This window comes from Chelonoidis abingdonii, chromosome 4 (genome assembly GCF_003597395.2).
Source record: "Chelonoidis abingdonii isolate Lonesome George chromosome 4, CheloAbing_2.0, whole genome shotgun sequence".
Taxonomy (NCBI): domain Eukaryota; kingdom Metazoa; phylum Chordata; order Testudines; family Testudinidae; genus Chelonoidis; species Chelonoidis abingdonii.
This window is the reverse complement of record NC_133772.1, coordinates 89,618,045-89,690,133: the sequence shown is the minus strand read 5'-3', so window position 1 is coordinate 89,690,133 and position 72,089 is coordinate 89,618,045. Positions and strand designations below refer to the sequence as shown.

The window sequence follows — 72,089 nt, the reverse complement described above, 5'->3', positions numbered from 1 at the left end:
ACCCACCAAAGCTTATGTTCCAATACATCTGTTAGTCTATAAGAAGCCACAGGACTCTTTGTTGCTTAGTAAAGTTTCTGTGAGAGATTTGGGTGTGTTTCTCCCCTGTAACAGACTATATTTCGAACTAGATGGCTGCTTTATCTGCAGTCATGCAGAGCTCTCGGAAACTTCTGAAAGGGGTTGCAGTTTCGAGCTCCACACATTCCCAGAAGAAAGCATTCTGAGGTAATTATGAGGGAGTGAAAATACAGGTTTGGAATAGACTCAGTGTTGTTGATCTCTTTACTTGTGCCCTGCCCTGCCCTGTGCCTGTCTTGGTAGTAAGGAAGAAGGATATCATAATTGGATTAGCCATATCATTATAATTATCCTAATTATACTGCCTACGCACTGATGTTTTAACAATGAACAGGAAAGTCAGAAACCTGCTGAGCTAACCAGACATGAATTAAGACATGAATTGTGCCCCTCCCATGGAATACCCATGGAAGAATGGCAACTGACCCAGGAAACTCTGTGAGGTTCACCTTCTGCTATTTCCTCCAACTATTGACTCAGGGAGGAAGGGCTTGGGAGCATATGGGAGAGGCAGGGGCTGTTTCCTCCTAACCTCATGGCTCCTAGGATCCACCGGGAACTGAAGCCTGGGCCTACTCAGTAGGACCCTGCACGTGTCCTCTGTAGTACAGCACCTGAGAAGTTTTGCTGTCACTGGCCAGACACTTCATGCAAACCCCATATTTGGGTGAAGTGTGGGGAAATACATGTATGAAGCCTAAGTTTATGATGCTTCTAGCAGACTTACTTTAATTTTAGATACTCCTTGTGGCAACAGATGCAGCAAAGCTCTTCATCTGAAGCCCTTCCCTCCCATATAGCTCATGGAGACCCTTCACTGCCCACTACCATTGGAACCAATCTCTGAACTGTTAATACAGGCAGGGTGAGTGGGTGGGTGAGTTGGGGGCTGGGAAGAAGAGGAGATTGATTGATAAATTTTTAAGGTCAGAAGGACCTACTATGATCATCTAGTCTGACATGTTGTATAACTCAGGCCATAAAATTTCAGCCCATGATTCCTGTCTGATGCCCATGTTGTTGGGTTGAGCTGGAGCATGTCTTTAAGGGAAAACATCTAGTCTTGATTTCATTGTAGATGTCTAGTGAGAGGGAAGTATGGGGAGGAGGCTGATGAAAAGGTCAAGGTCACAATGTGAAAGGAAGGGATGGAAGGGAGAGAATACATAAAGGTCATCCTGGAGAACAAATAGACTCAATTTTCAATGACTAAAAATAAAAACGATTATTGGTTTTACCCCAACAGCTAGAAACCTCAGCTGGGATCAGGGCCCCATTTTGGTAGTTGCTACACAAACACATAGTGAGGGACAGTCCCTGCCTGGAAGAAACTGTGTCTAAATAAATAAAATAAAAATCAGCCCCAAGCAGATCAGTAAATAGGGGTGAATGGATAAAAGTTAAACAAAAATAACGAAAGCTAAGCAGTGTTGTTTGAAGGAAAAAGTCATGGCAGGGGGACAGTAGGGGGAGAATTGAGTTGATATCTCTTGTCAGTCTGTCTGTTAGTGGCCTGGTCCTGCAAACACTTATGCATGTGAGTGATTTTACTCATGTTAATTGTGCGATTGAGTTGAATTAGACTAGTCATCTGAGGAAAGCTATTATGTCTGTAAATATCTGAAAGATTGAGGCTTTAGACTGTAAGTTCCTTGAACCTATAAAATGGCGGTAAAGTGTCTAGTACAATTTTGGGTGCTCTCTAACTAGGATTAATAATAAGCCATCAATTACTACAGGAGAGGAGGCTGTGTCAGATCTGTTCCTCACCGCTTGCCCCCAGCACTACACCCCCAAACCACACACAGCTTCATCCTCATGTATTGTTACTATGGCAGACTCAAAGGCAGGGAGAGAATGATGTGATGGCAGTACATATAGTTAGAAAAGCTTGTATTTTCATTACATTTGTCCTGGAAACAATAGAGACACCCATTTATATCCACACTGCACTGATCCAGGAGCAAAGAAACCCAATTTGTTTCTACAATTGTTAACCTCCTGCAATGGATACAATATTGTATTCTTACATTGGAGCAATTGTCTCATAGAGAACACTGCAGCATTCATGGTAGATATTAGAGCAATTGTCTCATAGAGAAAATTTTCTGAAGGAAAATGCTGATTTGATAAAATCAAAATGTTTTGTAGGAACATTTTTTGAATTTTCAACAAAATTGATATCAAAATGTGTTGTTTCAGCAACCAAACGCTTTGACATTTTTTACTATTGTTTTGATTTATTATATAATTAATTATATGGTAAAATAATAAGTGTTTCAACCTTAGAGAGAGAAAATCTTTAGATGAGGTTGTTCTGATATTTCCAACCAAAATTTTTCTGAAAGTTTATTCTGTGGGAGATTTCAACTTTTCATTATGGTTCTGGATGAGAAGTTGAAATCTCCCACAGAATAAGGTTTTTATTTTGGTTCAGGTTGAAAGGAAACTTTCAAATGATGAAATTTCCAAGTTTCAACCATCTCTCTGATAGGAGGTAGCATTCCATGCTATAACTAATAGGGACACGTCTAATATGCTCTGCTTCACCCAGTGTAGCAATGGGGATGCAGATATTCTGTCCAGCAATAGGTTTTATGTGGAATAGTATATTGACAAAGGCAGGGCACATAATGTGGCTAATGTGAGACAGGAGGGAGGTTATTACTGATGGTTATGTTGGGAGGAAGGCAGTGCGGTGTAGGGGTTAGGGAACAGGGCTGGAAGCCAGTATTTAAGTGTTTTTTTCCTAGTTCTCTTGCTTGAAATAAGGAGGCATAGATACCCATGCTTCTTACCAACTGCTGGTTAAATGTGTGATCTTAAGCAAATCGCTTTTACATTGGTTTCACCATCATAGACTAAAGCGGGGCTAATAATTCATATTTCATAGGTGTGTTGAGAGTCTTTGACTATCTCAGATGAAAGCCATGACAGAAATCCAAAAAATGATTTAGCTCCGTTCTGTTGTGCAGTCACATAAGCATTCCTGCACGCAGTCATAATTGGAGCTCATCACTTACATGATACATTTTGCTTTACAAACACACATGTTACATTTTTATTGTGTAGCTCATCTTTCAAGCATGTTTGTGGGGGGTTACTCTGTCAGACTTGGCAGGTTTGCCAGTAAATATATGGCACAATAGGGAGTAGCAACCTATCCAGAGACAGTAGTGTGGGTCAGACTGCCCCATCCACTGAGATCCATGTGTACATACATGAGGATGCTTATGTTCTGAATCCAGTGATGCCATGCTGCCCATCTGAATGCTGCTCTATACATAGGAGACTCTTGCACTTCTGAAAGAAGTTCAAAAGATGGGTGTAGTATGTTGCTATAGCAAATGACTTGCTAAAACCTGCTCACCTTTCTCATGCAAAAATTCCCATTTGAAGTTGGTGGCTAATACCCCAAGAATCAGAAGGTGAATTAGAAAATTAGTATCTGCTTTAGTGAGAAGCTTAATTCAAATATTTGTCAGGGCATCTGGAGTTTGTGTCTGAGATCCACAGATCAGGTTAGGCCAATTTTCATACTAACCATACAAACACTTGAAAAGCTATAAAGTTACATGTATTATACCACCAGAACATTCCCATTGGCTGAATATACCTGGAGGTCAGGGATTGTTACCAAGCAATTTGAGAGCTGTTGAACCTTTTTGTGGCTGTTGCATAGTTGTAAGTATATTTGTCCAATAACTGCTGCTTTTATTTCTACATTTTTTTGGAATTATTAATGTTTCATTGTTGCACAACTTGTTGCATGCTCGGAAAACCAAGACACATCAGTCAGCTGTTTGCTTACAGTATTGAAGGAAGAGGAGGAGGAGAAGGAAATATTTCTGCTACAGAAGCCTACTACTTCCCAGTTGCACAGTTTCAACATATGGAAGAAGTTGGACTCTGATTCCAAGGAAGTGATGGCTGATGAGTAGAACTAGTCAATAATGTTATGATGGAATAGTTTTTCCATCAGAAAATGTTGATTCAGTTGAAACTAGGTAGGAACATGCCCTGCTCCCTGGGTCCCCAGGCTGCCTACCTCCCTGAGATGCCAGGCTACTGATTTCTTGGCTCCCTGGGTTCCACAGCGCCCCAGCCAGCCATCAACCCAGACTTGCCCAACTGGTGGGTGGGCAGGCAGGCTTGCCAGCTAGCTGGGCTATCTAACTCGCTGGCTGGCTGCCTCTTCATGTTGCCTGCTGCGTGGGTGGGCCGGAGGCAAGTTGGGTGGGGAGCCAGAGAGCCAGCCCCAACTCTTTTGGAAAATTCTGTTTTGGTTCTTCTGAAATGGAATTTTTCAAAGATGTCTGTTCCTCCAGAAATCTTTTTATTTCTGACTTTTTGTTCCTATTCAGAGTGAAACATTGTTTGGAAATGTACATTTTCTGTGCAATGGAAATTCCAGTTTCTGCACAGCTCTACCGATGAGTCATGTGAAGTTGTAGTGAATTAACAGCTTGCATAACAGCACCTAGCTGACAACTACTTGCATTCACACATATGCTACAATAGCCTGTAGATATCCTCTTGAATCCCGCATCACAATATGTGAGTGTGTGAGCTATTTGTACATATATGAAGTTTTGCATGATCTCTATTACAGAGTGAGAGACTGTAGAGTACCAATGTGCATACACTGTGTAGAAAACCCTATAGTTAATTTGCACACTCCTCTTCTACCCTAGGAGAGGCAGCTGTGCTGGAGGTGATCATGGGGGATGGCACCTCTGAAATCTAGAGTTGCATAGGAGTGCCACTGACAGAGGCTATTTGCAAGAGCCACCAAATCAGTACATCTCTTCGCCAGTCTGGCCTCATCCCACCTGGCCGGCACACCCAGTTTTAGGTTTCTAGGCCTGTAGATAGTTTGTACTACTGTGCTTCAGTTCCAAGCAGACTTATTGTATCTCCAGGCATTGGCCACCTTACACCACACTGCTGAGTTAAGCTGTAGAACCCTGGACTTAAAATCCTTTGCCAAGGAGATACTGGATACTAAGGGTTCCCATTTCCTTCAATAGCCATTTAAGAGTATATGGAATTCCTGGATTTTAAGACATAACATACAGAAAGGGTGGCAGTTCTAGATGCCTCAAACATTGTGTGAATCAAGGAGTTTGAGGAGATCTTGAATTCCTGGAACTGCAAACAAAAGAAATTATGGGCACTCTACCACAATGTGAGTTCTTTCCATGGACTATCTGAAACTAGATTGAATGAAATACTACAGAATGGAGTGTAGAGACCAGTCCTCTCTGAGCTGAGCTAACATGTCTTTTCCATCTTTAACTGTCATGGATCTGAGTCTGAAGTCTTTGGGCAGATCTGTAGAGGCTGTACTGAATGCCTCTGATTCAACCTATCCTGCCTGACTCAGACACATTTCAGTCCAAGTGTCTTCAGATATCTCCCTAGGATCTTATTTTAATTCCTGCCACTTATACATGCTTTGTGTGTCCACTTTCATGGTCCTGTTGTATTCAGTATGTGAGCTGGACCTGGAAACAGACTGCTGTTGCAATGAATTTAACAGTGCTTCCATCCTGTTTCTCCTTGTCATGGCCTTGATGTTCCTATAGGCATAGCCTTTCTCACCTCATGCTTCAATGCAGTCCTCCAAGTCTGCTGAGACAAGAATAGTCCACTGGTACTTATTTGCTCTGCACAAGCAAAGGCGTGCCCAGGGGTCCTGGTATTGGTCTTCACCAGCCCACACTGTATTTTTGTCCACAGCTTTTTTCAAAGGAAGTAAATTTTCAGACTCTGTGGAAATTTGGTGGTGTTTGTTTACTGGCTTGATGCACAGGCAGTATCTGGCCCTTTGATTATGATCCACAGCTTATTACTGTTGGTTAGATCTCTTTACATAAAGCTATTAACTACACTGACATTACAATTAGGGCTAGATTCTGTCATTCTTACAAAGATATCCCTGGACTACATGTGGAGTAGGTTACTCCCTAGTGTTAGAATTGGACCCTTAATGCAAGAACAATTTGTTTCAAAAAATTGTTTAAAAATTGTAGGAAAGTTTCATTTCAGAATTCAAATAATTTTATTTTCCTTTTAATATTTTTATTATGTTTACATCAGTAGTAGTAATGCAGCATGTGCACTCCTACTACTTCTGCTGACGTCATAGTATGACATAATAGAATAGCTGAAATACTCTATATTTATTTATATTTAAAATTAAGGGCTGCTGCTACTTCGCTTGAAATATCTTGTCTAGATCAAAGTGTCTCCTGTTTGTGTTGTAAAGGGGAAACAGGCTGATACTCTGTCAGATCACTACTTCTGGGTGCAGGGAGGCCTTCAACATTAATTCTTACAGTTCCTTGCAGCACAATTCCCAGACTTATTTTTATTGGAGCTCCCTTTAGATGGGTTGATGCCTCTCCCCATCTTCACCCTGACCCCTTCATACCATTCCTCAGCATGTTTGCTGCACTATCTTTTTTTTTCTCTCTCCAGTTTTCCTCTCTCCTCTCCTTTTTTTTAATTCTACTTTTCCCCTTCTCATCTTGTTTCTTACCAGTGTATTTTCCCCTCCCAGCATCCTCCTTTTAACTGTTTTTGATGCCCTTTTTCAGGTAGCTCCCTCTCCCCATCCTCCTACTTACTGTAAGGGTGCATGCTACTTGTAGTGGATGTCCATTAGTGGGTCTGGGCCATTTCCGCTCTCATGGCTGAGCTTAATGCTGCACAGTTAAGAATAGTTTGACTGGTGGGCAGCTGCATGGGCCTGTGGTATTGCACACATGAGCTGCTACAATAGCTGCTTTACAGGCTACCCTGGGAGCAGGGAGAGAAGGTAGGTGCTTTCAAGGAATCACCCAGTGTTCTACCCACAAGCAGCTGCTTTCCCTGCCTTCAACCTCCCCTTCTATAGAGCCCATTCGCCAGGTTAGGAAATCCTGTTACACTGGTAAACAGAAAGATTCAAAACTCTACATTTAAAAAAAAAATCCCAGTACAGAATGGGCTCAGCTAAGAATCTGGAATGAGACATTTCTCCATAGACATCTGTGGCTGAGATTCAGGGATTTCTTCCCATCCTCATTTTTTATGGAAGTATTGTGCTTTTTGGAAGTGTTGGATAAAAACCATTATAGGTAGGCATGATTTGGTAGAGATGTTAGGGATAACCCCTGTTAACATGGTAATATGCACTTACTGGCCACCAGGCATATAAAGTGTTATGGTAGCTGCATCTTTCTCCTCACCCCAAGTACTGGGGCACACGTCAGCAGACTGTTTTCTCTGCATATAGAAGTCCGGGGGTGGATCTTAGAGTCTCTATAAATTACACCTGCCCTGCTGGGTGTATCAGTGTAAAAGCAACATCAAGCTGTGTATGTGCCAGGCGGCCAACAGCCCTGTTGCTCAAAAGTCAGTTGGGATTTTGCCATCATCACCACGGCCTAACTTGCAATTAATGGAGAACTCTACGGGTAAGGTAAGAAAATACCCAGTTTCCTTAGCGACTGTTAGAAACCCTGCTGCTGTGGAGCATCTGTGCCACTTCTCATCAAGTAACTTCCTACCCCGGTGCAGACTGAGGCAGGATCCTTTAAGACGCCGATGTGACTGCCTGTGGTAGAATGCAGCATATTTTAGTCCTGCTTTAGCTGCAGGGAAAGTTCTGATGCGGCATTTGGGAGTTTTTCTGTACCTCCACTATCCTAGTGGAAGTTCTTCATGTCTGGGCTTGTGCTCTCCACTAATGCATATTGCTGGGAGGTGAAGGGATAATTCCTACTTTTTACTAAAGGTAAACAGAATTGTTAACAGTCTGAGTTATTTTCTCACAGGCGTATTTAAGAGAGGGCGACAGATAGAAAAGAAAAGGGACTACAGCATAGTGGAGGCAGTACAGACTGAGTTATTTCAAAACCAATATCCCAGCTCTTATACCTCATTCGGAAAAAAGTAAGGGGAAAAAAGGGCATTCTGAGGTTTTAAACAAAGTAAGAGGGACAGTGTTGTATGCTGCAACTTGAGGAGAATCACTGATGATCATGTGCTGTTTATAGCATTTTCGCACACAAAACCCTTTAAGGTGAAGTTAAGGTTGCAGTACATATCAATGGTTTGAAAGCATAACTTTAAGAATAATAGGTTAAAAACAATTCAAACATTATGAATCCCTTTTGCCACCCAGAAGGGGTGTGGACCTGTTCATTCAGGATAGCTATAATTAAGTTTGAATCTTTTATACTGACAAAAGGCTTCATGTACATTCTGAAGGCATTAGCTTCCTATTATACCAGCTAATGCTTTTTATAAAGAGCATTTGAAGGGACATTTTCATTTTTCAGCATCTTGACAGGACAAATATGGTTAGAAACCAGGGACTAGTGGTTTTATTTTTAAAGATAGAGTTCTGAAGAAAGCGTAAATACATCATAACATCTAGAAAATTCTATTTACTATTCTTATAGTCTCAATGCATCGCCATGGTTTCTACAGAAGTTTTCGTCATGGTTACTGTCCAAAGTAATGATATAATTTTGATTTGATATTCCCATCAGGGCCTTTTCTTCTGGTATTGGCTGTAGTCATCACTAGAACTGGTCCAACATTTTCTGAAGGAACATTTTTCAGTCAGAAAATGCTGTTTTGTTAAGGCTGAAACTTTCCATGCACGTGTTGATTCTGATGAAATTTCATTTAGAAAAAATGTAAAACACGGTGATTTGTTCTAATTCAGCATGAAAATTTTTTTTGAAATCAGGGAATTTCCTGTGACAAGGAAATTCCTCTTCCTGCATAGCTGTAGCAATTCCTCCTTAATAGTTTTTATTTCTGAGGATATTATGTCTCATTCTGAATTTGGGAAACAGCCTCACTTTATAATTAGCTGAACCTAAATCTCAGTATCCAAAAATAATAATGAATATGTTGAGTGAGGCCATATGGTGTAAGATGTATTACTTACATTCCTTTCCTCTATACAGTAGTGGAGAAAAATTGTATCACACTGAAGGAATCAGTTGCACCAAGCTAGAAGTCACTGAGTAGACATATCCGCGGCTTGATATAGACCTATAGAGCTAACTACAGGTTGCTGCAAGGGCAAGAGAAAAATCTTCATCAAAGGGGCAATGAAGTTACACGGCCGGGATGGCTTTGGCCCAAAGAGTTACTTAACTTTGAGGAGATGAAGGTGAAATATGGCCAACGCTCCCAACTTGGGATCCAGCATGTACACTCCAAGGACTTTATTTCTAGGTTTGATCTTAGAAGTTGCGCTCCCAGCTGGACTTTGCATGCTGTGAAGCTGACTCTCATAGAAGAAACAGCTAATAGTAGAGACAATAGTGGGACTGGTTTGAGACTATGGCTGAGAAAGCCATTTAGATCTGGAATCTAGAGTTTGGTGTATAAATTCTAGATTCTATTTCTAAATGGCTTTTCCTTGTCCTATATCCAAACAAGGTCTCAGTAAACTCTTTATTGTTAATTGATCAAGCAAGCAAATCAATAGTTCCCTATGGACAGAGAAGCAGTGGGAGAGTGGATAGCCATCTAAATTGCTGGTGGAACTGACATTTGATACAAAATTTCTGGAACCAAGTTTTTATTATTTTATTATTACAAATGTCCTGATTTCCTTTGTTAAAAGTCTAAGGTTTTGGTTTTGGACTGGTATCCCAGACAAACTGCCTATAAGCAGAAGAGATGATTGATTACCATCTCTTTGGTGCTAGTAGGCATATGAATTATGTTTTAGAAGCTGGGGAGCAGATCCAGGAAATGATTAGCACTGTAACCTTCCAGAAACTGGGTTTCAGCTTCCAGGCTCAACAGGATGAGTAACGTACACAGCATACAGAGATCTGGGGGCCCAAACTTTAGGAACATGTCTACCTTATGATGTAATTTCATTGCCTCTTTGTCTTAAAATATTGAAAAAACAACAACAAACTTTCTGTCTCATATTTTTGTCCAACAAAGGTAGGGTACATCAGGAGTTGCTATACTGCAAGATGGGAAGAGAAATCTCCTGTGTATTTATAGCATAATATTTTACAAACTCCATTCCAAATGTTTAGAGTCCAAATGTTAAGAGTGTGTTCTAGAAGAGTGTATGCTGCCAGGTGATTTCTAATGGCAAGAGATAAGGACCGATGAGAACATGATCAAGGGACTTCAGGGCAAACATGTTCTTCCTCTTATCTAGTCAAAGCTACCTCGTGCTCCTAACCAGCCAGAGAGCTACAGCTCAAGGCACAGAAACAGACTGGGAAGGGTGAGGACCCCGCACCTTTTGTTCATCAAAGATTTTTTTTCTTCTACAACAGTTCTGTAATGCTGTGAATTATTGCTTTCTAAATGTCAATAACGTACGTTACTTGCATTGAGGAGCTGACAGCCTAAATAATAGAGCAGCAGCACAGGAAAGGGAGGATGTGAAGGATTATTGATTAAGAAGAAAGGAGCAAGGATTGCTTGGGGAGACAGGTTTTAAAGAGGGGTTTGTGGAAGGACGGGATATTTGGCTGATGGGGACAGGGCCAGCTTTCCAGATGTAGGGGCAGCATGATGAAAGGCATGAAGCTAAGAATAGGAAAAGGAAACAGCCTGTACGTTCCCTAGCAGCACACTGGGGAGCTTGGGAATGGTACAATTTAACACAAAGGGAGCAGTTAGGCCTGGGGACTGAAGGGAGAGAAGGGAGTGAGAAGAGAATTTGGAGTAAATTCTTATTCTATTCTGCATAGGTTCTTGCTCTACATTTATCACTATAGCATGTAAGCACCTTCCAGCATTAAGCAATATGACTAACATCTGTCACATGTTGTTTGTTCTCTCATCCTCCTCCCAGAGGGAGAAGCACATGCAATGCAGCGACTTGTTTTGGCAGAGGATTTTTTAAATGTACTAATTGCTCTGTTCGTATGCTAGAAAAGACAAAGTCAAAGAAATGTGCCTTGCTCATAGAGGTTTGTGATGGTCCTTAGTCCATGGGGGAGTTCATTCCACAGCTTGGATTGGTCCCTGAGAAAACTCTGTCTTCTGCACAGATAAGCTTTGCTCTTATTGTTGAGAGTTCCATTGTGCCTAGGACTTTAGGATGATCTTTGAAGATAAGGGCTGATATCTTGAACCTGATTCAGTATTCTGTGGGAAGCCAGTGTAGAGAGCAGAGAATAGGGGTGATGTGCTTGTTGTAGCCTGTATTGTTGTGGTGATGTGCTGCAGCATTGTGTACTAGTTTGAGTTTCCTAAGCAGTGAAGGCTTCATGCCTAGGTATTTTGCATTGCTGTAGTCTAGAGGAAAGGTGATGAAGGTCATCATCCTCAAGGATGGGACGGGGTCTCCAAGGCAACCAGATATGGTAGATAGCATTACTCATAGACGCTGCTATGTGAGAATGCAAAAGTGATCTTAGACTACAAATTGAACTGACCTATGGTGAGTGTGAAACTATCACCAAAGGAGACTTCACTATGACTACAAACTCTTCAAAGAACTTTCCTCTTCCCATCTGCCTCATTCCTGTCTTGTTGAAGTTCAGCTTCAGCTAGATGTTCTTCATCCATGCGCTGATCTTGTCCAAGCCCTGGGCCACCTTTGCAGTAGCAGTGTGGTCATATGTGGTGAAGGATAGGTAGAGCTGTTTGTCATCTGCATATTGCTGGCACTTGAGTCCATGTCATCTGACCAATTCACCTAATGGCTGCATGTAGATGTTGAAAAGGACCAGAGAGAGACTTAATTTTTGTGGGACTCCACAAGTCAGGGTCTAGTAGTGGAGGTGCAGTTTTCCATCACTACTTATTGAGCATTTCCTTCCAGGAAGGCTACTAACCATTTCAGCCATTACCCTAGATCTGTCACCTCTCTCAGATGAGACAGCAGAAGCTCATGGTCAACAGTGTCAAATGCTGCGGAGATGTCCAGGAGGATGAGAATTGGACATTAGGAAAAACTTCCTAACTGTGAGGGTAGTTAAGCACTGGAATGAGTTGCCTAGGGAGGTTGTGGAATTTCTATCATTGAAGGTTTTTAAGAACAGGTTGGACAAACACCTATCAGGGCTAGTTATTACATATTCCTGCCTTGAGTGCAGGGGACTGGACTAGATGCCCTATTGAGGACCCTTCCAGTCCTACACTTCTATGATTTTTCTATCTATTTATAGGAGAAGACCACACATCAGTGCCACTAAAGCAGTTTCAGTTCCATGTCCTGACCTGAATCCAGATTGTGCTGGGTTTATGATGTTGGCTTTAGCCAAAGCTGACTACAAGCTCATCTAACTAGTTTCCCTATGAGCTTGCTCAGGAATGGGAGGTTCGACACTGAGCAGTAATTATCTAGAACCAGTGTATCCAGGGAGGGTTTCTCCAGTGTTGGTCGGACTACTGCATGTTTGAAAGAGGAAGAGAAGCTTCCTTGTCTGAATGAGGTGTTGGCTATTTTGGTCAGGAGTGGCACTAGTTGGTCATGACTCTTTCACAAGTCCAGAAAGGGTATTTGTCAGATTCACAAGTCTTGGGATAGGATGCCCATAGGGTGTCCAGAACTTCTTGATGATTGAATGTATTGAACTCCGGGAATGCAGGGGGGCTGTTGGTTGGCAGCTGCAAGTGAAGCAGATCTGTGTCATTTGATGAGGCTTCCAGAATGTGTGATTGTTTCAGCCAAATATGTGTTACTTCTTCACAGTGCTTGGTGCTCAGTTCTGATGCAGGTTGTAAGCATTCAGAATTGATGAAGTGGTCTCCCTCTCTGGATAGCTCCTTGGGGGTGGAATTTGGCAGCTTTAATGGGAGCTATGGATAAAAAGGATTTCCTGGCCGTAATTCAGCCTCACAAAGGCTATGAAGACTTTGTTATGTTTGATCCTGCCTGTATCAGCCTGTTTTTCACCCTTGAGCACTCATCTTTCTAACCCCTCTCTCTTCAATCAGTGCAGGGTGTCATAAAATCCAGAAAATCTGTATGTATGATGGGAAGGAAGGAGACATCTGGGGGACACTGTGTCAATGGTTGAGGCCAAGATAGAATGATAATTATTCACCAGATCCCCACCTGATTCTTCATGCTATGGGTGGAGACTGGTTCTGCAACACTTTTTATAGTGGGAGTGCTGAAAGCCATTGAACAAAACCATAAATTTGGTGTGTGATGGAAGCTGTGCATTTGGTTGCTATTATTAGTTCAAGCTGCTGCTGTATCCCCATCAGCCCCTGGTGGACTGCTGCTGTATTTTAGCGGGCTTTGGAATTTGTTGGAGTCCATCAGTCTTTGTGATCAGATAACAATCATTGGTCTTTCTTGTTACCTGGGACTTGGAAGGTCTCTGACCACTGCCTAAATGAAATGATGGTCTATCCAAGACAGTGGCTGGGTTTTGATGTCCTCAGTTTTGATATCTAGGCTGAAGATCAGGCCCAGGATGTGCCTGGCTGTGTGGAATGGATGTGTGATGACCTGTCAAAGTTCTTGAGAGGCAAGTGAGACAATGAGTTTTTGGGAGTTTGGGAGCAAAATTATAGGGATTTAGCAGATTCTATTCTGTGCAGGTTCTTATATTGCCCTCATCATAGTAGTATCAGAGTGCCTTCCAGTGCTACATTAAGTGGTTTGACTACCTTCTACCATATGTGGCTTGTTTTCTCTCACATATTTTCTCCATCAAGTGAACTGTGTGTACTCTGTAGTGTGTTGTTTAGGTAGGATTTGGGGGTTGGTTTTTTCAAGTGTACTTGGTGTTCTCTTTATGTGAGAGAAGACGGGTTGAAGAAACGTGCTTTGTATTTGGAACAGAAGGAGGTGAGGTTTATGATGGTTCTTGGCTCCTGTGGGAGTTCGTTCCACAGTCTTGGAACAATCCTCAAGAAAATCCTGTCTCCTGCACAGATGAGCTTTCTCCTTATTGTAAAGAGTTCCTGTGGGCCAGAGGAGTGGAGTTGTCAACTCTGGTCGTCATCCCTGAGCAGGAAGTGATCTTTCAGATACACTGGACCCAAGCCAATGAGCTCCTTGAAGAAAATGACTGAGACTTTGAACTTGACTTGATACTGACACAAGCAGATGATAAATCGTCCCTGCTAGCTCCTTGCTCAGTCACTGTGGACATCATTACAGTTCTCTCTGTCACTCAGGACCCTAACCTGTGCATCATTTTTTACTCGGACCTCTCTGTAGCTCCTCAAATCCAGGCTATGTCTAAGTCTTATAGATTCTTGCTGCATACTGTCCATAAGACACTGCTTTTCCTATCCATCCACACAGCTGAAACTTTTGCCCAGGTTCTCGTTGCCTCACATCTTGGTTACTGCATCATCCTTCTGTCTATCCTTGACAAATGTTCTTTTGCCCCACTCATATCTATTCAGAATACTGCTCAAAGATCACTTTGCTAGCCCATCGCTTTGACCATGTCACCTTCTCTTTGTGTCTTTCTACTGACTCCCTCTTCTCCATCATACCAAGCACTTGTTTTCACTTTCAAGGCCCTTCATGTCCTCTCCCCACCCTACCTATTGTCTCCCATGTGGTACTGAAAAGTCATCTCATGCCTCTGATCAGCCCTGATGTCAGCCTCCATCACCCATATGTTAAATTTTCAAACAAGCTGTCCTGTGCTTTCTTTCATGCTGCCCCTCATTTCTGGGAGGTGTTCCCTGGAACTACCCACAAAGTGAACTTATTAGCCTCCTTCAAAACCCTCAGTAACATTTTCCTTTGCTGTGAGATCTATAAAAACCTGAGTCCTGATGAGGCCAAGGTTTGTGAACTGCACACAAGGTCTGTGAATTTACACCCAGAGCTGAATCCACCACTCACTGAAGTCAATATTCATTTTCATGCAAAAATAAAGGGTTGTTTTCTTTGTTTTTGTTTTGGCCAGCTCAGCAGTTGTGCTGAAATGTATACATTTGACTCTGCATACGTACGCGTGAGTGCTAGCCACTGGTATGTGCCTAGTTTGAGAGGAAAAAATGGGAAAATACAGTGCACATGGAAAAGGGAAGGGTGCTCCAGAGCAGCAGGAAAGGTATAGGTACGTGAATATTGTGACAATCATTCGGTGCTTATGAGTTTGAATTAAATGTAATGTCCTATATAATTTTCTGTTTGTGAAGACAGCAAACCTAGCCTTTAGCTCATGCTAAAGTGGTTGGGCCAAATTTTTATCTCAGTTACACTGGAGTGAACCTATAACTGAGGCCTTGGTTCCATTGTGAATTTGGATCATGTATTTTTCACTTGAGTGTTTTGCACTGACTCCAGCACAAATGATTCAGGGAGTCCCACCAGCCCCTTCAATTTGTTCGGCCCTGGATCCACACCGCAGCTGCCCTAAGCCAATTCAGGTGTAGCAAGTTGTCCTCTTTGATGACCTCTCTCAAGCTAAAGGGGAACACTCCAACCTTTTAAAGGGGAGACTGCTGCTCTGGTAGACTTGTGCACTCTAATGCCACAGAACCCCAAGAGGTGGGAGGGAAAGTGGGCAAGGTGACAGTTGTTGCAACTGACAACTCATCATTGGTGAAACAAAGATTCATCCGTTCTACCACTCAATTGATTCAGCCTGCAGCAACTGGGACTCTGTTGTTGTTTACCCTATGCAGTCCCAGGGCACTTGCTGTGTTTATTTGGCTTCCCAACAATTGATTGTAGCACTTTTTGTATCTGAACACAAGACCATTTGTACTGATTGAAGGGGACAATTTATTGTTTGAATTTCTCTAGTGTGGACAAGTTCTGATAGTAGACTATGACCCATATTGTGCTGGAGGTGTCATTAGTTTTAAAACCTCGTATTAGGATGTTAATGAAATCCTGCTAGAAATACTGATGGTACAATCCAGCATTCAGATGTTAATAAGTCTTTGCATGTGAAGATGTATAAGTCAAACTCTTGTGATTGGCTCAGAGGAACAGTTGGGAAGCCAATTTTCTTGTTCGTTAGGCCTTGCCCACATGGGGAAATTGACTGGCATAGCTATTGTTGAGTGAATTATTCCCAAAGTAGAACGATGATTACTCTGGAATAAAAATACTTTTATTTGGGAATAGAGGGTCCACACAGGAGAGTTAGTTATTCTTTTATAGCTGTATTATTTCATAATAGCTATGTTGGTCAATTTCCCCTTTGTAGGTTAGGCCTTTGAAAGCAAGTTCTTTATGAATAAACACTATAGTAACGACACCCTAGATTAAGGATTAAACACCCTATCTGGAAGGGAAAAAGTTTAGCTACTAATGTGTCCAAGGGCCCAGCTATTTTGTTAGTGTGTGCAAATGTAATTTTTCATAGCGCAGTCAGTTGTGGGCACAACGAATTGAGGCCATCCTGAGATTTGGTGAAAAATGGGTCCTAATGCCTAGATCTCTGGATAGTGCTCTGATATCACAGGGTGATGCAGTGCTAGAAACCTATAAGGTGCCCAGATGTCATGGTGGGGTACAGTATAAGTATCTAGGTAGAGCTCATTCAAGCAACTACATGCTGCCAGGGTTGGTGTTATGTAAGGCTCAGTTTTGGCTCAACATGGGTCAGTGGTGCACTGCTGCCGGCAGATCTGCAGCGTAACCATGCTCGACAGCCATCAGTGCATTCAGGAAGTCTGAAGATGAGGCAGCATTGACTTGACTGTAAATGTTGCGCCTGGCTGTAAATGTTGTCAGAGGCTGAGACTATGGATCCTCCCAGCTCATACCTTCATCCATCCAAGAAGTACCCAATAGCCTGTAATACATGCCCTGGCATAACTTGTTGCTATTAAATTAGACCAAGGATTCTTCATTCTAAATTTACCTGGAGGCGGAGAGGAAAACCATTTTAAAGACCAGTTTTCAGGGGATAACGGTGATGGTGGTAGTCATGCAATGTATCCTTCCACTATGAACAATAGTTGCTAATAGAAGAATCAGAGCAAACCAAAAATAGAAAGGCCCTTTTCTGTCCTATTTTGAATATATTTAATGTAGTGTTATTTTATGCTGATGAATCTTGTGTTTGGTTTTTCTGCAGATCAAAACCTCTCCCAACTGCCTGTTCTCTGTGAGAGTCATACGAGCCAGGAACATCGCCTCAAAAGACCTCTGTGAGTTGTGTTTTTCTGTCAGTACTCCCCAGGGTTCACTGACTGTCAGCAATATATTTGAGAAGCAAATGCAGTATAATTTAAAAGGTTGCATCTGGATTACTATTGGGGAGGCATCAAATGTCTGAAGTACCTGCAGATGTGAGGACATAGTCTTTCAGGGAGTTAGTGGAACAGAAGACTCCCAACTGTGTGTCCTTTTGATTGTCCTTGCAGTCAGTCCTTGCAGTCTGTTAATCTGCTTGGGATAGTTTGTTTATGGTTTTCACATGTGGATAAATCAACTCATAGACTGGAGTTTCACCAGCCAGTCTGTATGAAATGCGAATGTTCCACATGCTTTAAAAAGATGATATAAGGTACCACAGACACTCAGAATCTCTAGAGTGTCTCAGGGCAAGATAGAGAATTCTGGGCAGCCTAAACCCCTCTGTGTTCTGGGGTCTCTGCAGTCTCCAGATTCTCAGCCACACAAAATTATATTGATTCTCCCTTGATAAGAAAAGCAATCTGCTGGGCCAGTCCTAAATATGTGCTGAGTATGCAGCCAAAATGGGTCTCTTTTGTGAATACTCCTCTTAATTAGCATTCCCTCCCTACATATTCCCCCTCTCAATAGCCTACTAGGGCACCCTTCGAAAGATGTTTTGACATTATGCCCCATATTCTTTATAGAAATATTATTATGATATGAACATGGCATTCCCTAAGATATGTTTTATGCAAGGTGGGTTATGTGAGATATCATTGGAAAGGTTATGATTTCCTGAATGTGATTATCCAATTTGTATGCATGTATACGTTCTGTATCTGAAGTTAGAAATATTGACTATGTAATAGTTACAACTGTGTTTTCACTTGGGAAACACCCACCAGACAGTATGCAAACAGTCTGGATGGGCCTTTTGGAAGGAAACTAGGACTTTAGATATTAATCTTCCTCCTTCCTGAGAAGTTACCTGGGATGCTGCTTTGACACTGTAGGGTCATGTGATCATGTCACCTTGTACAGGATTCCATCCTGAAATGCTGCTACTTTTCCATGGGAAGGGGGTGGGGATCAAACTAGGAAACAAAGGATTCCCGCCGTATGCAAATCCTATTTAAGGCTGGGGAGTGAGTTAATCAGGGCTCTTCTCCACTGTCTCCCTGCCCAAGAAGGAAGACTACTGAAAACACCTGAAGTAACAAAGGAACTTAAGTGGTGGGAAGGTCAGGAGCTGAGCCCAGGTGAGAGAGGTCAGCCTGCAAAAGAAATCTCTACAGATTTATGCTGCAAACAGTGCAGTTTACCTTCAAGAAACTCTGAAACCTTCTTGAAACAATATTTAGGGTGACAAATTATGATTTGTAGCCAGTATTTCTTACTGCAGTGGTCTCCAACCTTTTTACGTCCAAGATCACTCTTTGAATCTAAGGGCAACCCGGGATCTACCCTGCCCTTTCCAGGGGCCCCACTCCTTCCCTAAATCCCCTTCCCCCTCACTCCATCCCCCGCTCTCTCGCTCGCTCTCCCCCACCCTCATTCGCTTTCACCTGGCTGTGATAGGGAGCTGGAGTTTGAAAGGGGGTGTGGGCTCTAGGCTGGAGCCCAGGGGTTTGCAGTGTGGGAGGAGGCTCTGGGCTGAGCCTAGGGCAAGGGATTGGGGTGAAGGAGGGGCTGAAGGGTACAAGCTCTAGGAGGCAGTTTGGGTGCAGGAGGGGCTCCGGGCTGGGGCAGAGTGTTGGGTTGCAAGAGGAAGTACAGGGTGCTGGCTCTGAGAGGGGGGTCAGGGCTGAGGCTTGAGGCGCTGGAGGGGGTTTTGGGTGCAGAATGGGGGCTTGGGGTGCCGGCTCCAGGAGGGGGCTCAGGGATGAGGGTTAAGGCACAAGATGTACTCTGGGACCCTCTCACCTCCCATTTGCAGAGCTCCTCCATAGTTGATGAGAAATCCTTTTGAATATCCCCAGTAAAGACAGGCACTCTGATCCCCCTTCTCCAGTTGCTTAACTGTCCTCTCCTGCACTTTCCTGTAAGCTAAAGCATCCTTGATCTGTCCAGTTGAACCATCCCACTCCAAGATGTGTTATGTGAGTTATGAAAATATGTCTGAGACCCCACACATCTCACTTCAGAAAGCCATGCAGAATATTCGCCAGTCCTGGCTTCAAGACATACCTGTGACAGTCAGCAGCGACTCCCTAACAGCTGGTAGCTTTATAATAGCTGGCAACCATTAGGGAAAATTGGACACTTCACGGGCACAGTAGCCTGAACTGTTGAACTGTCTTCCCTTATCAGTCTTGAGGCAGTTGAAGCTGGTCCTAAGCCGGTTTTTGCTGAGCAAATTGCAGAAGTGCAGGGTTTACTAACCACCAATCAAATGCTAACAAGACCAAAGCCTGTGTGTGAGTGTGTATAAAAGATTCTTGGTTTTTGTATGGAGTTAGAGTTTTTTTGTACCAAGGTACAGAACTCTCCTTTCTTCTGCAGAATAAAGCAACCTTTCCTTATCCCTGTCTGGCTGTCATTGGCTCTCAGCTAGGCGGACCCGACATTTCGGTAACATACCTGACACTATGTATCTTTGAGTGGCCTTTTGTGTCTTGGAGTTTTTCAGATAGAATGTTACAACCAAGCCCCTGAGCAAAAAGGCAGTTGAGTGAGCTTCCACAATGATTCAAATAAGTGTGTGTGGTTAATAAGAATATCTGGATGCATAATAATAATAAAGATTAAAAAATAGACTAGAGCTTCTGAAGGGAAATAAGTGGCCCTTGTGCTCCAGGACATAAGATGGGGCTAGAAAGATACCTTCTGTGTGGGCAGTTTATTTAGTAACTGTGCACTGTAGGGTTTTTTGTACCTTCCTCTGAAGCACCAGGTACTAGCCAGTGTCAGAGACAGATATTGGATGGAGCACAACTCCGTGGTATCATCCATCCATCTCTCTCTCTCCCTTTCTCTAGAATAGACAATTTCTCTTTTCTCCCCAAAGCCTGCTAGGTAATGTCATTCATGTCTGCTTCTAAGACTGAAACAAGTTTTAAGTATTTGATATAAAATACTGGCATGTCATTTCTTTTCCTTTTGCAGTCACTGCATCTGATTGCTACGTGAGCTTGTGGCTGCCAACAGCTTCAGATAAAAAGGTCAAGACCAAAACCATCAAGAAAACTGATGACCCTGTCTGGAATGAGACCTTTTACTTCAGGATCCAGAATGAGGTCAAGGTAGTTAAGACAATGAGAATTCATCCTTATGAAGAGTCCAGAGGCTTCACTTTAAATCCTACTGATCAAACATACTAGATAAATTAGGGAAATGCTCTTGAGGCTGAATTCCAAAGAGCTGATTGTGCAGAGTAAAACAGAGATTAGGTGATTTATTTGAGACAGTCTTGGTTACTGAGAAGCTGAAGTCATTGGTCTTTGAATTGGGTAACAGCAAGGGCTGTCCAGAGAGGTACTGTTTTTCCCATCACAGGGTACAATAGATGATTGAAAAGATACTGACTGAATCATTATGCACCAGTTTCTTGGAATTTAGTTAATGACTTGAGTTCCACATTGCTAGGCTCATGAAGGAATGCACTGCCTCCTTTGTTCTTCTCTTCTCTCATCTGAAAGATAACGTAGCAAAGAGTACCTAATTTTTTGTCCCTTTTAGCTAGGGTATAGAATTCTTACACATCTTCCCTTCTGCTTCCAGAATATCCTAGAATTGACAGTCTATGATGATAACTCACTCACCAAAGATGACCCACAATTCACTGTTATGTTTGATGTTGCTCAAGTCAGACCTGGAGAGGTAGCCTATGAGATATTCTCTTCGAAATCAGAGGTAAGAAATGAAATTTTAGGAGAGCTGAGCAGGATGTTGCTGTCTCATCTGCTTCTCATACTGACCTGGCTTTGGCTTTACATGAGCTGATACCCCTGTCCTGTTTCATTGAATGTTTGTTAGCAGTGGCAGCAAAAATCTCTTTTCATAGACTCAGAAAAAAAATGTATTCTCTGTTATGCCACCATCTTTGTGAGAAACTAAAAAATGTTGACAACTTGTTATCATTTAGGACTGTCCAAAGTGCTAGTTATCTTATCTCGTCCAAATCAATAGCTTTCTATCCTTTGACTTAATTTTACTTTCCCCATGCTCAGATGCTTCCCTAAAAATGTGAAAAATTGGTGAAAAAAACCTGAGGAAAACTCATACATTTCCTAAATGACACAATTATTTCGGGGGGGGGGGGGGATTCATTTTGTCAGGTTCTGTGGGTTTCCTTTCATTTGATTCTCATTTTCATTGGCCAGCAGTAAAGGGAAGCATAATTTGATAATATCCCTGATAGTCCATCAAGGGTCTGGTTGAAGAGATTTGTCCAGAAAGTAAAGCTAGGATAGTTCTGGTCTGAATGGGTTGATATACAGATGCTTATTGTTCCTTTTTCTTTTCAGAAACAGGAGTCTCTGGAAGTGGAATTCAAGATGGAGAAAATGTGAGTAAAAAGGTCCAAAGTTGTAGGCCCTTGAGTGGTATGTGTAGACTGGTAAGGTGCTAATAATAAATTCACAACAAGGATCAACATGAATGTAATACTGGAAATGTATCTTCTTCCTCCTCCATTTAAAAAAAAAAAAGAGGAGAGTTGAGATTACAGTTTTACTGCTTAACTTTGTTTTATTTTTACCTCATCACAACACACATTGACTCAATTTATCTGTTTTGTACACCTATTGCAGGTATTTCTAGTGGGCAGGGGTCTGTTCTCAGTCCAGTGCTATTCAGTATTTTTACCAATGATCTAGGTGAAAACATAAAATTATTGCTGATAAGATTCGCAGAGGACACAAAAATAGGTTGAATGGTAAATAACATCGGGATACATCAGTTTACAGAAACCAATTTGCATTGCATGGTAAGGTGGACTCTTTTGAACAAGATGTATTTTAATACAGCCAGATGCAAGGTCTGGAGAACAGACTATGGGTCACACTTACAAGATGAGAGAGGGTATCCTGGATTGCAGTGACCCTGAAAAAGATTTAGGAGTAATGGTAGATAACTACCATGAGCTCCCAGTGTGATGTTGTAGCTAAGAGGGCATATGAGGCATTTGAATGTATAAAATAAGGAGAATATTAAGTAGGGAGGTGGTGGTATGCATTAGTGAGACCATTGGTGGAATAATGCATCCAGTTCTGGTGACCACATTGCAAAGAGAATGTTGAAAAATTGGAAATGATTTAGAAAACAGCTACAAGAATGATTAGAAAAGAATGGAATGAAAAAGAATGGAAAACATGCCTTATGATAAGAGACTTTAAGAACTATTTAGCTTTATCTATGAGAAGGTTAAGAGGTGACATAAGTCTCTTCTGCAAGTACCTACATAGGGAAGAGATCTCTGATAATATATGGCTCTATAATCTAGCAGAAAAAATCATAACGAGAAAGCTGAAGCTAGACAAATTCAGACTAGAAATAAGACACATTTTTTTGACAATGAGAGTAACTGATCATTGGAACAATTTCTCCATCATGCAGCCTTTAAATTCAGATTGTATATTTCCCCCAAACATATGCTATAACTCAAACAGAAGTTATAGGCTTGCTGCAGGAATCGTTAGGTGAAATTCTATGACCTTTGTTGTATCGGAGGTCAGACTAGATCATTATAATAATCCCTTCTGACCTAAAAATCTATGTATCTGTGAAAACACTTATGCCTGTGCTTACTTTACTGTGAAATCAGAGTGTCTGAGATTTCCATCCCCAGACATAAAGAAGAACTCTGTGTAGCTCAAAAGCTTGTGTGTGTCACCCACAGAAGTTAGTCCAATAAAAGATATTACCTCAACCACCTTGTCTCTCTCAAATCCTGTAACCAACACAGCAAACTTACTTTATTATAACTGCCATGAGTAGTCCCATTGATTTCAGTGGTCTCACTGACTTTACTACTGAGTGTAGGCTCATAGATTTACTCACAGTAATAAACACATGTGTAAGTGTTCACAGGATTGAGGCCTTAGCCTGTAAGCTCTCTGGGGCGAAGATTGTCTTTTTTATTATTGTTTGTCTGTATAGTGCCTAGCGCAATGGGATCCTGATCCTCGTTCAGGATTCCTAGATGATTATGATGTAAATAATCTGGAGGAGTCAGACAGGATAGTTCCTCCCACTTTAAAGCATTGCAAAATTTGTATTTATGGTGGTTTTTGCTTTCCTCTTATGGATCACGTACTGGCTTCCACTACAGTTAATCACAAATCAGATTCATCCGAGGCAAAGACATTTGTGGCTTCCATAGCACTTGGTTTCAAGTGGGGACGGTTCACTATAGCCCATCTGACCCTAGGCCTGAGTGCCACAGGAGAACACGAAAACCCTGGGGTGGGCTCCACCTGCTTCCATGAGGTTGGAGTGAACCTGTGTGGTGCACTGAGCATAGGTCGTTAGGCTGCCAACTGGTGAGATATGGCAGAACGGTTGAGGCAACCAGTCCATGCCAAAGCTGCTCAGATGAATGCCTTTCCCACCATATCATGCTACAGGCAGGATATGACTCTAGATGGACCAGGACCAATGTTCCCTGTAAGCTGCACACATGCAGCCGTGTGGTAATCTTGTATATGTCGCACAGGTCAGAAACCATGCAACTCATGTCTCCTCTGTGTGGCCCCAGCAGGATGTGGTATGGCCCCCTAAGAACCTGCTCCACTCACCCCCAGGACAGGGTGTGTGCAGTCCCACCTCCTCACTGCAGAGTGGTGGAAGTGATCCTGGTCTCCATGCTCCCCTGGCCAGGAGGTGGTGGTGCTGGGATGCCCCTTGTGCAGGAGCTCAGTGAGGAACCTGAGTGGGCTCTGTGGTGCCAGCTCAGGGCAGTGGCAGCTCCGGAGGTGTGGCCTGATGCAGCCAAGGCATTGTCCCCGGTTCTCCTTGCCTGGCTGTTGGTTTCCAGTGCTGCAGTGGTTGCTGCTGTTGAGAGACAACAGGGGAGGGAGTTGTGGCCAGGCCCCTACATGGGATAGCCCAGCTGGGAGGTCTCAAAACCTCGGCCTGGGGCAGGTGCAGTCTGACACATCCCATATCCTGCACAGGCCCCTGGCTGGGCTACTGCTGCTGCAGAGTGGATGGCTGCAGGGACTAGTTTGTGATACTGGGGAGTAGCCACCCTGGGGCAATGTCCCCTGCACAGCCCCCTCCCCCACCACATATATGCACACAGACCTCCACATCCCCCTACTGCATGCACACACAATCACCTTACACATCCCTACACCCCCGGTGCACACACAATGACCTCATCTGTCTTTCTGTCTCTCACACACTCACACATATCCCTTGCACGCTCCTCCTCACACCCTGCACACAATCCTCACTTCAATAAAAATGTAAGCTTGCCCAAGGACAAAAATGTGCTCAGTGTAGTCTGTAGCCCCTGTACTATACATGCACTAAATAAATAAAAAAAGTAGAGGGAACATTGACCAGGGCACCAGTCTAGGTTGTCTGCTCTGTTATGGACTGTCTTCATCCCAAGAGGAAGTTTTAACCTTCAGTTGTTAGTTTTTGTGTTAGGTTTTTGTGTTTTTTTGGTTTCTCAATGTGACAGCAGTTGTGTATCTCTATTGTCTAACTTTGTAAAGTTTTGCTTAATCTGCTTAGTGAGTGCCCATATTTCTGTTCCATATGTTAGGGCTGTCAGAATACATTAGTGTTTTGCATTAATTTTTAAGCGGGGAAGCCATTTGTTCTTAACTATACACTGACAGGTGCTCATTTAAAAAAATTCCTTTAACTCAATAAAACTGTTTTGATTTTTTGGTTCTGTTTTTTCAGTCCTGGTCCTCCTGAGAAGCTCATTACAAACGGTGTCCTAGTAGTAAGTTTAAATTTGACTTTTCCTTTGTTCCTTCCCTATGTGTTTTCCCTTCATTTGTTTTTTTTCCCTGTGCCAGAAAATCCTTTTTTGTACTTTATACTGAGGAAATAAGTCAAAATGATAGTTAGTAGCATGGGTTTAAAAGAAAGAAAGAAATGAAGTAGAGATTCCCATCTGGTGTGTTTTCAGCATTGCATTCTCCATGCACAAATAAATATTCCAAAACATGTATGAAATCCTGGCAAGTTGATGGGAAAACTATCATTGACTTAAATGAGTTTAGGATTTTGTTCCATATGTGGTTTGTAAAGGCAGCAGTGACCCAGATCAGCAGGGTTTCCTAGACAATGTTTCTTTCTAGATCTGCTAGAAAGTATTCACCATGAGAGTGTTTATTCTGTTTACTTTGGGTCATGTGTAGCATCACAAAGGTAGGGAGGGTGCAAATATTTTTTCTTGCCCTAGGTCTACCTCTTCAAAGGCCAGCCACAATGTGGCTGAGGCATGTAGGTACTGTGCGTTGGCATTAGCCTTAAGTGGGGTGGAGTGAAGGCAAGGCTGTTTCTTGTAGCAACCTGCATGTAACTTGGAGGGAGCAGCATGGGTTGCAGAAGGGAAGAGTTTGGAGGAGGCACGTGGAAGTCTCTCTGCATGCACATGGTTGGAATGCTAGCCGCAGTTGCAGCCTCTCTTAATAAATGGCCAATTTAGTTTTACAACCTTGGAGTCTTTCATGTTATTACCCAGAGGGTGTTATATAAAACATGCCAATCCTCCTGGGCCATGCCTCCCAATAGTCTTGGATTTCACAGGTATCTCATTTTGACCTTAAAGCCCCTCTTGCTTGTAGGCCACTTTGCCCCAGGGTTGGCCCATTTGCCTCTCTGTGTCCCTCTACGAGAGATGGATGGGCCAAACCTGAGTGGCACTGCGTCCCACTTTCGCTACTTTGAACTGCTGAGAGGTGTGCCCTTGGCTGGCCCAGTGCCTAGGGAGCACAAAAGACACCCTACCAAGCAGTGGAAGAGCTGCTGGCAGCGTACACTCCCAGGAACCTCTCCTTATAACTGCCAATCCTGGGTTGTCTTTTGAAGTCATGTTTTATCCCTTTCCCCTTCATTTCCTGAATAAGGAGTGAGACTATAATCTTCTAGCCATAAATTTTCCAGCCATGCTGTCTGAATGTGCTTTTGTAAATGATTTAGTATAAGTTGTCCCTGAAATGTCCCAAGGAGCTACTGTAGCATTAACAATGCATTAGAGATCAATTTGAATAAATTATAGGGAAGATAATTGAAGTAACCTCAATCAGGAACAGTGGGAAGCTGACATACATGCTCTGATTATGATACAAACTGCACAAGAACCCATCAGCTGTCCATGTCTCCAATCTCCACCCCCATTTGTAAATTTCTTTATCATCCATTTTTCACTGATTGTCACTCACAGTCGCGTGAAGTTTGCTGCTTAGAAGTTCAGGTGGACAAGGAGGAGAATAAAAAGTATTTGAAAGGTGAGTCCATTTCCTGGCTAGGGTAGCAGGCAACAAAATCTACCCTTTTAGTAACCTGTTATTTCCAGCTGCAGACACCATTAAGTCGCAGTGAGGACTGTTTCTAAATAGCCCTTTGAACGACAATAAAATATGGTGCAATGAAAGTCTCTGAGTTGTCTTTCTCAGCCTCGATCCTCTTTCAATTTTAACTGTTAACTTTAAGGAAAAGGGATAGAGTTACCAAAGTGCCACATGCTTTCATGGGTGGGAAAAAGTGGGAGGGGATCCCCCCAAGTCAACAGTGGGAAGGCCAATATGTCTCAAATTTCCTTTTGTTGAATGAGAATACGAGCTACTGGCCATTTTTGGTTGGCTGCTGAAGGGTTGTGTGAAAGATGTAAACTGCACAGACGGAAGTGTGCCACCTTTGTCGCTTGTTGTACTCCAGAGTCAGTCGTGTTACCTGTATAAAACTCTTTTCTCTAGAGAATAAAAACATTGTGCTTATGGTGGATGCATCATACGAAGGAACACAGAAAACCACTGCGGACTTGGATACTTTCTGCTTTCACTGCATAAAGAGTTGGGAGCCAATACTAAAAGCCAGGCTGCAGGTAATATCCTCTGTTTGTTATCATTTGTTACAACTCTCCCACTCATATACAGTGGATCAGAGCTGCTCATCTGTTCAACAGGTTTGAAATGTTTCCTGCTTCCAGATAAAACAGTTAAGTTCCCCCTCCCACAGTGTGTTTCAGATACACAAGAGAATAAAGACAATTCAGATGACACCTTAACAATACCCTTGACCTTACTTGCTGTGGGACAAAAAGTGAAAGTAGGCCTTCCTGTAGAAAAGGTGAGTGCTTCATTATTTACATTGACTTTTGCTGAAGGGAGCAAAGATATAGGTCAGTTGAATGAATAAAGGAAAATAACTGTTAAGCATTATAGCAATAGGTAATCTGTTTAATTTATCAATAAACTAGTGGGGTGGACAGGAAGCTGTTATTGAGGCTTTGTAGATGCAATGCTGTCTCAGAGAGTTCACTGTCTTTAGAGTAGTGATGTTTTATTGATCTGATCACTGTTGGGACATCCCTTTATGAAGATGATGAATAGGGGTGGGTGTGCCCAAAACTAAGTTTTCTGAACAACAGGAGTAGCAGTGCTCTCTGGCCAGGTAGATATTTTTAATCTTAATCTAAAAATGTTTGGCTAATTGACATTTGTGTCACTCATCATCCCTGGAGCTGGCTAGCTGACTACTCCTCCAGTTCTAATAGACCAGGCAGAGTTACAGGAGCGCCAATCCAACAATCTCCTCAAACTCTGCCAGCGGGAACCATGCTTCCTCTTCCAAATCCCATGGCAGGCTTGGAGTGAGGCTAAAGAGTGAAGAAATTAATCCTTCAGGAGCCTTTCTCCCAGGGAGAAGGGAGAATGAAAATCTTTCTGACTCCCTCTGGATCCCCCCCATCCCTAGAAGGCCTCATCTACACTACACGTTTAAACCAATTTTAGCACCGTTAAACCGATTTAACGCTGTACCCGTCCACACAATGAGGCCCTTTATATTGATATAAAGGGCTCTTAAAATCGGTTTCTGTACTCCTCCCCAACGAGAGGAGTAGCGCTAAAATCGGTATTACCATATTGGATTCGGATTAGGGTTAGCGTGGCCGCAAATCAACAGTATTGGCCTCCGGGGGGTATCCCACAGTGCACCACTGTGACCGCTCTGGACAGCAATCTGAACTCGGATGCAGTGGCCAGATAGACAGGAAAAGCCCTGCGAGCTTTTGAATTTCATTTCCTGTTTGGCCAGCGTGGAGCTCTGATCAGCGCAGGTGACCATGCAGAGCTCATCAGCACAGGTAACAATGCAGTCTCCTGAGAATCGAAAAAGAGCTCGCATGGACCACATAGGAGGTACTGGATTGATGCTATATGGGAGAGGATTCGTTTGCTAACAGAACTCCGTTCCAAAAGATGAAATGAAAAAATATTTGAAAAATTCCAAGTTATGTGGAGAAAGGCCCACCAGGGGACTCAGTGAAGTGCAGAGTGGAAAGTTAAGGAGCTAAGACAAGCCTACCAGAACCAAAGAAGCAAACGGAAGGTCCAGAGCAGGGCCGAAACATGCCGCTTCTACGCTGAGCAGCATGCAATTCTAGGGGGTCCGCCACCCCTATCCCTGGATTCCGAGGTGGGGTTGGTAATCTCAGCCATGGCTGAGGATTCTGTGGACAGGGAAGATGACGAGGACGAAGAGGGGGACGAGCTTGCAGGGAGCACACAGCACTCCATTAGCCCCAACAGCCAGGAGCTTTTTCTCACCCAGACAGAATTCCCTCCAGCCCCCCAAGCCACTAGCCCAGACAGTGAAGCCATGGAAGCGACCTCTGGTGAGTGTACCTTTGTAAATATTAAAACATGTTTAAAAACAAGCGTTTTTAATGATTGATTTGCCTGAGGACATTGAGATTGCATTTCGTGGCCGCCGTACGTTATTGAAGTTTGTTAACATGTCTGGGGATGGAGCGGAAATCCTCCGGGGACATCTCCATGAAGCTCCTCCTGGAGGTACTCACAAAAGCCTTTGCAGAAGGTTTTGGGCAAGGCAGCCTTATTCTGTCCACCATGGTAGGACACTTTACTGCGCCATGCCATGTAGCAAGTAATTGGGTATCATTGCATGACAAAGCATAGCGGCGTATGGTCCCGTGATTGCTGCATTCAAGAAACATCCATTCTTTATCTCGCTGTGTTATCCTCAGGAAGTGATATCATTCATGGTAACCTGGTTGAAATTCAGGATTTAAGTAAGGGGACAGAAATGGCCATTTCTACTGGGTGTTTGTCTGTTGCTTAAAAGAAATCCTTCCTTGCACGTAGCCAAGCAGGGGGAGGGAGGAGGGGAATAGCGCTGAGTTTTTTTGCATTTGGCTATCAGGGATCTCCTGCTACCAGCCACCGGGGGGCGGGGGGGAAGGGGAGTGATTAGCAGTGATCTTCCATGTACCAGCCATGCGGTGGGGAGAAGGGTAAAGCGATCATCCCACAGAATTGGATGGGGGGTGGCTTCTGCTGCTGCATGTTAGCAGGAAAGAAGCATCACTGAACAGGATTTGCTTGGTATTTGGGAAAGGAGGGCATTGTGTATATGAGGCTGCAGAAGCCGAAAGGCAATGGCTACCATGGCCGCATGCAAGCTGAATTTGATGCCCGGGCCTGCGTCTGTGAGATCTGTAACACCAGGCACTCAATATTAAGATACAAAAGTGACCTTGTAGTGAATATCACATGTGCTATGCTAAGGTGAATAGTGTTGTTCACTGTGACAGAGTATAACCATTGTTCTGTAAAATGTATCTTTTAAAATACTTCTCTTCCTTTTTTACCTCCCTCGTGCAGCTGCATATTTTTCAAGCCTCCCTACTCCATCCCGAAGGCTATCTCAGATTAGGCGGAGAAAAAGAAGACGCGAGACGAAATGTTCTCGGGAAATCATGGAAGTGACCCGCAATGAAAGAGCTCATCTGAATGAGTGGAAGGACGTGGTATCAAATTACAGGAAAGATGCCAATGAATGTGAGGATAAGAGGGACCAACGTGAGGATAGGAGGAACGAACGTGAGGATAGGAGAGACGCTCGAGATGAGAGTGGCGGCAGGAAGATCAGCGTGTGGATGCAATGCTGGGGCTGCTGCATCATCAAATGTTATCCTCCGACGTCTGGTGGAGCTTCAGGAAGAGCAGCGGGCTCACAGAGTGCCGCTTCAGCCCTGCTGTAACACCTCTCACCACTCATCATGTTCCATGTCTTCCTCACCCGAGACGTGTAAGAACGTGTGGGGGAAGGCTTCGTACACCCGCCCACTCCACCCCTGTGGCTAGCCCAACCAAAAGGCTGTCCATTACATTGAAATGTTTTTAGTGTCTTTTCCTTCCCTCCTATCCTCCTCCCAACCACACCTGGGATACCTTGTCAGTTGTCTCCCTCTTTTAATGACTTTTTAATAAAGTATACATGATTTTAAATGATAGTGACTTTATTCCTTAAGCAAGCTGTAACGAAGGGGGAGGGTGGGTTGCTTACAGGGAATGAGTCAATCAGAGGGGGGGAGTTCACCAAGGGGAAACAAACACAAACAGTTACACCGTACCCTGGCCTGTGATGAAACTCATTTTCAAAGCTTCTCTGATGTGCACCACTTCCAGGTGTGTCTTCTAATCGCCCTGGTGTCTGGCTGCGCATAATCAGCGGCCAGGTGATTTGCCTCAGCCTCCCACCCCTCCATAAAAGTCTCCCCCTTACTCTCACAGAGATGGTGGAGCACACCAAGCAGAATAAACATAAGTGGGACAACTCTGTGTCTTTGGGCTCGCATGTATTGAGCGTACTCGTCATAATTGGCGCGCGCTGCCTTATCACGACAAATACTTCTCCACCTCATCACTTGGTCAAGCCGAGTGACATGCCTGACTACTGTCCAGGCTGCCTGTGTGCAAGTTGTGCTCAGCGTTCAAGATAGTGGACCGCTTGCATAACATACATTGCAAGCGATCCCCAAACTGGTCTACTTTCTGGTTGGAAGTGAAACTTTAAGCGTTAACGCCGACGTCGTCGTCTTCGTGAGCTGAGGTAGTCCAGGGTCCCGCTTAGCATGCTGCCGCATTTTCCTGACTCGGACACTTTCTCGTACGTCAGCCGAGCCGATCGACATGCTTGATGCGCAGGTGTGTTTGCGTCATGAAATCGTCGCTTGCGATCACTTATCTTGCTCGGTGCAGACCATGCAATACCGCCCTTGGTGACATATTTAGTTCGTGGATGACGTCATAGGCGTTAGAAGCGCGTCTGAAAGGAACCTTCCTGGCGCATCCCATGTGGTGTTGGTGATGCCGTTGTGATCCCCGGGGCAGCACCTGAAAAGTTCCTTGTGGTTTACGTACTGGGCCCTGGGCTCTCGGTGCCAAGATAGGGTATGGGTTCCATCTTTCCCCCCACAGTTAGGAACATTGCAGCAAGCCATCCACTTATGACCTGCATGTTTCCCAGTCACAACCTTTTGTAGAGCAGCTTAATGATGCTTTGGCTACTTGCTCACAGCGGCCCCCACAGTAGATTTCCCACTCCAATTGATTCCCGACTGACCGGTAGCTGTCTGGCATTGCAAGCTTCCAGAGGGCTATGCGCACTCGCTTCTCCACTGTGAGGGCGCTCTCATCTTGGTATTCTGGCGTTTCAGGGCAGGGAAGCAAGTCACAAAGTTCCAGAGAGTGCCCTTATGCATGCGAAAGTTTCGCAGCCACTGGGAATCGTCCCACACCTGCAAAACTATGCGGTCCCACCAGTCTGTGCTTGTTTTCCGGCCCAAAATGGGCGTTCATGGCTAGAACCTGCCCATTACCAGCAGATCTCCAAAGCGCAGGGCCGAGGTTTGAGAGAATTCTGTTGTCCATGTCCTCCATCACTCTCGTCGCGCGCTGCTAGCTGCCGCCTCCTCCTCGCCTAGCTTTGCAGGTCCTGGTTCTCAGCATAGCGGCACGAGAATGCACGAGTGTTTACACGTCCACTGATTGCAGTATTGGTCTGGCAGGGTCCCATGTTGCCGTGCCTATGGCGTTGCACAGGTCACCAGGAAAAGGCGCGAAACGGTTGTCTGCGCTTTCCACGGGGGAGGGTGATCGGCTGTACCGAATCACCCCGACATGACCAGATTTGCCCATCAGGCACTGGGGATGTCAATCCAAGAATTCAAGGGCGAGAGAGACTGCGGGACTATGGGATAGACGTACGAGATAGCTACCGCACAGGCAACGCCCAGAAGTCGCGGCTAGCTCGGACCTGGACCGCACACCACCGAATTAATGTTGCTAGTGTGCCGCAGTGCAAATCAACTTTATACAATCTGTTTTACAAAACCAATTTATGTAAAATCGGAATAATCCCGTAGTGTAGACGTACCCGAAGTCTCAGTGTTCCCCTCTTCAGCAGGCCTTGACTTCTTTCTTACCTTTAGCAGCTTTTTGGTGGGACCTAGTGATTTATATCCCTTCTCCCTCTGCCTGGTCTTCAGTGGACTGGCTGGCCCCCTTCCTCCAACATTTGTTGTGGTGTGAGGGGAAGCCTGGTACTGCTGCTCAGGCTGGCATGCTGCTCCACCACTCCATTTGGGCATCCACAGGGAGGCGGGTGGCCTATCCCACTCATTTGGCAGTGGAACCAGAAACAATGCTGTCAGTTCCACTGCTGCTGAAACTTCAGGCTGCCTAGAATATCTGTTGGGGGCAGTAGGCTTATTTACTCCCCTTCTTCTCCTTCTTCCCAAGGATAACAGAGGAGGAGGGTGGGAAGCCATTCATCTCCGAAGACACAGAGATTGGAGAGTGAAAAACCATCTTTCTCACTAAATCACCATTGTTCATTTATTGAAATCTTACCTGTCTTTTTAATATTGTAATTCTTTGCTTTTAGGGTACAAAGTTGGAGCTGCAGGTCCAAGTAAATGATTGGTAAGCAATCCTCTTTCTCCATAAAGTTCTTATTGCTTCTTGGGGCAGCTAATTCTAAAGCACTTGAGAGGAGAGGCAATTCTTGACTTAATCCTAAATAACACACACAAGTCAGTTCAATAAATCACTATAGTAGAGCCACTGGAGGAGGGACCACAATAGAGTAGACCTCCCTGGGGAAAATCATAACATAAATGAACACCATGACATTAAGTGAAAAAGGAGAATTTGAAAACTATGAGGAACCTAGTTGCAAAGGCCCTAAAGTGAAGGAGAAAATTAAAATCCTTCATCTCAGCATGAGCCTTCTTAAACATACCAGAGCAGAGTCAGAGAAGCAGGAAAGCAATAGAAAAAATGGATAGGATTTAAAAAGCAAGGTTCAAGAGGTTCTTCAAGGCAAATAGCTATCTTCCAAAACAAGAAATCCGGCCCAAGTGAAGCTAATAGAAAGGAGCACTAACTAGGGAAAGTAAAACGTTAGGATGCATGAAGAACAGAAAATACAGAACATAGTATATTACAATAACATCAGTCAATCATGCAGCCTCGCATAGAATCCTGTGTTTGGTTCTGGTCACCATATCTCAGACAAGATGCATAGCAGATATAGCAGGGGTGCTGGTGTCAAAGCTAATTAGAGGCATGCAGAGATTTCTCTCCAGCTTAGCTATCTTTCAATGACTGAAATACCAGATATGCTTGGAGAATAAGGTTGTTGTCAGGCTGGTCCTGCCAGATATGTGCTGAAATTCCATTCATCTCACTGGACTTTCTAGTGAAAAACAGAGAGGTTTCCAAGACAATGCAAAAGCATGAAGAGTCTAATGTCAGTTGTTTACTCTGAGGCTGCGGGACTGATTTGTGTGTCTGTAAATCTGAATGGTGAATCATGATTCTTAGTTGCAGAAAATGTATGTTGCAATTTTAATAAGATAATCTGGGCCTGTGTGATTACATATCATTATATATGTTCCAGCTCAGAAAGTCTAGATGTGCGTTTAGGGTACAATCTGTGTGAAGAGGAGCAAGATTTCTTGCAGAAAAGGAAGAAGGTGGTTGCTAGTGCCTTGAAAAATGTTCTTCAGCTGAGAAGAGATCTGCATGAGCCTGAGGTTTGTGAGTCAGTCAGTCCTGTGACTCGGGTGAGGTTATGGGAGAGGAAAATATATTTCAGATATGGTGAGTCTGAATCTGTGCAGTTTCCAGTGAATTTCATCTTCAGCCCTTCTAGGTTGCAGGCAAATCCATCTATTTTAATGGACCTGGAACAGAACCCCAAAGTGCTGTATTTAAAAATGATTAAGGATCTTGGAATTATGCACACTGCGTAGTGTTTAAAAATGCTGCCTTGTATGTCATGCTTTAACATTAGGGCTGGCCGAAAATGGGAAGCGCAGTACAGCCAGGGACCCTGGTCCATAGAGGAGAATGGGGGCATGCGGCCCCAGCAGCTCCCATAAGACATCCTGCCTGCACGTCTGAATTGAAATTTTTCTGGTTTTAATTTTTCACAAAAAGTTCTTGTTATTCCATAGTTTCTGGATGAATTGTGAATTTAACACTTCCCTTTCTAGATGTGTTTTTGTAATAATAAGTAAATAATTAACAAAGAATAATTTCATTGATGAATGTACTGTTTCCCTTGCTCTTAGCTCACTAAGCAGACCATGACTTCCTTGAATTCTTTCATTATTAGATCTTTTAAAAATTTTCTCGATGCCAAGGGACAAATACTTATCTGGTATAAATCATCACAATGCCACTGATAATGGGTGAAGAGAAGAAGGAGACTTTGCATGTTTATTCAAAATTGTAAACTCTTTTAGGGTTCAGTTGAGACTAATGGAACCCCAACATACCTTTTGAGGTTCACTCCTCGCTAACGTCAATGAATAAGATGACTCTCCTGAGGACTGACTAAACATTGGCTCTATTTAAGCATTCTCCAAGAATATCCGCTGACTCCAATCCCAGATCTTCAGTTGTCTTTTCTGGGTGGGCAGGTAGCTAAATGTTAAGGTTAATATTTGTTTTCAACAGATCCCAGTGATAGCTGTCATGGCAACAGGCGGAAGTGTCAGGGCAATGTCAGCAATGTATGGCCACCTCTTAGGTCTCCAGAAGCTGAATCTCTTGGACTGTGCTACATATCTCACTGGTACTTCTGGCTCAACATGGTGAGGACAAGAGGGGGGCTTTATTTATTTATTTTTAATTACAGCTCCAGAATGGCTGTGACTTTGACATTTCAGTGCAGTGACAAATGCTTGTAACTTGTTTAGATCCTTGAATGCTTCTAGTCCATTGCTAAAACTTGGAGCTGGCTTTTAAAACAATTTCAATTTAGGACTGCTAAATCTCTCCAAGTTTTGTCTCTTTTTCAACCCCTCTCTTCTAAAAGAACACAAATCATTGTAGAAAGCCTTGGAACCTATAAAAACAGAAGTTCTACTTGCCCTCACACAGAGATACTCTCTGCTCTTCTCCATCACTTTTGTATTTTCTCAGCCTCACGCTATGTTTACACTACTGCCAGATTGATGCACTGGGGGTCAATTTAGTGGTTCTAGTGAAGACCTGCTAAACTGACTGCAGATCACTCTCTGGTCGACCCTGTACTCCACCTGGAACAAGAAGAGTAAGGTAAGTCGATGGAAGAGTGTCTCCCATTGACTCAGTGTGATGTAGACACTGCAGTAAATCAACCTAAACTAAATTGACTCCAGCTATGTTATTCACGTATTTGGAGTTGCGTAACTGAGGTCAACTTACCACGGTAATGTAGACATAGCCTAAGTCATGTATATAAACAGAGGCTTCCAATCCTGGCTCTGCCACTGACTCTTTGGTAAATTTGGGGAAATCATTTAGGATTAGAACTGACCACAGAATGACAGTTCTTCACAGCAACTTTTGAGGTTTTGAAATTTGGTGTCATTCTGCACTGGAACAAAAGCAAAACCTTTTGACGATTTTTGTGAAAATGGAATTATATTGAAATATTTGTTTTTGGATTGAAACCTGATTATTTTTTTTAGGTGGTGGAGTGTTTAGGTCACTGGCTTGGGAGACCCAGGTTCAAGTCCCAATTCTGTCTAAGTTAGAACAGTTTTTCATCCCAGATCACACTGAATCAGGCAGGGACTTTGAACCAAGGTCTCCCACAGTGCAGGCCAGTGCCTAACCAGGCTATAGACTATAAGAAAGCACTCTCTCTGTCTCACTTTCTTCCTTCTCCTTCCTGATGAAAACCAGCAAAACTGATATGGCTTCATGAAACGTTTTGGCTTTGCTGAAACAGCATATTGCAGTGAAAATTTCATTTTTGTCATAAATGTTCCAACCAGATGTATTTAGGACAGGAACCCTGCTCCCGGGTGTAGTCAGCATAAACCCTGCACTGAGTCCAAGGAGTTAGGAGCAAATGCTTAACCACTCTCTGGGTTTCTCCATCGGCAAAATAGGAATAGCAATTCTGGACAAGGGGCCCAATCCAAGCCCTCAGATCCAAACACTCCCAAGCTCTTCGAGGAACTCTGGATCTGGATCTGAATACTGTAAACCAAGAACATCCATAAATAATTCTCACCTGCTTCATAGGAGTGTTGTGAGGTTTAATTCATCAAAGTTTGTAAAGTGCCTTGATGTCCTTAAGTGGAAGACGACACTAGGTAAATGTAGTGTGTTTTTATTATTAAACCGATTCTTGTTTTGTTAACATCACCTCTTTGCTTCAGGACCATGACCAACCTGTACAAAAATACTGACTGGTCACAGAAAACTCTGGAAGGGCCAATCAATCTAGCAAAGAAACAGGTGATGAAGAGCAAGATGAATGTTATTTCCATGGAGCATCTGAAGTATTATCATGAAGAGATGATTAAGAGGGCAAAAGAAGGACACATCTCATCTTTTACAGAGCTGTGGTCACTTGTTCAGGAAGCGTTTTTACATGATGAGGTATGTACAGTGCTTCCTGGAGCATGTACCTGCTATGCCATAGCTAAGGAAAATGATTTCTCTATTTCTTTGAGACTTTAATGACAATATGGGTGCGTGCAAACATATAGTCTCCTAAAATATAACTGTTCAAAAATAGAGATGGATAAAGTTCACCAAAGTGCCTAAGTCCTATGTTCAAAGGTGATTTAAGATTTTCCAAAGCCTCTAGTGATTTTGAGTGCCTCAGTTTTTGAGTGCCCAAATGATTTTCAAAAGGTGCTGAGCAACCATCCTCTGAAAATCAGGCGCCTTTAAAGGTGTCTGCAGTTGAGCACTCAAAAGCTGAGTCACCAAAATCACTAATAACGTCTGGCAAATTTGTCTCTGCCTCATTAAAGGGCAATAGGCGTTAAGTGCCTAAATCACTGAGATGCTTTTGAAAATGTTACCTGATGTCAAAAAAAATCCATGCAGAAATCCAGGCAGAGATTTGGAGGCCACTTCTGAAAATGTGTCCAATAGCTTCATGCATTTGGTATTAACACATCTATTTATGCTGTCCAGGTAGAATCTGTTGGCAGTTTCTTCTTACAGCATTTCAGTTTGTTTCAATTTTCCTTATGCTCTTTGTGATATTTTGTGTCTCCCTCATTAGCCAGAGGAGAGTAAACTCTCAGACCAGCGCAAGGCTGTGGATCAGGGTCAGAATCCCTTGCCTCTCTATGCAATCCTCAACGTCAAAGCGGAACAAATCAGCACTTTTAAATTTAGAGGTAAGTGTTCCAAGTTTTACCCTTGTTTCCGAATTCAGTTCCTTATGGGTCAGAGAAGCTGAAGAGATTTTGAGAAGGGAAAAAATCCCCTCCTGCTCAGCACCAATTCTGGAAGGTTCACCTTTTACTGGAGTGAGAAAGGAATTTGTCCTTACCTGGAGCTGCTGGGTGCTCATTACTTCTGAAAATGAGAGGAGATGATTTAGTGGATAAGGCACTTGGACGCGGACAGGGAACTTGGATGTAAACTCAGGAGACTGGTGTGTAGTTTCCAGCTGGGCCACAGACTTTTTGTGTAACCTTGGGCAAACCACTTAATGTACCTTGTGTCTTAGTTCCCCATCTGTAAACTCGGAAGAGTACTTCTTTACTGCCCTTGCATACTACAGTGAGGAGGGCCATATAAATATCTAAACAGGCAACGATCTGATCTTATTTAGAAGCTGAATCTGGGCTTTGAAGTCCAAGAGTGTAATAAGAAAAACCAAAGAGGAGTTTGAAGAACAGCTAGCCAAAAACTCCAAAGGTAATAACAAAATGTTTTTTAAGTACATCAGAAGCAGGAAGCCTGCTAAACATAATGAGAACAAAAATTTTTTAAGTATCCAATCAGGGAAGCAGGAAGCCGCTACAGCCAGTGGGCCCCTTGATGATGCAATATACAAAAGAGCGCTTGAAAGATGATAAAGTCATTGCGAGAAGAAACTAAATGAATGTCTGTTGGCTTCAGGGCCAGCGCGTGGGATGTTAGGGGAGATTCCCCGAAAGCCTGAGCGGCTTTTGTGAGGTGAAAAGTCTGAGACGTCGAACACGAATTGAATGTCACAGGAGGGAGTTTTGGGAAATTAATATGATAACTCAGACAGTATAATGCAGGCACGGGGGACCCGCAGATGGCATTCACCCGAAGAGTTTCTGAAAGAATCAAGTGAAGTTGAGGAATCTGATTAACTAAGGCTTTGTAAACCTGCCTTATAAATCTGGGCTTCAGTACCCATATGACTGCCGAGAGTTAGCTAACTTAATCCAATATTTAAAAGGGCTCGTTAGAGGTGATCCTGGCAATTAGCCAGACGTAAGTCTACCACGTCTAGTACTCCTGTGGTCTAGGGCAATTAGTCGAAACAAGAGAGAGTTAAAAAAGTCGAGGCGCGCAATAACCATTTAGGACTAGCCACAATTATTATCCAATTTCCCTTTTAAACATTGTTTATCCCCCTTCACAACCTCTCAGTAAGGAATCCACAAGTTGACTGTTGCTGTGTGAAGAAGAACTTCTTTTATTTGTTTTAAACCTGCTACTCTATTAATTCCATTGGTGACCCCTAGTCTTGTATTATGGGAAGTAAATAACTTTTCCTTACCCACTTTCTCCACGACCAACTCATATTTTATATCCTCTATCATATCCCCTTATCTCCTCTTTCCAGCTGAGAGACCTAGCCTCTTAAATCTTCCTCATATGGGACCCTTCCAAACCCCTAATCATTCAGTTGCCCTTTCCTGAAGCTTTTCTAGTGCTAGAATATCTTTTTGAGGTGAGGAGACCACATCTGTACACAGTATTCGAGATGTGGGCGTACCATGGATTTATATAAGGGCAATAATAGATTCTCAGTCTTATTCTCATCCCCTTTTAACGATTCCTAACATCCTGTTTGCTTTTGACTCCCTCTGCGCACTGCGTGGACATCTTCAGAGAACTATCCACGATGACACAAGATCTTTTCCTGACTTGTTGTAGCTAAATTAGCCCCCACATACTGTATGTATAGTTGGGGTTATTTTTTCCAATGTGGCATTACTTTACATTTTCCACATTAAATTTCTTGCCATTTGTTTGTGCCCAATCACGTTAGTTTTGGAGATCTTTTTGAAGTTTTCCACAATCTGCTTTGGGTCTTACACTTATCTTGGTAGTTAGTATCATCTGCAATCTTGCCACATCACTGTTTACCTTTCTCAGAATCATTTATTGAATAATTGAATAGGACTGTCCGACTGACTCTTGCTTGGGAACACCACTAGTTTACCTCCTTCATTTGAGAACTGTTACCATAATTCCTTACCCTTTGTTCTGTCTTTTAACCAGTTCTCATCCATGAAAGGACCTTCCCTTTTTATCCATGAACAACTCTCATTATTACTAAGAGCCTTTGGTTGAGGACTTTGTCCAAAGGCTTTCTGGAAATCTAATAACACTATGTCCACTGATCCCCTCGCACATGTTTGTTACTTATAAAACTCTATAGATTAGTAAACACGGATTTGCCTTTACGAAACCAGTGACTATTGGTCTAACAGTTTCATGTTTCTACGCGTCTGACAATTTATTCTTACTATTGTTCGACTAATTTGCCCGGTACTGATATTAGCCAGGAAGGGTATAGAATGGTGTCCCTAGCCTCTGTTCATCAGAGGATGGAGATGGATGGCAGGAGAGAGATCACTTGATCTTTGCCTGTTAGCTTCACTCCCTCTGGGGCACCTGGCATTGGCCACTGTCGGTAGACAGATACTGGGCTAGATGGACCTTTGGTTTGACCCAGTACTGCCGTTCTTATGTTCTTGTGTTCTTAATGTTAGGCACACATCTTTTGAAAATCTGGGTCTTAGCATCTGTGATGGTTCTCAGCATGCTCAGGAATGTGAGTCACCTTGCTAAGCTTGATAAGCGCCAAAACAGTCTCCCGTGGGCTATGCCAGCACTTATTTTGCCTTGCAGCTTAACATTAGGTTCACCCCAGTCCCTGACCCCCCATTTGAATCATTTCATTGCAGAGTCCAGCCCTTATCCACTGAACACTCACAGAAATACTAGGTATTCTGTCCGCAAGGGAACTGTGTGCACAGCAACTTTGTCTGATTTAAGTCAGGACCAGTTCTTGTATTACATCACAGCACTGAGATTTATAGACAAAACAATCCATTTTAAGATTATTATCAAAGGTTAAGATTTAAGAGATAGTGAGTAAAGATAATGGAAACAGAAAGGTTATATATAAAACAAAATCAATACCTGCTTTTTAGAGACTAAACTTAACTTTAACAGCGTAACCATCAGTCTAAAAGCAGTCTTATGTCACCTAAATGTTCTTTACCATTTTTCCAACCAGGGCAGGTTGGGATCCCATTTTCACAAATGTAATTGCATTGCCTTCCGCAAGTGCAGGATCAAGGGGTGTCCTTTTGCCTTCTCCTTATATCTCCAAAGTTCATAGTTTGTCCCCAGAGTCAGGACAACTCCCTGTGGTTCAGTCTCTAATGTCTTGCCTCCCTGTTGACTTTCTTTGGAAATAGGGCTTCAGTTGTGTTGACTTACAATGCTTAGTTTACACATGAACCAAGATAGATAAGTGGATATATACCCTTTGTCTGGAAAAAAACCCATTTGTCAACCATATTTTGATTCAGACTTTAGGAGCATGTTTTCATTATGGGGACATAACTTTTTACATAATAGCCATACAGACATTTCACAATGATATTAATGATCGGCATGATCCTGGCTTTCATGTAAGATCTTACATGACATGGTTTATGGATAAATACCATGAAAACGGTGTGTTGGGGTAGTGGGTTTGTCAGGCCTGTTAGGAGTTGCTGTTATACAACAGTGAACCCATTGCCAGTTGCCACCAATTGGCCTCTATGTTAGAGTATCCAGATTCATTCAACCCTAGGTTTCCAGCCAGGGCTTCACCAATGGCTCTCTCAACTCTTATCTGGAGAGACAATATTCTCCTGAGATGAGAAAACAATTTAGTCTCCATATACATCAGCTCCAAATGTTAATAAAGAGGGTAGTAGGGCTTATCATATACAAGCGACTGTCAACACAGAGGAGCTGGGAGGAGCAAAATTGTTTGATTTATGAATTGCTTTATCCATCTGTGTAACTCTCATTTTCTTTTCCTACTCTCTTAGCATTATAATTAAAACCTTGTGTTTCAATCTTTTCGTAGAATGGGTGGAGTTCTCGCCTTATGAGGTGGGATTCCAGAAATACGGAGCCTTCATTCGATCAGAAAATTTTGACAGTGAGTTCTTCATGGGAAGGTTGGTGAAGAAGCTCCCAGAGTCTCGGATCTGCTTTCTGGAAGGTGACCTATTATTCATGGAATATAGCCTAATAAAAACACCATGGAGAATGTAAATATGGCACTGGCTAGCCATTGGCCTATATATTGCAGTCCTAAACAGCCAGACTCCTCGGGTCAAATTTACCCAGATCCAGTGGAGTCGAGTACTGCCAACCTCGAGAGTTCAAAAATCATGATTCAGTTTCCCTAAAATAATGAGAGTTTTTAAAAAAAATTATATTGTGTTTTTGATCTATCTTTTGATTTTTGAACTCCCTTTGCCCCCTCCTCCACTGACACAATCAGAGTTGCCAACTTTTCCAAATACAGAGTTGGCTGGTTTTGGCTCTTGCAGAGATTCCATCTTTTCCTCAAACTCCCAATTTCTAAATTATTAATTCTGCACCCTGCAGCCCACATCTACCCACCCCCCAGCCCAGAAATAATTATGTACTTACCAGCTCCCACATTTATTTGACCCCACCAGCCCCCACGCCTGCCCATCCTGTAGACCACCAAGTAGTGATGCATGCCCATTCCCTCATCACTTCTGACCCACCATTCCCACATCTGCCCTTTGCCAATCTGTCTACCTCTGGTCCTCCTGCAGCTCCAGGGATTCTTCACCCCCTTCCCAGACTTGGTGGGACAGGGATGGAGGGGGAGAAGCAGCCAACAGAGCCAATCCATTTTTCACGGGAGGGGGAAGGGAGAAGGAAGCAGAATCACCCTGAGCTGCTGGGGTCTTTCTGCTCCCTCCTCTCCTATGACAATGGTGTCAACTTTCCTCTGCCCTACCCCCAAACTCCTCTTGACTCTTAAGGGAAGAGGGCCATCATTGGTTGCTCTTCTCCAGGAGGCAGGCATGTGGTGAAGGCAGCCAATCAAAATAAGTTCCTCCCTTTAAGCAGGGCTGAAATCCATGCAAGGGCAGGAGCTTCTGGCATCACTAGCTGGCTCCACTAGGGGCTAAAACGGTCTTAATCTCGTTGCAAGAGATGGCAACACTGGCAGTCACACCATGATTGAGTCTGGCCTCTTATGTGTGTGCATGGAGGGAACACACCCTGCATGGAGGGCACAAGAAGTGGGAGCTCCTTGCACCCCAATACACCTACACAAGTCCCCTCACAATCTGATCCTGCACCTGTCAAATTCCCATCGAACACATAAATGCCTTCATTTATAAATAGAAGTAATAACACTTGATTAGATAATCCCCTCTTGGGTGCTGGTGATTTCATGCAAGAGAAAAGCGTGCTGTTGGGGAGCAGCAGATGTCTCTGGGTCTCATTTACACAGTAAATGCTGCCCCTGTGAAGTCTCTGCAGTGCTGTGGTAGCCATCTCTCTTGAAACAGCACCTGGAACCATGCTAGAAGTGCCATGGCTGAGGCAAGCTCCGTATGTGCTTCTGTTGCTAAGGCCTTATTAGCCATCACACCTGGTGGAGCTCAATGCTGTTCTTCAACTGTCCTCAACACCAGGCTGCCCCCACAGTCCTAGACACCTTGCTTCTGTGCCTTATGCCTCCCAACTGCCATCCTAGCATCCACTCCCAAATCTTCCCCTGCTGGTGCCCTCCCACCCTCTTCAGCCCGATGGAAAGAGCAACAACAGCAAAACCCCTAGCAGATATTACTAATAATAGATTCACTGCCTTGTGCTCTGCTGGTCTATTACTCACCCAAAGACCAGTTCACAGAAGAGTCTTAGGTTCATTCTGCTTCATCACACCTTTTTGTCAATATTCTATTCTCTCTATCTCCACTAATACACATGGGCATTAGAGGACCTCTTTTGAGTGGGTGAAGTCTGTACTTTGCTGCCCTCCAGTAGTGTGAGAGAATGCAATGTTCACCAGCATCTGAGGAGAAGCTTTTCTTGTCTGAGCACTGCCAATCTTTGTAGCCAAAGTCCCAGATTTGCTCTTCTATCTAGGGCACTATGTTACAGCACAGTCAACTCATTCTACTTAATTATACTCAACATAGGTTCTTGTAAGTAAAAATTCATGACATTTTTATCCAGATGAGATAAACCACTGGTTAACTTGAGCTGATATGGTGTTTCTCTCATGTGGTTGGACATGCAGGTATCTGGACTAATGTTTTTACTCGGAATTTGCTGGATAGCTTATACTGGTCCTCAAATTCAGATGAATTCTGGGACCACTGGGCCAAAGACATGGTAGATATAGGTAAGAGCTTAAAGTGTTTTAAGATTAACATATAGTCTTGCCTTAACTGACTGCATAGTTCCCCTTATCAAGAAGATACATTTCTGCTACTTCTGCTAATGGACCTTCACAAACTCTCTAAACACCAGTGCATTACCTGTGTTCTGTCATTCCACTGTGGTTACCAGTGGATCCCCCAGTATGATTTTCACTTATATCAGATTTACTCCAATAGCATTGTGATAGTATGAGAGTCTTCCCCTTGTGACAGAAATGGGTTCATTCTGCATGGTGGCCATGTAGGACTCTGATACCAGTATATTACAGTGTAACCTTTTGTCTGCCTTTTCCTCAGCTGACCAATATTGTGTTGCCATTGTTTCATATTCGGTAATGGCACTGGGTCAGTAGCACTGCCCTTGCCTTATTTTTGTGTCTTTTAACAATTGAAATGGAAACTCTTGTAAAGATCATTGAAATCAAATAGGACCAAGAATCCTAAAGTGCTAGTATCATCCTACTAGCCAAAAACAAGTTATCACTCACCTTTCCATTCACCTGGTGACCCTTCCAATATCATCCTGTTGAACCCAGCCATATTTAAGTGCTAATTAAAAATGTTTTGATTAGTTTTAATTTTGCTCTCAAACCACTAGTTCACTTCAACTGTGACTATGCAAAGGGTGGGGCAATTGGTAATGTCAGGCTGTCAGCAGGGCTATGAAGCAAGCATGTCATTTGAAAGACTAGACGTTGGAAATTATTCTTTAAATAAAAAAGAATCAGATATGGTCAACTGTTTCATTAAAGTGTGTGCGTGAGAGAGAAAGAGCTTGAGAGGTGCACAGACAAAGAAACAAGAAGAGCGTTGACCCATGAAGTATACAGAGTGGGTGATTAGCCCAAGAAAGGAACATTCCATATTCTTTGTCAAAGTTATCTCTTACTCTCCTTTTTCTATTTCCCAGCTAGAGAAAATAATGCTTCTGATGACTCTTCCATTGTCATCAAATCTTCATGTTCCACGTCAGGGAACCTTTGCGAAATTTTTAACGACATTCTAACCACCCGCCTGCTACTTGAAGAGAGTCATAACTTCTTGAGAGGCCTAGAATTTTACAAGGACTATCTCCAACAGAGAGGATTTATTGACTGGAAAGGTAACTGCAACTAAACATTAGCTGCACTTTTGAGGTATCACCTCAGATCAAGGGATACGACTAATGGCAATAATAAAAACGTAACAAGTCATTATGTGTTAGAGATGAGCGAATGGGTCGGCTGAAATATGAATCTGCCCGTATATGCTGCCTTTGTGCTTGGTGAACCAGCCACTCTGGGACCTTGTCCCTGGAATGCAGGCAAGAGGATGAGGTTGATCCCTGTGCACCTCCAAGCTCCTTGCAGGTTCTGCTCCCACCTGTCTAACTCTGGCTGCCATTTTACCCTCAGTCTTGCTGGCAGTGGCAGATCCTTCTGCTGATGTTGTCAGTTGGATTTAGGTAGAGCCCACAATGTGATAAATGTTTTCCAAATGCACAACGTGAGAAAGTCCCTGTCCCAAAGAGCTCACATCCTAAGAAAACCAGCAACATCTGAAGTGTGGGGGGAGAGGGATAAAACATACAGTCAAATAGACAGTATCAACAAGCATTATCAGCTGGAATATTTGTGAAGGCAACATAGTAGAAATGGGTCTTGAGGAGGGATTTGCAGGAGGAGAGCATAGTAGTGTTGCAAATTAGTTCAGGGAAGGTGTCCCATGCATAAGGTGAGGCATGGAGGAAAGCACACAGTCTGTTGTAAGAAAAGTGAACAATCGATCAGGTGTTGCAACCTCTTTTTGCTACTTCAGTGAAGCCAAGAAAAGGTTAGATCCAAGAGCCCATCTTTAGAACAGAGGCAGGAGGAGAGGTCATCTACATGTGCACGAATGATATAAGAATGGCTGTACTGGGTCAGATCAAAGGTTCATCTGGCCCAGTATCCTGTCTTCCAACAGTGGCCAATGCCAGATGCCCCAGAGAGAATGAACAGAACAGGCAATCATCAAGTGATCCATCTTCTGTCACCCAGTCCTAGCTTCTGGCAAACAAAGGCTAGGGACACCGTCCCTGCCCATCCTGGCTAATAGCCGTTGATGGACCTATCCTCCATGAACTTACCTAGTTCTTTTTTGAGCCCTGCTATAGTCTTGGCCTTCACAACATCCTCTGACAAGGAGTTCCACAGGTTGACTGTGCATTGTGTAAAAAAATACTTCCTTTTGTTTGTTTTAAACCTGCAGCCTATTAATTTCATCTGGTGACCCCTAGTTCATGTGCTATGAGTTACAAGGGTAGGCTTTCCAGGTTAAAGGTGCAGTTTATTTTATTTTAAAGCGTTTTCTTTAGATTAGACCTACCTGAAAACCTCAGGCCTGGGTTTAACTTGAGTTGTTTCCCAGCCAGGTGGTGGTTGGAGAGGGAAGAAGAGCGCTCATGAATGGGGCCTCATTTTTGCTGTGGTAAATTTGTGAAATGAGAACAGGGAATTTCACACTGTGAAATAATTAATGATTCCAGTTGACTTCCTTGAGGGATTTTAAAGGGAAAGATTTATTTAAAGCTCTTTTTGATTTTGAATATATAAAAGGAGACTCTCCCAATGAAGTGCTTACTTTAATTCAGATTTCCAGTAAAAAGTAAATACAGGACACTTTCAACACAGTAATATGCAGATGGGGGTTTGGGTTGGGGGTGGAATTTTAAATTAATAATATATACCCAACCAAAAGGAACTGAAATCTAAACCCTTTCCTGCTTTTGGTGTGTGAATCAGCAAGTGATTTTCCCTCATTAAGTCAGGATCTTGAGTTCCTAGCAGCCATGAATGTTACATTTTTAGACAATTATTTGCTAATTTTAACAGTGGGATATGGAAACATAAGTTATTACTTCAAGATGCTGTCAAAGAAGCATTCCAAAATGTGGAACACTTTACAGTTAGTATACATATTTTAAATCAACTGTGTTGTATGATTCTATGACAGACAGGTCAGCAGAAATGAAATATACTAAAAAATACATAAAGCAGCTGCGCAATCTAGCTGTTAACTCCTGCTTTTGACTACAAACTAGTCAGGACTCCAGGGTTCTGTTCCTGGCTTTGCCATTCACTCATTTTGTGACCTTGGGCAAATGAATTTAGGATCATATTCTGATATCCTTACTCATGCTGAATAGTGCCTTACTCCCAGCGAGTAAGATAATGCATTTGCCACCAGGGAATGGTAATAGACTTAGAATGGGGAAGCCAAATGGACTAGACTACTGGTGGAGTGATGTGCTACTCAAGATATCAGGATCTGGGCCTTATATCTCTGCATGTCGCAGTTTTCCCGTCTGTAAAATCCATCTAGTAATATTTGCCTACTTTTTAGGAATAGTGAGGCTTAATTAATTTTCGTAAGTACTGTAAGATCCTTGGATAAGAGATGCTATACATTTGAAGTATGATATTTGTTGCTGTTAGAAACATAAGAATGCAAGAAAGGTAACTTGCAAATATTTGGATTTGAGAATTATATTAGATAGGCTACATTCTGATTTTCAAGCAGAGAGAAGGATCTCTTGTTCTGAGACTGCAAAAACAAAAGTTGTTCAAAAGACATTGTCTCCCATGTGATATATTAAAACAGAGAATGGAGAAGAGATAGGAAGGCAAGACTGGAGAAAACCACTCTAAACATTATGTTGTGAAGAGCAATATTAAGAGAAACTAGTTGAGGGGTCAGATATAGAGGGAACGTAACCTCAGAAGGCAATTATGGGGAGTTGAAAAGTAGGTTATAACAGTATTAAAATTACTGCAAGATACTACTTAATACTCTCTCTCTTCTTTTTGTTTTTTCTTGTTCTTAGAAAATAGTCCATTGTTCCTAGTGATACACTGATTAAAATGCAGTTATCTTTCAGACACTGTGCTGGACGTATCCCCTAACAAACTGACTCCACAGGAGAAACATCTCTGCCTAATAGATGTTGGCTATTTCATTAACACCAGTTGCCCACCGCTTCTCAAGCCAGAGAGGAACGTGGATGTCATCATCTCACTTGATTACTCAATGGGCAATATATTCCAGGTCAGACGATTCAAATTCACTATTGCTTGTAGCACTGATGGCACCTTTCCTACAAGGCTTGCCTGCCATTTTTTATTTTGTTTTTAACAGTACAGTAACAAGAGGATTTGGACTCAGTAATCCGAAGTCCACTATCACAGTGGTACAAAAGAGGAGTAACTCCTGATGTCAGAAAATCAATACCCACGTAGAATTATTATAAGCAGTTGCTGAATTAGGTCCAATATCTTTTGCCACCAAACTAAACAGTGTTTAGTTAATAAATACCAAGAGGGTCCCATTATTTTCCCCTCCATGGGAGATAAAACTAGTCAGAATGTCCAAAACACCAGTAAAAATGCACGGAAAAGGTATAATGTTCCAACAAAGCCTATCTCCAGTTTATATCAACCCTGCATACATGGTTTCATGAAAAAATGAGGTTATCTATTATGTTTTACATCTTTAATAGGAATGTGAGGAGAATTAGCCTGCTTTTTCTTTCCATTTGGACAGTGAGTGGCTCCATATGTATGGCACTGTCATTTCCATGTTGGATTAATGCACAGTGAACTGTTTAGAGTTACATACATAGACTGCTGAAAAATTCAGTCATTCCAGAGCGTAGACGCTCAGATATTTAGTGTTCCTTGCAAAGAGTGTCGTCAGTCTTTGCTCCACAGACTACACTAGGTTCTAGTTCACGGGTGGGCAAACTACGGCCCTTGGGCCCGATCTGGCCTGCGAGCTGTTTTAAGCTGGCCCAAGAGCTCCTGCTGGGGAGCAGGTTTGTGGGCTTGTCCTGCTCCGGCACTCCACCCAGGCAGGGGTGGCTCCAGGCACCAGCACGCCAAGCGCATGTCTGGGGCGGCAAGCCGTGGGAGGCGCTCTGCTGGTCGCCACGAGGGCGGCAGGCAGGTTGCCTTCAGCAGCATGCCTGCTGAGGGTCCGCTGGTCCTGCGGCTTTGGTGGACCTCCCGCAGGCTGCCGCCGAATCCGCGGGACTGGGGACCTCCCGCAAGCAAGCCGCCGAAGGCAGCCTGCCTGCCATGCTTGGGGCGGCAAAATACCTAGAGCCGCCCTGCACTAGGGGCAGTAGGTTGGGGGCCGCACCACTCCCAGAAGCTGCGTCATGGCGCTCCAATAGGAGCTGCAGGGTTGGTGCCTGCAGATGGGGCAGTGTGCAGAGCCTCCCAGCTGCGCCTCCGCATAGAAGTTGGAGAAGGGACATGCTGCTACTTCCGGGAGCCACTTGAGGTAAGTGCTGTTCAAAGCCTGCACCCCCAAGCCGTATTTTGCTTACTTTGGATTGGTTTATGAAGAATGATGCTTTACTGAGTATTGTAAAGGCACCTAGAAGCAGATGGACAGGGACATTTTACTATTGGGATAAAGTACAAAGTACACACAGGAGAACATGCCAGTTCTTGATTCTCTTTAGCTACTATAACAGTTCCTACCATGGATGGATAGTACGGGTGAGCTTGAAACAGAACCTTGGAACTGAACGTCCCTCTCTTGGTAATGGACTGAACAAAAAGCTTGGCTCAGACATTTCCATACTTTTGGAAAATTCAGATGTGCCCTATGTCTAATAGAGAATAATTGTAACCCTTTTTTTCTCTTGCCACAAGCCCCTTTCATTACCGTGTGTGGGGTTTGTTTGTAAAATATGGATGGGATTTTCAAAACACTCAGAGTTGGCCTAATTCTGCCTCCACTAAAATCTAGGCTAAAACTGCCACCAACTTCAATGGAAACAAACTTAAGCCAGTGCTGGAAATTCCCATCCTCTGAGGTTTAATAACATGGAGGCTTTTGGTCAGGCAGCTGTATAGGGTGTTTGTATCATTCAGTATTGTGCCTCGTGTGTTTTCAGAGTAATTCAGTGTCACTTGTTACAGGAAAGCCTGAGTCTAGTCTTTTGTGGGGGTTCCAATGTGGTCTTATTCTGTGTCTAACCAGCAATTAGAGATGACATACAGATATTGCAAAACGCAAGGAATCCCATTCCCCAAAATTGAGCTGAGTGAGGAAGACAGGAAGAATCCCAAGGAATGTTATATGTTTTCAGAGGCAGAGAACCCCAGAGCTCCCATAGTGCTCCACTTCCCATTGGTGAACAACACTTTCAAGGACTACAAGGAACCTGGTAAGTTCATTGTCAATAGGAAACAATCATTTTACTACACTTTGTGTGACCCGTCTTCCCACATCTGATTTCCCATTTGTCCTGTTCACCTCTGTTATGTCCTCCCTTGGCTGAGTCCCTGTTTTTTGACTGCACACTCCAGTGACTTAACATATAACAGCAAAAGCCTTGACAGAGCCAAGTTTTAGCAGACACGTGGAGACTGATGCAGACTAACAAACAATGTCAGAGTAAATGATGCTCTGTGGCTTTTGCATGTGAAAAGCGTGGTGGGGGCTGGGTTGTAGTGGGGGATGGGATCAGAGAATTTTTGGCTGGCTCAGCTAGAATTCTTCCTGGACTCTGAGGGAAGAACATATTAGAGTAGTAGCTCCACCCTTTGTAAATGGGTACATCTGCTCTGGGCCACTCTGCTCTCCTCTGACGCTCCCATGACCTACGGGGAGGCAAACACCACCTCTAGCACCGCTCATTCTCTGCACCAAGATTGTGCTTAAATCTCTGGAGATATTTAGCAGCAGACTGTTCCCTCAGAAGGTGCCTTGAAATTGATGCCTTAAACCACAAAAGACACTTTAAAGCTAGAAGGATTTAGTAGGGACCCAGTTTTCGAAACAGCTGTGGGACACCCTGAAAAAAAGCAACAGGCAATGTTGCCTGTGCGGACATTCCAATTGTAAACTCTCATACCTTTTAAAATAATGAATTGATTTTATTCAACCTTGGAATGATTTGCCTTTCCCAGTGAGGATGCTGAAGCCAGCCAGGCTTCAAATTTCTAGCTGCAGCCCTTCTGAGCTATCAGAGTGCAAAATTTCAAATCTGACCTGAAGCAAACTGGGTTTTTTAGATGAGTTCGCAGAGTAAAATACTCTAATAGTTAAATTGATTCTGTTCAAGCTTTGCAGAAAAATTCATTTGCTCTGGGACAACTGCATGGAAAACTTCTCCCCTGAAGGAATGTTTGAAGAAAGTTATAAGCAGCTAAAAAATAAGCGGTTAAGAAAAATGTCACCACTGTTACTATCATTTACCACGGAACACTAGTACTAGACACAGGATAAACAGACACACTGTGACTAAATCTGGTTTAGAAACTTTACAGATTAGTAATCAACAAATTAGGAAGAAGGCTGGAGCTGGGCCATGGGGACAGAGAAAGCTTCACAGAGTAATGCACGTTCAGGCAAAGCTGTTGAACACAGCATAGCAGATCAAACAGAGGCTTTCACAGTTCACTTAATGAAAAACAGCTGAGAGTATATGGAAGGAATGCAGGAGTTTAGCTTCTCAGTGTCCGAGGCCCAAACCTGTGAGTTATGAGTCATACCGATTTGCCTCCAAAGAGTAATTTATTCATAGATCTGGGCTTCAAGCTGACAGGTCAACTGTAAAAGTGTGCATTTGGGGAATGGGAGGTCCAGTGATTTCAACTTTAAATATGGTAGTTTTCATTTCTGGCTGAGTGGGAGACACCCCAGAGAGCTTTTTATTTATTCATTTGATTTTGGCTAGGTGGCCAGTTTTGAAAAGCTGCCCCTTTAAAATGAAAATCCTGCATTTGTATGCTCAGAACCAGCAGTAGCATCTACAATGTAGGTGGTTGGCATAGAAAATGTGGCTTATGATGCTAGAGCACTAAAAGATCCATTTGAGGCAAAGTGTTAGCACATCACCAGAAATTCTGTATAGTATTATTCAGTATCCCTAGTCTGGGAATCAAACTTACAGGAAAAACTGACAATCCAAATTAGTGTGGAAGCCAGCTGATACTTCATGAGCATAGTGTAGGTGTCAATTTCACATGGCTCAGGTGGATATTGCAGATAACATCTCATGTACGGCCTTAGAGACCTAGCAGAGATCGTACAAAATTAGACTGATCTGGGCAGGTTGCTTTCAGGCTGCAAATAAATTAGATTCTCTTGCAAAATGAGAGGAAGGAAGCGTAACTCCAAACTCAAAAGCATAAATATTTGGTTTCTGTAGTCCTTGGATGCAGTAAACAGTATTTCCTGATATTAAGTATTAAATAAATAATAAAACTTACCAGGAGCATTGGAATGTTGGATACTGGCACATTTGGGGTATGGTGTTAAACTGGAGAATGAAGATGTGATACCTGATGGCTGGAGGAAGGCAGATTGATATACAGAAGACTCCCTACCTCCTTCCACTCTTCCATGTGCGACTGGCTTGGACTCTGTTGGTTTATTCTTTTTTGCCTCTGTGGCACTGCATGGATTTACCTGCTGGCAGAATTTGACCCATATGGCCTGAATTTCAGAGGTATCAAGCACCAGCAGCTCTCGCTAATTCGAGCAGGAATTGTGTGCAAGGACCGGGCACTTGAGAATCAGGCCAGTAGTGTTCAGAGAAGGCCTATAGGCCTAATTCTGCACTCAATGTGATGTCAAGCCAGAGCACTGAAATTAATGGAATTACTTCATATTTATGCCAGTTTAACTGAGAGGGGAAAAAATTGGCCCACTGCCTCCGATGTATTTTTGTTCCTTCTCTGCTTTTGACATTGATTTGTCATCCGGTTTAAAGTCAGAGTTTGAAATGCAGACGTATTATACTTAGCTTAATCAAAAAACACCTATTCATGCCCGCCGGATACTCACAGAGTTAGAATCCCCTTTTGACCAATCAGACTGCTCCATTTATACTAGCCCTCGTCTAATGACCAGTAGAACTTAATTGAAAATGTTCATTGCTATTGCTATTGAGAATGTTATGTGCGCCAGACACATATTTTCCTGTCTTTCATATTCAAGATTCAGCTCACAGTGGTGGCTTTTCTCTTCCTCTGCAGGGGTGAAGCGCAGTCCCTTGGAGATGGAGGATGGTGATATAAATTTGACCAACAATAACTCACCATATTATTTTACAAAACTGGTGTACTCTGCTGAAGACTTTGACAAATTGGTGAATCTGAGTAGCTACAACATCCTCAATAACAAAGACCTGATTCTACAGGCCATCCAGAGGGCTATGGCATGGAGGAGAACCAACATGAGTGGATGTTTACCCACTGGTTCTGAAGTTCAATCTACCTAGGCAGTATTTCTGCATCATCTACCCGCTATAGGTTTAGTGTTCCACCAATATGTTACTGGAGGCACTACTGATTACCTATTACATTGTATGAAGTGGTACGGCATCTGTGTATTTCTAATCTTGTCCATTTCAAATTGTCTTAGCTGTAAACAAGTTTTATTAAAAAAAATCCAGTTTTTGCAGCCATACCAACCTTAGGCTGTATTCTTATAAGATCTGAGGGTGGGACCTGGTTAGTGGTTGATGGGAGACCTCCCAGGAAATCCCGGTGGTAGTTCAGTGAGTTACACTCTTCTCTCAGTGGCTGGGTCACTACAAAAAAATAATTTTCCCTCTGTTGATATTCACCCCTTCCTGTCAACTGTTGGGAATGGGCCACATCCACCCTAACTGAATTGGCCGTGTTAGCACTGATTTCCCCTCCCCACCCCTTGGTAAGGCAACTCCCACCTTTTCATGTGCTGGATATTTATACCAGCCTACTTTTTTTCACTCCATGCATCTGATGAAGTGGATTTTAGCCAACAAAACATATGCCCAAATACATTTGTTCATCTCTAAGGTGCCACAAGGACTTCTCTTTGTTTTTTGCTGATACAGACTAACATGGCTACCCCTCTGAAACTCTTATCTCAGTACTGAGCCACTGCCCCCTCCCCCCATCCCCTCATGGTGTTGTGGGAATGTTGTCAGAGGTGCGGCATTTGGGATGATACATTACAAACAAAAGCCCTGACCGCTTGCGGTCATGAAAGGCCTGATTTTCAGAGGTATGGAGCACTTAAACGCCCATTGAAGTTAAAGGGATCCAAGGGGGGGTTAGCACTGGAGACCAGGTACTGCAAGAGTAAAAAGAGTTAGGGTAGCATGGCCAAATTCTAATGGGAGAATTCCATTCTACCTACCTACGTTCCCCTTGTGGCTTAGTGGAAAAAATATTCTTTCCTTCCATTCCCTCAAATAAATGGGCACAGAAATGGTGTCACATTCTACCATCCAAGGTCAGATACATTTCAGTGGTGGGTGAAGTAAGCTTCAGAGAGTTAGTGAAATGATTTTGCGATCCTGCTGGTGGAAACATGCTATAGTGTAAATGATTTTTATTAACTACTTTGTGTGTGGTGCTTTTAAAGAATATCATTGGCCAAATTCAGCCCTGAAATAAGTGGCTGTAATGGAGACATGTCTGAGTCACTTTTACTGGGCCAAGAAGACGTAAGTCGAGATGTTCTTATTCCTTTGTACAAACTGAGCTCAGGGCAAAGTTAATGCAGAATTGAGTAAACAGCTATGGCATTTTTTTACACAGGAAATTTGTCCTTTACAAAACCATTGCCTTATGCAAAGTATTTTTAATAGGTGGGATGGAGAAATATTTAACATTTAGCCAAAATAAAAAAGGGAAAATTCTTCATACCGCTTTGTTGAAAGAAAAACAAAGAAAACTTAGTCTGGTTTTCATTTAATTATGAATTCGCTGAAGAATGTGACTTGGAACTAGGGGGACAGATTGCGTAACATTTCTGTACATTAAAAGGATGTTGAAACTTTTCTGAACAGAACACAAAGCATTTAAAAACCAGATCTTCAGCTGGGGCACATCAGCATAGCTCTACAGAACGCAAAGGAATTACAGTGACTTACACTGGCTTAGGATCTGGTTCATACTACTGAAGGGTTTTTTCCAATCCATATTCATCCTTGGTCCTCCAAGAAAAACCTACATTCCTATGTATTGTAGATGTAAGCAGGGTCTAAACAAACTGAATTAATTCTGCCCTGCCAGCTAGCAGGGACGGGGAGAGACTTTAGGAGCAAGCTGAATTCACAGACTCGGTTTAGCTATCCAGCAGATGGGGTTGCTCAAAGGAATCAGCTTTGGCTAATGTTGGCAGAGGTGGGGGGGCAGCTGGCGAGGACCAGTGGCTGGGAGGGTGGCCAGTCAAGTGCTCAGATGGTGGAGCAAGCAAGGTGCCTTCTTTCTGGGGCGGGGAGGTAAAGTCATACGATGTGCCTCTGAATCCTGGGTGGTCTCTGACCAAGGCCAACGACTATGTGTGGGGTATGGTGAGGGAGCAGAGAGAGGCACAGAAAACGAACTTTTGGTTATAGAACTCAAGAACATGAGGCCCAGTTCCGAGGGGCAGCATCAGGGCTGTAGGCTGGCAAGCCCCATGGGATCTGAGACGTGGGGGGTAGCTGCCAAGTCCAGCACGATCTTGGGGCTGCTGAACAGCTCAGTGGAGTCCGGTATGTGGGGGCAGCTACTGGGGCTGCTGTCCAGCCCAGTGTGGACCAGGACTGCTGTCAGGCCCCAGGATGCTGGATGTTTGTGAGCCTGTCCAGCTCAAACTATCAGACTTTGAATCTAAAGGTCCAGGGTTCAAGGCCCTGGTCAAGTAATGAACTAATCACTAAGATCCTAAAAATCTATGTCTTTAGAGTCCTCCTTGATGTTACTTTTGGCCCACCAGGGCTCACTGAGGGGTACCTCCCTCTCTGCCCACTGGGCAGTCTGCTCTGCCTGCCCTGCTAGCTGGAGCTCTCCCCTGAGCTACTGCTGCTGTGTGGTGGGGGGAGCACCTGACACCACCCTCCCTGGGGCTCCTCTGGCTGGCTGGCTGCTGCTACCCTTGAGGAGGAGGGGATGGGGTTTGTTCACAAACTGAGTGACTGCTAACTCCTGCTGCTGTTGTGGGGAGCAAGGGGTGGGGGAAGGCGTGGAGCCCTCCCCCCACTTGCCAGCCGGACCTGCTCTTCGCCCCTGGACGTGGCCGTCTGCTTCGCCCCGTATCCATCTGGGATTGTTTGGGACTGAGTTTTACAGGCACATATACCTCCACCCTGCCCCAGACAGACCCACCCTTCCCTAGTGCCCCAAGCCTTGCTGCATTAATTTGCCCCTTTCCCCACCTGCCCCTTGCTGCCCATTTGTTCCCCACCTCCGGATTTTTCACCTTGACCTCTGGGAGTTTTCCTGTCTGTTGGTGCTCCAGCCTTTGTAAATTTGTCTGCCCCACGCTGGCCCTTCAGTGTTTGCTACCTTGCCTACCCCGCCCCAAACTTTGGGAGTCCTGTTGGTTGCCTAGCCCACCCTCACATTTTCAGTGCCCGCCTGTGATTTTCCTGCCCTACCCTGCCCCGTTCCCAGCCAACTCCCCTTTGCCCCCTACCTTCCATTGCCCCCTACATCTCATCCTTGTGCTCAGGCCCCCCCTTCTACTGCCTTTGCCATTTCAATTTACCCCCCCCTCATTGTTCACAGCCTCATGCTGTTGGTGGCAGTCCCCCCCTGCCTGTACCGGAGAGCGGTATCCCACCTTGCCTGTACTTGTTGTCCCTCCTTTTCCCTTCATTGTCTCTGGGCCATCCTCCCGCCTAGTACCTCTTTCCCTGCCTAACAGGAGAGTGGAAGCTTTCCTCTGCTTACCTTCTTCTGCTGTTGGCGCCCTTGCAAGGGAAACTTGGTGGACCCTCCCGCTGACATCCTGGGCTCCCGCCCCAATTCGCTCCCAGGGCCAACAGGGCCCTCCAGCTTTGGCGCGCCAAGCACGTGCTTGGCGGTGGTGGCATGTGCGCTGGGGGGGTGGCGGCGTTGCCGGACGGCGAGCGCGCTGATGTGAACCGCTGCAGCATCTGCGGAGGGTCCACTGGTGCCGGGCTGTGACAGCAGAGCGGCTCCCCCCCGACGTACTCTGTGCTTGGGGTGGCGAAATGGCTAGAGCCGGCTCCGGCTGCCGACCACCAGTCCGCTTCCTCCATCGCTCCTGCTGGGGCCCTGGGAGTAGCCCCCGCGGCACACCCAGCTGAGCGAGTGGGCCCTGCCTCCGTCATGGGAAGGGGCCCATCGAGAAGAGGGCAGCAGGGCCATTGCTGGGCACAGACGGGGGAGGGCTGGGTATTCGTGCAGAAAAAGCACAGGAAAAGGGACATTTCAGCTCAGAACCTTCCCCGTGACAATGAGCGGGGCTGCCACCAAGCCTTCTGCCATGCCCCCTGATAGAGCCCAGCCAGTGGAAGCCTCCAGGAAGGCCATGGCAGCGCGGGGGATGGGGGGGGCAGCCCTTTTGTCACCTGTGCCCTGCATCAGCGTCAAGGTGATGTAGGTGAGGAGGACTCTGGGTGGGGGGAGACTTCACCTTTGAGGAGATCGAGTCTGACCCTAATCACTGAGGGGGAGGACGTCCCTTTGCCAGTGGGCCTCAGTCTGGGCAGCAGCTTCACCATGCTACCCCCTCCTGCTCTTTCCCCCTTGCCCCAGGCTGCCACCCCCACACTTGAGGTTGGGGGGTGCCCTTGGGTTCATGCAACTGCCCGGCTTCAGATGGCATCCTGCTCCTGGCTGCTGAGCCCCTGCTGGTGGCAGCCAGGGCCCAAGCCCTTTGGTGCACCCCTTTCTGAGGCAGGGCGGCCACCTCCCCTCCCCATGGGGGGAACATGCCGCTGATGCCACCATACCTGATGCTGTGATTGAGGGTGCTGCGCTTGTTGAAGTGCCCAGGCCTGATGTCAGTGAGGGCCCCCTTCCTGTCCCTGCCCCTTTGGCCCCTGAATCCAGCTGAGAGGTGATGCATAGTGGTGGCATGCTTGCTGGGGATCCTTCTCCCACCTTTACCTCCGCCTCAATTCCTGGTGCTGAGCTGAGCCCAGTCCTGCTCCTGCCCCCGGTAATGCATTGCCCACCTCCTTCCCCTCCACTCCCCATATTGCCGTGGCTCCCAGGGTTGTTTTGTTTCCCTTATCCTGAGACAACCCTCAAGGACAGTTTTCGTATCCCCCATCCCTGAACCCCTAGGGGCTGCTCTCTCTCTCTTCCGCTGCCCCCTCCCTCGCCAGAGCTGGAGATGGATCACACAGTGCCAGCGGTGCAGGGTGGGGTCTGCCCCATTTTCCCATCTCCATGGGCTGCGGGACTGCCACGGAGGCCCAAAGTAAGATGGCAGCACGTCTGTGACCCCATCGCCCTCTGTGTTGCGGGACGAGCTGCACCACGTCCTATTGGAAACCCGTGGCTTCAAGACTAAGGGTAAGCTCATTTTCCAGGGCTTGGGGGGGACTTCCATCTCATCCTCCAGGCCTGCCATCTCAGTGCCCATCCGGCTGGGATGGCCACCCTGTTCTCCCCCCAACCTACAGCCTGAGGTGCTGGGGGTTGCTGTAGTCGTGCCAGGTCACCTACTGCACATCTGGGCCTGTGTGGAGGGACTGATGTTGAAACTAGTCAACATCTGTGCCCTGAACACAGGCCTGGAGCGGGTGCATTTTTACCAGCAGGCGTCTGCCTTCCTTGCCATCTTGGATCCTCACGAGTGCCTGGTCCTGGGCAGGGATTTCAATATCACCCTTGAGGATCAGGATTACCCAAGGCTCGAGAGCAGCCAGGCTGCCACAGGCTTCCTCAGGGAGATCATCGAACATCACTCCCTGGTGAACGTCTGGCGCGACCACCACCCGGACGAACTTTTGACGTTCACCTGTGTCCAGGTGGAGGGTGATCAGTCTCGCCACTTCCGGTTGGACTGTGTTTATTTAATCACGCTTCCATCTGGCACGAACCCACTCGTCCAGCATTCAGCTGGCCCTCTTCTTGGATCATTTGGTGACCATGACGTCCTCTCTCAGTCAGAGAGGCCAGGGCTGGCCTATTGGCACTTTAATAATATCTTGCTGGAGGATGTGGGCTTTGTGGTATCCTTCCAGGAGTTCTGGCTGGCCTGGCAGGGGCAGCGGTGCACCTTTCCCTCGGCACAGCAGTGGTAGGATGTGGGGAAGGTGCGCGCATGGCTCTTCTGCCGAGACTACACCTGGGGCACCAGCCAGCAAAGGGATGTGGTGATAGGCCAGTTGAAGCGAGAGGTCTTGGAGCTGGAGAGGCACCTGGCTGCCAGCATTGGGGATCCATCTCTCTGCGGAGTGTGCCAGGAGAAGTGGGAGGAGCTCCAGGCCCTGGAGGACTATCGTGCCCAGGGTGTGTTTATTTGATCCCACATCCGTCTCCTCTAGGAGATGGATCGTGGCTCCTGCTTCTTCTACACCCTAGAGAAAAAGAGGGGGGCAAAAAAGCACATCATCTGACTTTGGGCAGGAAGATGCACCGCAGGTGTCCTGCCTATGCTCTGGCACTGGCTCAACACCCTGAGCCCAGTCCCGGGGATAGTTCTGGAGTTCTTCTGACCAGGACTGCACTGAGGTCCTGAGTCTTCCCCTGGAGGAGGGAGGACAGGGTGTGGTCTGCCTCTGCAACCAGGTCCATGTCTGCCATCTCCAGGCTCTGCAGAGACTCCTTTATGGTGCAGTTAGGCCAGCATGGAGCACGTTGGTGCACACCTTTCTCTGCTGCCTCTGAGAGCTCCAATATGACCAGCATCACTTTATTCTCTACCCAAGGGGTCTTCCACGAGATGTCTCCGAGCTGCCAGTCTTCTACCAGGACATCCTCCAGACCTGGAAGCTGTTCTTGACGACCAGGTCTGCTGTGGGCACCAAGGGAGCAGACCGCCTCATGGACCTCCTGCTACACAACCCTTACCTTCATGTTCAGGTGGTGGAGTATCCCTCGATGCGCTGGTGGCTGGCCCTGGCAGAAACCATTAGAATTGGAGACCTCTTGGACTACGACAGGGGAGACTGGGTGGATCCCCGCATGCTCAGTGGGGGCTTGGGGCTCTCCACCCTCCTGCATGTGCTCCAGGAGGTGGGGGCAGCCTTGTCACCTGCCTCTCATTTTTTCCTTGAGCAGGTACTGCGAAAGGGTGCTCCTTGCTCGCCTCTCACCCCAGGCCCTCTGGTTCCCTCCCTTCCACAGTCCGAGCTGACTGCATGCCATGCAGCTGGTTGGCTTCTGAACCGCACCAAGAAAACAACTATACACGTTCATGCTCCATGTTTCACTTCCTCACTCTCGTGTTCTGCCCTGATACCAAATGGTGGGACTAGCTACCACCTGTGGAGGGTGAGGAACCCCAGTGGGCCAGCCTCTATTCCACCCATGTCCCGTGGCCCACTGGGCATATTGTTTGGTGGCTCCTCTATGGAGCTGTGAGCATGGGCCTGTACCTGGCGTGGTTCACCCCCGATACCTGCCCCTTTTGTGGCGTGAGGGAGACCCTGGTGCATGCTTATCTCAAATGTGCCAGGTTGCAGCCCCTATTCCTGCTCCTCCAGAACCTCCTGTTGAGGTTCTGGCTGCACTTTTCGCCACACCTGTTTATATTTGCATACCCTGTCCAAGGCCCCACCAAGTCGTGAGACCTCCTCATCAGCCTCGTCCTGACCCTGGCCAAAGTGGCCATCTTCAACACCAGGAGGAGGATGTTAGACAAAGAAGTGCTCTACAACTGTGGGGCCTATTTCTGCTCTTCTTCAATTGGTTCCCGGGTCCAGTGGTCCCTCCCCCGCACTGCCCTGACCCTCAGGATCCAGGGTCCAGGATCGGGTGATGCCAGCCGGCCAGTCCAGCAGAGCCCAGGGTTGGCGTTGGGGTTGCCGTCTGGCCCCACAGGGTCTAGGGCTGCCAACTTTCTATTCGCACAAAACTGAACACCCTTGACCCGCCCCTTCTCCAAGGCCCTGCCCCCTATTCACTCCATCTCCCTCCCTCTGTCACTTGTGCTCCCCCCTCACTCACTTGCTCATTTTCACTGGGCGGGTTCAGGGGGGATGAGGGCTCTGGCTGGGGATGAGGGGTTTGGGGTGCAGGAGTATGCTCCGGGCTGGGACCGAGGGCAGGAGGGTGGGCAGGGGGGTTGGGTTTGGGGGGGGCAGGCTCTGGGCAGCACTTACCTGAAGCAGCTCCCAGAAGCAGTGGCATGTTCCCCTCCAGCTCCTATGTGGAGTTGCAGCCAGGGGGCTCCGCATGCTGCCACATCTGCAGGTGCCACAGCTCCCATTGGCCATGGTTCCCGGCCAATGGGAGCTGTGGGGGCAGCTTACGGAGCCCCCTCACTGCCCCTACAATGGAGGGGGGACATGCCAGCTGCTTCCTGGGAGCTGCATGGGCTATCAGGGAGCATGCCAGCCACGCTACATGTTCTGCCAATCGGACAGTAAACGACCTGGTCAGTGATGCTGACTGGAGCCACCACGATCCCTTTTTGACCTGGTGTTCTGGGTGAAAACTGGACACCTGGTTACCCTACTCGGGGTCTGTGGTTTGGGTTTGCTGCCCAGTGTCCAGGGCCCCCAGCTGGCCCAGCAGGGTCTGGGATCTGCCCCATGGGGCAGGAGTTGGGGCTGCTGATGGGCCCCGCAAGGTCTGGGGTTGCAGGCTGGCCCCCTGGGATCCTCGGATGCCAGCCAGGCCTGCAGGGTCTGGGGCTGCTGCCTGGCCCCACAGGACTGCCACCTGGCCTCATCCAACGGGGTCCATGGTCTCTGCTTCGCCTCCCGCTACCCCCTAACCAGGGCTTCACTCCATAGAGGGGTCTGTGGGCATGAGGTGCTGGCCATAGGGGTCTATGGAGGGGGAGAGAGAGGGGGTTGGGGAAGGGGGCTCGCTGTGGTTCTCAACCTGCTGCCCAGGTAACATTGATAAATAGGTTGAGAACCGCTTATGTGTGGAGTTGTGCTCTTAAGATGCTTTACATCACCACATGCACCAGCACTAATAATTCAAACCTTAGCAGAATAGGAACTAAAATAAGTCACTAGCCAACCCCCCACCTCACTTGAAGTGAGAGTGTGAACAATATGTCAAAGCTATGTGCCCACGTTGTCCAAATAAACACGGCTCATAGTCTGCACATCTGCATGGCCCAGTGCAGGCTGCCTAATTTGGATCCAGGTCCTCAGAGGTAAAGGATGCTGCACACCAACTTAGAGCTCCTCCTTTTCCTCCTCCCCTCATAGATGAATGGACAGGGAGAGGCCAGGAATAGATAAGAGTTTTGGTTCTGTGCCCCTCACCTCTGGCCATTTGTCATACTTTTTATTTTAAGTCACTGCTTGGGAAAAATGTTAGTACTTTTTACCTGCTGAATAAGAGTCTTTTGGAGTAAAGCATTGAATAAAGTGCAATGGCCTAGTGAAAAACTTAATGCATAAACAAACATTGTACAGCATTTTGTGTTTTATATTGGCTCTACTTACATTTGCTATGAGCACTCTCTAAAGTATTTGTTACAATATCTGATTTTAAGACTGGGAAGGAATGAAATTCTGTATCACAACTGGCGTTGGAGTGGGAAAAAAGTGAAAAATCTACTTTTACTTCAGTCTTTCCCAGTGGGCTGGCAGTCAAAAGCACAAAACAGGTTCTTGAAGGAGGCTATTAAGAATTCAGACAATTGAAAGATGCCATAATTTTACCACTGGGTGACTTTATTCAAATAGAAGCAGGAAAAATTTTTTAATTTAAACTTTTTACTAGCAACTGAACAAGAAGTTCAAAATGAATCGATTAAAAAAATCTGAGGTTTCATTAGAACACAGTTTGCAGTTAACAACAATTAAAGGAAGACAGAATTTCCATTGATTTCCTTTGCTAGATTGACCCAAGTTTTGTATCTGTATTTTATTATTAAAGCACACAGAACCCTTTGAGCATGGGTGCTGACAAATTTGAAGTATTAGCATATAGCTGCAGTAATGGTTTACCAGATGACATTCAGATTTTTCCTACCATACGATCCCTTTCCTAGGCTTTCATCCCATGGTGGTAGTTGCCATATAAAAACCTAAGACAGGTGGACTTCATTGTTATACATTATTTGCCTGTTGCAAAGGGGTGAATGCATCTCCCCTCAAACAGCCTCAGAAATTGTCATCTAAACACAGCTTCTAAAGTAGGGGTAGGCAACCTATGGCACACGTGCCGAAGGCGGCACGTGAGCTGATTTTCAGTGGCACTCACACTGCCCGGGGCCTGGCCACCGGTCCGGCGGACTCTGCATTTTAATTTAATTTTAAATGAAGCTTCTTAAACATTTTAAAAATCTTATTTACTTTACATACAACATTAGTTTAGTTATATATTATAGACCTATAGAAAGAGACCTTCTAAAAACGTTAAAATGTATAACTGGCACGTGAAACCTTAAATTAGAGTGAATAAATGAAGACTCGGCACACCACTTCTGAAAGGTTGCTGACCCCTGTTCTAAAGTTTTTAACTTTGCATGATTATTTGGCTAGCATCACACACAAGTATACATCATTTTTAGGAGGTCATTCATTTTAGTTCCACAGTTACTTACATTCCATTCAAATCTGGTGCCCCCCTCCCTTTTATTATTTAAAATTATTTGCATAATAAATAAAGAATCCTGAAACTGAGGGTATAGACAGAGCTGTGGACAGTAAATTGAACCCCACAGTATTTTGAGGTTCTTGAATCAATTGTTTTTGGCAGTTGATGGGGAGCTCTGCAAGAATCTAGCAACACCTGAAAGTTTAATATGAGTAGGAAATATTCCTCTCTCTCTTTCCATGGTGACAGCTAAAAGCATTGCAGAAACGATTCTTGTCACTTCATGGAATGATTCCATGTTCTTACACTTCTGTATTATGATTCCACAGAGTGCCACTCACAACAATAATGGCAAGCTGTGTGCATTTAAGCTTTCACAACTGTATACAATGGAATCAACAGCACCTTTCTTTTAGAACTTAGAGGTAAAATAAGACATTGGGTGGATACATTGTGTGGGGTGGGGGGACAGGGTGAATATACTAATGGTTCATCTGTGGAGATTTGGGATCAAAGTGCAGCTTATGCAATAGGTGGATACAAATCCAGTTGTATCTCATCTTGGTCCCTGGTAGACATTAGTCATCATCACACAATTTCCCATGACAGGTGGGAATAAGGAGTATACCAGACATTAGCCAGCACTATTATTTCCTCACATTCATGAGCATTCAATTTAAACAAAAGCCTTCTATAGGCCTGGTAGAACCAGGTAGATTGATCCACCCAAGTTCAATTTGTTAAAACAGTGACAGTTCTATTCTTTTCCAAGTGCTGTGTCTTTTCCCAATGCTTGAGCATTCCCTTCTCCCATACTCATTTCACTTGCTCACTGTCCATCTGGACTCCAAGGCAATAGGGTGCTATGACAGGGAAGAGTCTGTCTCATCCAGAAAATTGAAGAGTGCGTGCTCTCTTGTGCTGCTGCTCTTACTTTTTGGAAAAAAGCTTTTGAAAGACATTCTTATCTTTCTTGTGTTTCTCCTTCCTGCCCTCAATCGCTAGATCTTCCTTCATCTGGGTCAGTGGATTTGCTAAGCATTTGGTCTGCACACTCTGATCCTCAGCCTTGGCTCCTGAAAAAGAATTAGTGCTGTATTCATTTTCTTGGGATAGGGAACACTGAAATATGGGATCCCCCTCAGATGTGCATGTCAAGGAGGCTCTCGTTAGGTCTCCCTACAACAGGCTAACCCAAGTCATTTCATAGCGTTAGCATCCACACCTTAATTCTCAGTTGCCATAGTCCTTCTTCCCTGCTGTTGATTGGTAGGAGCTACGGTGATGTAACACTGAATTCCAGAGGGCCCTGGGAGAGGGAGGTGATGCTAGCATGGTACACATACCACTACCCAAAAGTCTAGTGTCCTCTTCATGATGCTTCACAGTGCCAGATGCCATAGGTAAAACTCCTCCTTGGACAACGGCTTGTGCCATCAGCCCAAGAAGCAACATATTTAACTTTTATTCACAGTCCTGGAAAGGATAAAGATTTCCCATGGCAGTGCCCTCTGGTAAAAAGAGCTGGCGCCTCATGATATGGTTGCAGGCTTTTCATGGTATTGCTTTAGTATCATGTAGCTGCTTTGCTGGGTGCACTGTGGAGCATGGAAGAAAAGCTAACAATTTGTGTATGTTTGACACACTTCTCACTTGTAGAAATGTAAGAACTGTGAGCAAGACCAACAAGCAGTGCAATGAGAACATGAAAGGACTTTGTACAGACACTATTATTGGAGGTGTCTTTTTCAGCTCTCATCACCCCTCAAGGACTCCTAGTATGTTTCCTAGTCAATCTAGGTTCTCACCAGGATGATGTGAATGTAGAATCACTCCAGCTTTGTAAACTCTCCCAGGGGAGATTTCAGGCACCTGGATTTCCTTTGTGAGCTCCTGCGTTCAGTGTTTACAATGATAGTCTTTGTTTAGTGGTGTCTCAAACTATCTAGGGGGAAGTTTGCTATATGTAAGTTTTCTGTGTAATCTTAGTCAGAGAGCAGAGATAGTAAGGAACTAGAAACAAAAAACTAGTTTGGATATGTTGTAAACATTAAAGATTGGGGACACTCTGCAACTATTGCTGATAGTGACAATTGTAACTAGGTTACCTCTGTAACAATAAGGGTCTAGAGACTTCAGTGTGAGAACAGATTTAAAACCCCAAAATAAACAGTTCAATCAATTGATTGCATGCAATGGTGTTGTATTAATATATATATATCAAGCATAGTCTTTTACGAAAGCTTGCAATGTTCAAAACAATCATTATGAGATACACCTGCAGGCTATGATTATGAATTTATGTATTTGTATATATAGAAAACAACGTTGCAACTTCAGCTCCACTTCAAAGCAGGGCAGTGAGTAGTCAGGAAGGTAGGAACACCTCCCAAAGTGTCTACACGAAACCAGCTTCAAGTAACTATCCATTTTCCAGCCCAGGAAGGGACACCGGAGGCCCATTACAGTGAATGGAAAGACATAGAGACAACTTGAGACTGAAAAGAAAACCCCCACCTTTGGAAAACGAGAAAGACGGTAGTTTTTCCCACTTTGAGTATTTATAGTGACTGAAGGAAAAAAACCAGGAAACCCTTTTAAAATGCAAAGGGTTGAACTGAAGACCATCCAGAACTCGGGGGACAGTCTCGAGGTGGGAGGCTGTCTATGAATGCTGGATCCCTCCTAAAGCTTGGGATACTGTTTTAAGGCAGTAAGTAACTCTTAGTAGAAAAGAGATTTTATTTAATATGAATGTGTAAAGTGTGAGGTTTATTAGGTCACACTCCTCTATGTGAATATGCACGACTGCTCCATGAGTGTTCAGATGGGTTGCCCACAGTTCACACCTGACCACTCAATCCCATTCATTTGGCAGAGGGGACTCGGTGTTCAGATAAACACTGAAAAGCATGTGGCATTTGTGTGTCCAAACCAATACTGAAGAAGAAAGAAAAGAATAAATGGACAGAATAAACCCTTCTCACATCATCTTTATGGATTCCCCTGTTCTCTTCCTCATTCACTGAACAGTCAATGCTACTCACTGGTATGATAAAATACTCTCTTATGTTTAGATAACACCTTTCCTCCAGAAGGATCCCGCAGTACTTCACTAACATTTCAGCTATAGTGGAAGTGGGAAATATCAGCTGCTTTAAAAAAATGCACAGTAACACTATACAACCTCAATTTGACCTCCGATGTGTACGCATTATGATATGCTATTTAATTACGCAATCACACACTTTTTCTTTTTCCACTGGACCTCTGCCTCATTTGGTGCCCAGGATGGACAGTGCTCAGATACTGAACACCTATCTGATACTTTGCTTTCCCTTCTTTGTTCAGTATGTGCCCTCAGGTCTTATACACTGCACCCTGTTCACACCCAGCTCTGGAGACAGAATCATCACTTTTCTCATAGGCTTTTCTGTGAGGGTCATCACTACAGTATCTGAGTGCCTCGTAAACATTAACATTACCAGAAACAAACATGAATGAATTTATTTTCACAACAGCCCTCGGAGGTGAGGGATTATCATTCCTGTTTTTACAGATGGGAAACTGAGGCACAGAACCACTATGGTCAAACATGAGCACTGTCCACTGAATGAAGCAGGGATCCCGTGGAAAAAAATTGTATGTCATCATGTAATTAAAGGCTGTCATGACGCATATGCACCAGACAGCTGAATTAAGGTTGCACATGAAACCTGAATTCTGGCATTTCCTAATTTTTGAGTACTTGACACTGAAAGCCTCACCTTCTTTTGACATAGATTTGTGTGTGTTTAATCTATATACAGATACAGATATATCATGAGAGACTGAGAGAGACTGAGAACAAGCACCCTGTATTTCATAATCCCAATAAAGAAAAAACTACTGCAGGAGTGAAACCAGAAAACAGGCAGATCTATGGCACATGAAGTATAATGATCAACTAAAATAAGCTCCTGGGGAAAGTCACTAAGTCAAAATGTATTTGTAAATTTCCAGAGAAAGTGAAAAAGCAGAGGGATTAAGACATAGCAGGTTTCCTCTTTCTACATTTTGAAACACGATTTCTCAATCTCAGTACTGTGCTTTTCACACAGATCAAGGCAAAGTTTCTTATTACCCATGTCTGCAGGGTTCTGGACAGAGGTGAAGCTTGGTGTCTTCATAATCCCATGTGTGTCTCCCTCTGCTTCCCTGGGAATGTTTGCAGATTCTGTCTCTTGCCTGACTTTGAAAGAAGGAGTTCTCCTATCAACAAATAGCATCACAGAATCTCAGTGACATTTCAGACATGAATTAAATCAGTAAGTAAAAATAAGTATTCGGGAACAATTCAGTCATGCAACCATTTCAAAAGCAAAAGAACCACTGGACAGAAAAGATGTGTTGTATATACATATGTGCATTAATATAGCCAGTCTGCAATATAGAATAGGAGTAACTTTGCAAAATGCACCTACCCACTCACCTCTGGTGAATTACTTTATTTGAAGGACAAATAAAATATTAGTAATTATTTTATCGTCATTTATCACAATGGTATAATGGAGGTAAACAGATTTTGTGACTGGACTGGAAATATTCTGGACAATTTTCAAGTTTGATACTTGTCACTAGGTTTGTGTTATGTCTTTTGGTCAAATAGTCAGTTTCCTATTTATCCAAATGGGAACAACATGAGTAAATCTGTGTTTGTACACAGCTGGTACTCGTTGACAAAATCTATATAGAGAAGAAGGATGGTCTTGTGCTTCAGTCACTGGATTCAGGAGACCTGCAATCATTTCCTAGCTCTGCAATAGACTTCCTGTGTGATCTAGGGGAAGTCACAATCTCTCTGTGCCTCAGTGCCTCACTAGTCAAAAGGAGGAGAATAATTCTTCCTTACTCCATGGGGGATTGGCAAGAATAAATTCCTAAATATTTGTTGAGTTACTCTTGTGATGGTAAGGACACCCTCTTCAATTCTCTGGTAAACTCAGTGAAATCTCTAGCAATTCTAACGTTGCAGTTCTAATCACATTAACAGGCATGAGGTAGTGAGTTCTTCTGCAAAACACAAGGAGTCGGATGGGACAATCAAACTGGTCTTTTTGGTTTCCATGATACCGTGTGTGCTATAGCATTCCAGGAGCCAATGGGTTTTCACAGGTCTATGGCTCACACAGCTGATGAACACGGATCTTTCCAGTACAGTAGACTAGACAATATGGGGCTGTTTTCACGTCATAACTGGTAGGATTTCTGCACGCTCCATTTGCAGCAGAAATGGATTTACAGATTTTTCTACCACAGAGACACAAACAGTATGTTCAAATGCTGCATTTGGATACTCAGATTCACACTTGAATATGTAAAGAGGCCATTGTGTGCCAAGTTTTAGTTCATCACCCAAGGGGAGGATCTGGATGACTTCGTTAAGGACCCCTATTGGAAAATTGCATTTAGCATGTTGTAACTGTCAAAATGAACTGAATCAGAGAAGTTACTGCATAATATAGTCCTGGGGGCTGTGTGCTACTGAAATACTGAAAACTAAGCAGGTCTTTTTAATACCAAGCCTGTCTATATGGCATCATCCTGTCTTTGAGCACTGCCTAGCTACTGGCAAGAATGAAATCAGACCAGCTCGGCAGAATACAGTCCCCACCTGAGTAGCAAGCCTCTGCTGGTTTGTCTTTCAGCAGGCCCGCCACCTGGGAAGTTCCAAGGTCTGGTCTGAGGACTCTCTGTATTTGGAGCGACTGGTTGTGCCATCAATTTAGAAGCATAACTGTTACTGTGGCCTGCAGGGTCAAAGAAAATACAGGAAATATGTTTGAATCAGAGCTAGAGGCAGAGTCAGTCATTCCTATATCCACTGTGTATTTCTTTGAGCTGCAGGTATCACTGCATTCCTGTCCTTTTTCTTTATGTCACAGAAGCCATCACTGCTTACTGAGCTTTTCAGAATAAGGATTGGATGCACAAGGGAGCAACCAAGAGCCACGGGCTCTGTCTACATGAAGGCTGGAAAAAATGTAAGAAGCCATTGCGCATTCCTCCCCAGCCAGTATCTTGACTCAAGCCACACTACAACAAAGAGGCTGCTTTCAATGCCACTCTGGGGACTCTACCCTGAGGTGCCCCAGGGTATGTCTACACTGCAATTAAAAACCCATGGCTGGCCCGTGCCAGCTGATGCAGGCTTGCAGGGTTTGGGCTAAGGGGCTATTTAATTGCAATGCAAGTGATCAGGCTCAGGCTGCAGCCAGGGCTTTGGACCCTGAGAGGTGGGAGGGTCCCAGAGCTCAGGCTGCAGCCTGACCCGGAATGTCAACACCACAATTAAACACCACCTTAGCCTGAGCCCCATGAGCCCAAGTCAGCTGGCACGGGACAGACATGGGTGTCCAATTGCAGTGTAGACGTACCCTTCACGTCAGGTATCAAGTGCCTTGGTGTGTACTGTTCTGTATCGGTAACACACACCAGCAGGGATCCTAGAAATCTTTGCCACGGAAAAATGCGAAAAAACATGGAATTTGCATTTTTACAGAGAATCTTTAGTTTTTATATTTTGTGAAAAAATAAAAACATATATTAACTATTAACTACATTTTACTAAACGTACCAGTATCACTTATTCAATGCATGCAACCTCACACTCTTGTGGTTGATTTTTGAATGCATTTTACATTTGTATAGCTAAACACACTTCAATAAACTGCATCTGGTGTACAGAGGGAAGTTACCAATGGCATAGCGGGGTTCTTGTTTTCATGCATCTCAGATTTCATGTCAGCCTCCAGACATGAATCACTAAAGTTTGAAAAGATGCCAAAACTTGTAAAAATAACCGTTAAAGACCATGTCACTTGGCAAGGACAAATTTCATGCTGATGGTAATGTGCTGTTCTATACTGTATGCAGCAAGGCTGCAGATTATGTTCAAAAGCAGACAATTGTAGAATACATGGAAAGCATTAAACTTTAACTGAATGCAAAGAAATGAAAACAAGAGGCTGAAACAGTAGGGCCATCGACAATAGTAAACAATGCACTCTGACTGGATCATTCTGTTAATTTTATTTTGTAATAATAACTGATGGCCCTGGTAGGCTCTGAACTTGCTTAAAAATTGAAAATATAGCAATAAAACATTGTGTTTAACTGATACCTATATATATTGTGGCTCGGGAAGTTCAGTGTTTCATTTTAATTGTGGAAAATCATGGATTCTTATATTTGTTTTAAATCACAGACTTTTTAAAAAAATCACAGAAAACTAGGCTCCCCGCAGATGAGACACTCAAACACATTTAAAGGAAGAGCACCGCACAAGGGACAGCTTGTGATTTCAACATCCTTTAGTTCCTCACCCCTCCTGTCATCATCACTAAACTAAACAATTACCCCTTAAAAATGAATGATGATCTACCTATATCACTCCTAAGCGCTTGTATCCATTCATCCATCAGCTTCTGAGAACGTGCTGCAAAGTAGTATTCTGCCCCATCACTCAACCTGTAAACAGCAGGGATAGGAAGAAGGGCATTCAAATTAGTCTAAAAGTCTACCTTATTGTCCTACTGAGAAAGGCAGAAACTGCAGTATCTGCAAATTCCTACACAGACAGCACTCTTCAGCTTTGCTATACCACAACATTTTTTGAGGTAGGCTTGGATAAGTATGGCTATGAGTAGTTGCAACATTGCAGAGCAGCCAGATCTGTTTTGCTAGCAGTTCTATGCGTATGATTTACCGTAAACTAAATGTGTTCTCTTTCCTGGCATAGTCAGTCAGCCTCTCACACTTGGCACCAGCAACACTGATTGATGGGATTGTGGTTACGTTCTGAAGGAGGAAAAGATTACAATGAATGTCCTAATTGCCCTTCCTTTTAGGATTCAATCTCATCCACACACTGTGAGCACACACTGATACCATCATTCATACTATTCCTAACGTTGGCAGTAGGCCCCCTGGTAGGAAGAACTATACAAGATCCATCCTTCATAGGGTTTGAAGAACTGGTACTTCATTGTGTATTGAAGGCATTAATCAAACAAGAGAATGTTCAATAAATCTCAAAAGTCCTTTTCTCTACTTTATAGCTAGAAGCTGCACCAATCAGACTAAGTTTCGACCAACTGATGCATGAAAGAAATTAATCCCCTTCTAATCCTATGTTTTCTTTCTAAAGAAATTGGGAGATTAGAATGGAAAAACAGGGAACAAATCTGAAACCACCTTTGGAGATTACCTGACAGATTCAAGAAACAAATTACCTTGGACGCTTCTGTTTCATCACTGTAGAAGTCAAGTTTTTGTTTGTTGAGTTTTACATAATAGGAATTCCAAGACCTGGAGTGTGGCTACATGAATAAAGAGGACAATAAAATGTAATCACAACAATATCTGTAGTTACATCAATAACATCCATTTCTATATGCAGCTTCTAGCCATGCAGCTTGGGGCTGGGACCTCATCAGCTCTCACAAGCCGAGAATGGTCAATCTAGGCTATTTCTAAGGAAACCCAATGCACTGTAAGAATTGGTTTTAGTGATTCC

At 44.2% G+C, this 72,089-nt stretch overlaps 2 protein-coding genes across 2 annotated transcripts in view; one reads left to right on the top strand and one right to left on the bottom strand.

The window, feature by feature from the left end:
- Window positions 1-19,224: 19,224 nt before the first annotated feature.
- LOC116832809 (cytosolic phospholipase A2 beta-like) lies at window positions 19,225-53,394 on the top strand. Its single transcript, XM_075065854.1, is given in 19 exon segments — window positions 19,225-19,354; window positions 20,240-20,376; window positions 20,855-20,986; window positions 21,601-21,641; window positions 24,992-25,034; window positions 26,484-26,547; window positions 27,016-27,143; window positions 27,278-27,388; window positions 33,014-33,051; window positions 34,031-34,166; window positions 35,095-35,231; window positions 36,792-37,018; window positions 37,656-37,769; window positions 41,735-41,872; window positions 43,946-44,050; window positions 44,998-45,189; window positions 47,986-48,152; window positions 50,097-50,283; window positions 53,102-53,394. Coding segments are annotated over 19 exon segments (2,472 nt in total). The 3' UTR covers window positions 53,347-53,394.
- Window positions 53,395-62,643: 9,249 nt separating this feature from the next.
- The window catches only part of SPTBN5 (spectrin beta, non-erythrocytic 5), a 133,569-nt gene continuing 124,123 nt past the window's right edge, over window positions 62,644-72,089 (bottom strand). The window contains exons 58-63 of the mRNA XM_032793850.2: window positions 71,806-71,892; window positions 71,280-71,371; window positions 70,956-71,041; window positions 69,186-69,321; window positions 67,656-67,783; window positions 62,644-64,608 (exon numbers count right to left, since the gene is read on the bottom strand). Coding sequence (XP_032649741.2) covers window positions 64,463-64,608; window positions 67,656-67,783; window positions 69,186-69,321; window positions 70,956-71,041; window positions 71,280-71,371; window positions 71,806-71,892 — 675 coding nt within the window. The 3' untranslated portion in view covers window positions 62,644-64,462. The remainder of the gene's footprint in view (window positions 64,609-67,655; window positions 67,784-69,185; window positions 69,322-70,955; window positions 71,042-71,279; window positions 71,372-71,805; window positions 71,893-72,089) is intronic.